This window comes from Mustela nivalis (assembly GCF_964662115.1).
Source record: "Mustela nivalis genome assembly, contig: HAP1_SCAFFOLD_2265, whole genome shotgun sequence".
NCBI classification, from domain to species: Eukaryota; Metazoa; Chordata; class Mammalia; order Carnivora; family Mustelidae; genus Mustela; species Mustela nivalis.
In genome coordinates, this window is record NW_028134400.1 from 1 (window position 1) to 70477 (window position 70477).

Here is a 70477-nt window from a genome sequence, read left to right on the forward strand (position 1 = left end):
ATAGTGTATAAAACAACAAATATTTAGGAAAAAAAACCTCAAATTTTTATTTTTTAAAAGACCAATTTATAATATTAAATTTCATGCTGTTAATAATTCTTGAGTAAAACAATTTTATGTATAGCATGACTAATTTCTCATATCAAGATTTAGTAACAATAACAGAAATTTACAGCTGGAAGGAAACTTAGTACTCTCCTAGACCTTGCCTTCATTTTTAAGAAGAGCTAAAAGGTTGACTTGCCAGAGGTCACAGTCAGTAATAAAAAGGCTAGGATCCAGGTCTCATCATTTCCTCTCAGATGTCCTTAACACAAATAATTTTGAAATATTAACTTTTCCAATTTGCAGAGCTTTTCATTTGAACTCCACAACACATTTTCACATAAATAATATTTGTAGGATATATTATAAGCATTGCACCACATCCCAACATGAACATATTTCAAATCTCTACCTCTCTACTTTTAATTCGTTTTTTTACTAAGAACAGTTAAGAAAAGTTGTTTGTATATAGGTATATATTAAGAATGCTGCCTTAGACTATTCTTACCAATTTCATTAACATGAAATATATGTGAATCACTACAATTTTAAAAATTTACAGCAACCATCAATCTCAAAGATAGACCTATTTTCTAAAAGCCATACCTTCTAAAATCAAGCAAATTATGAAAAAGGGGAAGTGAACATGAATCTTTTTGAAAATTACCCAGCACTCTAATTGAAAGTCCTTTACCCTTCTACCATTTTTATTGTTTTTCATCTTTCCCCCAAACTACATATAAATAATATGAGAAAAGTTCTTCCTCAATCCATACAAAGTTTTTAAGCAACAATGTAATACTACTTCATTACAAGTCCTCTGGGTACAGAATCGTTTGCTGTGGACATGGAACAGACCGACGGAAGTTTCAGTCTTCGAAATGCTAGCTCAGAATAAAGACCAACATGTGGAGGATGATAAACTAGTCTGGATCCCCATGATAAAAAGACCAATTTTCAATAAAAAATATGGTGAATACATTTGTATGTTTAAAAATGCACAACTGTTTATGTTAAAAATAAAAGAGCTTTGGGGGGAAAACTTAATAACGAATTAATAGAATTCATAGCACAGTTTTTATAAGAAAATATTTTCTAGGTTCCTTGTTTGGAGGCTGGGAAACTGTCTTCCTTTTGTCATGGACAATGGCCACTGGCATAAAGGCAACATGGAGGCTCAAGGATTAAGCCCGCCTCTCCAGAGGAACACAGCATGAGCACAGTACAAAGACAGCATTAGTTATGTCTTCATAAGTCAGATGCTAGGAATCCATAATACCTAGACTCCTATTAATGTTGAATGGGACAATCTATAATAATTTGATCACAGTGATTACAGGTCTGAAAGGGATAAAATAACATTTTGTCCAACTCATAAAAATCTCACCGGATCATGAACATCTAACTAAGTATCTAGTTTATGTCATATATGTTCCAAATCTCATCACCACTGAAATCTTAGGGTATAGGTATTATCATCCTCATTTAGCAGATGAGAGAACTGAGAGACTAAAAGAAGACAAAACTCTGGATGATTGACACATCTCCAAAGGCAAGACAAACAAAAGCAAAAATGAACTACTGGGACTTCATCAAGATAAAAAGCTTTTGCATGGCAAAGGATATAGTCAACAAAACTAAAAGGCAATCTATGGAATGGAAGAAGGTATTTGCAAATGACATATCAAATAAAGGACTAGTATCCAAAATCTAAAAAGAACCTACAAAACTCAAACCCAACAAACAAAAATTCCAGTCAAGAAATGGGCAGAAGACATGAATGTTTCTCCAAATAAGACATACAAATGGCCAACAGACACATGAAAAAATGCTCATTTCTCACCAACGGGGAAATACAAATCAAGACCACCACCAGATACCACCTCACACCAGTCAGAATAGCTAAAATAAATAACTTAGGAAACAACAAATGTTGGTGAGGATGCAGAGCAAAGGGAACCTTCTTACAGTGCTGGTGGGAATGCAAACTGGTAGAGCTACTCCAGAAAACAGTATAGAGGTTCCTCAAAAATTTATTTTTTTTAAGATTTTATTTGTTTATTTGACAGAGAGAAATCACAAGTACACTGAGAGGCAGGCAGAGAGAGAGAGAGAAGGAAGCAGGCTCCCTACTGAGCAGAGAGCCCGATGTGGGACTCGATCCCAGGACCCTGAGATCATGACCTGAGCCAAAGGCAGCGTCTTAACCCACTGAGCCACCCAGGCACCCAGGTTCCTCAAAAATTTAAAAAGAGAGTTACCCTATGACCCAGAAATTGCACTACTAGGTATCTAACCAAAGGATACAAACATGGTGGTTTGAAGGACCACCTGCACCCCAGTGTTTGTAGCAGCCATACCTACAATAGCCAAAATATGGAAAGAGCCCAGATGTCCATCAACAGATGAATGGATAAAGATTTGTTATGTGAGTGTGCATGTGTTATATGGAATATCACTCAGCCATCAAAAAGAATGAAATCTTGCCTTTTGCAATGGATGGAACTACAGTGTATTATCCTAAGTGAAGTAAGTCAGAGAAAGACAAATACTGTATGATTTCACTCATATGTGCAATCTAAGAAACAAAACAGATTAACATAAGGGAAGGGAAGGAAAAATAAAACAAAATGAAAATGGAGAAGGAGGCATACCATAAGAAAGGCTGAACTCTAGAAAAGAAACTGAATGTTGCTGGATGGGAGGTTGGTGGGGGGAAGGGGTAATTGGGTGATTGGCATTAAGGACATAACCTGATATAATGAGCACTGGGTGCTATATGCAACTGATGAATCACTAAATTCTACTCCTAAAAATAGTAATACAGTATATGCTAACTGAACTGAATTTAAGAATTAAAAAAAAGTCTGTGATTCCTTTGCTAAGATATGCTGAGCTCTATCACAATTGTGTGACTTAAATGAGCTATAAATTAGTGTTCATTCTTTCCTATAGATAATTCTCATTGTTCTTTAGTGTAAATTAACCGAGCCTTATTAAGTGTGGCTAACTGTCAGGCTAAGGATACACAGACAAAACCAAACCCAGAGACCCTCAAAGAGCTCAAACCAATGGAGAAGTTTAATATATAAACAACCTGTTACAGATGAAGGCAATTGCAATGAAAAGATCAAACAGAAGTGGGGTGGTAGCATGGAAGAGTAAAGGATTAACTTCGTTTGAATTTTCTGGGGAAGATTCGTATAGAAAATGACTTCTGAGGGGCACCTGGATGGCACAGTCAGTTGAATACCCACCTCCTGTTTGCAGGGCAGCTAATGGTCTTGGGGTTGAAGGATGGAGTCCTGTGTCAAACTCTGCACTAAGTGAAGAGTCTGCTTGAGTTTTTCTTTCCCTCTCCTTCTGCCCCTCTGCTCAGGCTCGCTCACTCTAACTCAAATAAATAAATATTGAAAAAAAAAGGGATGACCTCTGAGATTATTTTTGAAAGATAAACATGAATTCACGAGATTGGGAAGGGCCAAAGAGCATTCCAAGCATTTGGTAGGTCCTGGAGACTTCTCTGGTCCTGGAGACTGTCCCGCACTGCTGGTGTATAAAGTAAGAGTGGGGCTTGTGGGACCTGAGGCTGAAGAGGCAAAGGCAGATTAAAGAACCTCAAGTGTGCCTGTTACAGCTTGAATTCAGCACAAAGCCACTAAGGAATCATTGGTGGGTTTCAGTTCTCGGAGATAAACTATGTATTATATTCAAGTTTGAAACTGATGATGTTGGTAACAGATGGATTAACCAAACACCCTAAAAGGGCCTCTAGAGATCATACATGATCTGGCTCCTTTGTATTTCTCCAGCTTGATTTTGAGTCATCCTCTTCTGTCCTCTATCTGGTAACACTAAACCACATTCGGCTCTCTTTTCTGGGCATTTGTACAAGTGGTCCCTTTGATTGGAAATTCTTTCTTTTCATTTTGAGGGTCTAACTCTTCAACTTATCTTTTAGAGCTTAACAGGAAGATAATTTCTGTTGGAAAGCTTGCACTAACCCTCAAAAATTGGAGCTACCCATCTACCATATGGTACTTAGTCTGCTTGTACTTCCCTTCTCAAAGCACTTACTTCACTGTCACGTGACCAACTGCCTGTTGATTTTCTCTCCAGATACTGTGAATTTTCTAAGGGCAAGCTTGATGGCCTGTGTATCTACAATACCTAGTGCAGCCCTGCAATACAGACAGTGTTTGAAAAATAGCTCTTGAATGGGTGCTGAATATCAAGTGTGCAGCTAGCAGTAGATCAATTGGGTGACCAATGATAAACGTCTGAACTGAAGAGGGTTAGGATCACTAACAATTGGTGACTTACCAGAGTTAAAGAGGAAAGAAAAAAAGGAAAAAGATTAAGTAGTGAAGGATAGTTACCAATTTTTAAGAAAATAGGTAGGACAACACAACCATGGTTGCCTATAAACTCTCTCTCTCTGACCTCTCTCCTATTGCTCCTACCTCAGTTTTCCCAAAGTGCGAGACATACTCTTGCTTCAAAATGGGCAACTGCTGTTCCTTCATCCTGGAAAAATATTCCCCAAATGTCCCCATGGCTTGCTCCCTCACCACCTCAGATCTTTGCCCAAATGGTAACGCTATAGTGATGGCTTCCCTGAGCATCCCACTTAGAATTATAACCCTATCCGCATCTTGGCTCTCCTTGGTCCTCTTCCCTCCTCTATTTTTCCCCACAGAATTTATATCAGACACACAACATATTTATTTGCTTTGTCTTTTCCACTACAGATGTGTTCCCTGAGGGGTAAATATTTGTTAATTTGTTTACTTCACTACTGTACCCTCAGGGCCTAGGACATAGTAGGCATTCAATATATGTTTAATTAATGATTGAACAAGTGAATTAACAGTAGCATCAACAGCGGTACAGAGTGGGGAAAAAGTATGCAGAAAATGATTATGTGCACTTTTAAATATGCTCAATTAGAAGAGGTCACTGAGAAGAAAGATAAAATTGGAAGAGTAGCAGGGGGACCCTGGGTTTGCTTTATCCCTCAAACAGAGGAGCTCAACATCAAATCATTTTGAACAACTAGGAAATAGATTTGAGGATTAAGAAAATAATCTGCATAACTGGAGGGAAAGTGGCAGATGTGAGGTTTGGAGCTATGAACTAGGGGAGAGAAAAGCTGTGGTGCTGGGAAAGGGAGGGAGCCATTTTTTTAGAGTGAAGCCAGGGAGAGAGGGAGAGGGCAGGAGAAAGAACAGCATATAGGGTTCCTGCAATATGCTGGGGGGAGGGGATCCCCTGAATGACACTGAGAGAAATCAGTCCCCCTCCTGGAGTACATGTGGAAGAGGGATTTTGCTTTTCTGAGGACAAAAGGCCCCCTAGGAGCCACTGAGTGGCTGTTTAGCAGCAGGGGACAGAAGCATGTGTAGAGGGCAGATATGCTGGTCACAGCTTTCCACTGTGGGGCCCAACAGACTCCACTCTGTGTGACTGCTTTTATGGGACAGAATGGTGCTGGGCAAGCTGCAAGCCTCTCCTCCTAGGGAGAGAAGCAGGTCCACACCTTGCTGGGTCCTTAAAGATTTGGAGTTTTCAATACCAGCCATGGGACAAAGAGAAAACACATAACTGTGGCATAGGGTGTGCAGATGGCCAGGCATAGGGAACTTGAGGTGCAGTGATAGGATGAAAGCCTGGAACACAGGAGAAGTTGTTCACTTTTTTATCAGGGCCTCCTAAACAGGAGCAGCTGTGAGTTTTCCCCCAGGTTAAGAGGGTGGGGTGATAGGATCTTCCACACATTCCCTTCCCCCCACCACCATGGTTGGACTTAAGAGAGAAACAGAACCTCCAGGGGAGGCTGGAGTCCCTTACACCAAACCCTGCCCTTGTGCACCCAGCAGGGGCATGTTTCCTAAGGCAGGTCTGACTGTGAACCAGCACAGGGGGCCTCTCCCTCAGAACAACATACGCTGCCCCACATGTACCAGGTCTACTAATCACAGAGTGCTCTAAAGCATCAGCTTCAGTTCTGGTGGAAATAGGACCAGGTTTTCTTTTCTTAAGAATTCTTTTATTTCTTTATTTTTATTTTCTTATTCCTTTGGCATTAGGCTTATAGTTTTTTGTTCATTTGTTGGTTTGTTTCTTTTTTGCCTTTGTAGGATCAGCCTTCCCACCCCCCCTTTTCCTTCCTTCTTTCTCATTATTTGGAATCAGGGTTATAGTTGTTTGTCTGTCTGTTTTTTCTTCCTTTTCCTTTTCTCTTTTCTTAGATCAGCCCCCTCTTTTTTAGTTTTTTTTTTTTAATTAGGCTTATCTCAACAAACAAATCAAAGCACACCTAGTGAAAGGTTCAACCACCTCCCACTGCAAGCAAGGAGGAAGTCTGAGCAAACTGACCTGTGGAAAAGGGCAGCCAAAACACAACATCAGAGTGCACACAGCATCCAACAGAAACACTTCCTGAAGTGCAAGACCCTGGACAGTGTGTGATCCCTTCTTAATATAGTATTCCTCTTAGGAGCAGGAAACATAACATTCTTTCATGACATGCAAAAGACAGAAACCTAGACATAATGACAAGACAGAGGGATTCTCCCTAAAAGAAATAGCAGAAGAAATCACAGCCAGGGATTTCTCAAAACAGATATAAGCAATATATCTGAACAAGAATTTAGAATGACAGTCATAAGAATACTACCTGGGCTTCAAAGCAGCATAGAAGACACCAGAGAAATCCTCACTGCAGAGATAAAACTAGTCATGCTGAAATAAAAATGCTATAGCTGAGAGGCAGAACCAACTGGATGTAATCACAATGAGGATGGAAGAGGCAGAGAACCAAATAGGTGATACAGAGTGAAAATTATGGAAAATAACAAAGCTGAAAAGAAGAGGGAAAGAAAACATCATGAATACAAACTTAGGGAATTTAGTGATTCAACAATGTGCAATATTATCTGTATCACAGGAGTCTCAGAAGAATAAAAGTGTGAAAATGGGGCAGAAAGTTTATTTGAACAAATTATAGCTGACAACTTCCCTAATTGGGGGAAGGAAACAGGCATTTATGTCCAAGAGTCACAGAGAACTCCCCTCAAAACCCAAACAGAACAGGTCAACACCAAGATATATTAGAGTGAAACTCACAAAACAAAAAAGATAAGGTGAGAATTCTGAAAGTAGCAAGGGGCAAAAGGTCCTTAACCTACAAGGGTGGACACATAAGGTTAGCTGCAGACCTGTCCACAAAAACATAGCTGGCCAGAAATAAGCAGCATGATATATTCAACACGCTGACTGGGAAAAATAACACAGCCAAGCAGCAAAGCTATCATTAAGAATGGAGGGAAAGATAAAAAAGAGTTTTCAAGATAAGCAAAAACTAAAGGAGTTCATGAACACTAAACCAGCTCTGCAAGTAATACTAAAAGGGATTCTTAGAGCAGGAAATAGATAACAAAAGTTACAGGAACTTTTTAAACCATTTTTAAAAGGAACACAGACAATCTACAGGAACAGCGATTTTACAAGTAATACAATGGCAGTAAATTCATATCTATCAGTAATTACTCTGAATGTAAATAGGCTCAATGCTCTAATCAAAATACACACGGCTTCAGAATGGATTAAAAAAGAAAAAAAAACCACCAAGATGCTGCTTACAAGAGACTCATTTTAGACCAACTGACACCTCCAGACTGAAAGTGAGGGGCTGGAGGACCAGGCTAATGGACACCATGCTAATGAATCATGCTAGTGGACATCAAAACAAAGCTGGAATAGCCATACTTACATCAGAAAAACTGTATTTTAAACCAAAAACTGTAGTAAGAGATGAAGAAGAGTACTGTATTATAATAAAGGGGTCTATCCAACAAGCTCTAACAGATACAAATATTTATACCTCCAACTTGAGAGCAGCCAAATATATTAATGAATTAGTAACTTGCACAAGCACACTCACTCCTGTGTGCACACATGTGTTCATCAGTGCTCATATTCTGGAGTCCCAGAAGACAACAGCCCCACCTACAAAGGGCTGGGTAGTAGCTTCTCAAGAACTTAGGCTTCGAATTTTCAGTGAAATCCCTTAGTAAGGGAATGACCTTGGCCCTTAGCCATTGGCCCTTGGCCCTTGGCCCTTGGGTGGGAACAAGTTATGCGGATGATAGGGCTATGGATACATCCAAGGGGAGGCACCTACCTGAAGGAGCCTACTGCAAAGTTTCCATCGACAGCCAGGTGCATGATTGAAACACTTAGGTGTCTACCCCTGTCTGGGACATTCCTGGCTTAAAAGTGTTCAAGGGGTGAAGTGGGGTGATATCCCAGGTGTGACAGCATGATCTCAAGATCCCGGTGGTCCCCAGAAGACCAGGTGGGGCCCGAATGCTTCTGAGTTCCCAGACATCAGTTAGGGAAAATGGCCGAAAACCAGGAAGCTACGTCCTGGCTTTCTACTCTGTAAAGCCCTGTACTCCGAATCACAGCATAGTTGGGTGATCACTTTCCTGGGAGAGGTCCAGAAGAAGCAGGAGCTTGGTGAGACCTCTGACACCTCGCAGGTCTGGTGTTGGTCTGTGTCACTGGAATCCATAGAACCTGGAGTGGGTGGTTCCCACCTCCTGGGTGGCTCTGCTGGTTAAGCAACTGCCTTCAGCTCAGGTCATGATCCCAGATTCCTGGGATCGAATCCCACATAGGGCTTCAGCTCCATGGGGAGTCTGCTTCTCCCTCTGACCTTCTCCGCTCTCATGCACTCTCTCACTCAAATAAATAAAATCTTTAAAAATAAAACAAAACAAAACAATTGGAATTGGAACTCAGTCACGTGCCTGAGATAAAAATGCCTCGTCCCTGGCAGGGTGAACCCAGAGTTCTGACAGAATCCGAGGAGATAAGACCGGTGGAATGTTTTTTTCTGTGCAGGCTCACTGAAGAGCTGGGTGTGAATTTTCAGCTCCGGGGTAGGGAGCAGGGTGCGGTGACATTCACCTCAGCCATCGGTGCTGCAAGTCTGCAGGGAGTAAAACAGCGGCACTTACTGGAACCCAGGGCCCGTCTCTGCTGCTTGGGCCAGCTGCAGTTGCACCAGGGGAAGTCCACCTGAGGATCAGGGCAAGAGCCCCTCCCCTAGAAGGCCATCAGGAACAGCTCACCCCTCTCAAGTTCACTGATCAGAGAGGGCTGCAAAGCTGCAGAGCTCAGGGAAATCACTAGGTAGCATTCTTTGTATTTTTATTTTGTAGGCTTTTGTTTATTTTTTCAGGTTTTTCTTACTTTTCATCTCCTTTTAAATAATTTTTATTAGACAGCAAATTCACCTAGAACAGGGAGCCTGAACTTCATCGTGGCTGTTCAGCATAGAACTTTTAGGATTTTCTAATGCTTGTTTCTTCCCCAGATCTATATACTGCACAGGATGTCCAAGGTGTGGCTATAGAGGAATTACTTGGTGTTCCACTGTTTCTTGTGTATGTTTACATCTAAAATAGTCTACCATGTGTCACAAGGCACTGATACAGACTATAAATGCTGCAAGTCATGAGACTTGGGAACAGGGGACAGGGGAATCATTTCCTGAGATCATATCATATGTCATATTGATAGATAGGAGGGAGTTCAGAGGACAGTGATCAGCCAACTGAGAGAACTTAGAAATCATATTAAATAAGAAATGATGAAAAAGGAAGAAAAAATTGTGAACGCAGAAAAGGGAAGATCTTGAGTTGGATTGAGTGTGTACAGAGGGAAGTGGGACAAAAGGGACTCCTTATACTTCACAGGCATTTGAGTAGATGAGTTGACGTGGGGATAGGTTCCTTGCCTGCGTCTTTAGGATGCAGAATAACCATCCAAGGTGCATGTGCTGGGAGGGAGTTTCAGTTCAATAGAAGGAAGAGCTTTCAAGGTGAAAGCTACCAGTGGAGTGGGTGTCCTTAATATTTGATGTATTCTAGTAGATGAGTCCATCCACTGGGGATATCTTGCTAGATAGGCACCTAGTCACATGCTCCTTACAGTCTTCTTTTAAAAGTAATTGACTAGCTCATTGATTAATCACAAAGATTGCCCAAAGAAGTATAACTTTGATTTAAAATGAAATAAAGCTCAGGGATTTATTATAGTGGAGAGAAGCTGGGTCAGATGCCAGTTGAGGAACGGGGCTGGGCAAGACGGAGGAGTTGTGCTGGAGGCCACGGTTGGGAAAAGATCACATGAGAGAGCAAAATACGGTTGTCAAAAGTGGGGCAATGTGTGAAGGTAAGTTTATTCACTTGTCCACTCACTCTACAAGCATTTATTTGCTGGGAGGTTTATATAATGGAAGTCCATATACTTGCTTAAAATAAACGCACTAGAACTGCATGCATTAATAAGGATGTAGCTCAAAAGCTAAATGGTGAACGAAAAAAGCAAGTCATAGAAGAATAGAGAATATAGGATTCCAATAATACCAAGTAGAATAATACATAAAATTAAAAAATGTGTAGAAACACATAAAATGGTGGTAGACCCTTGCACCCTTTGAGCAAAAGAAGGGAATTACTGACTTAAAATTCACGCGATGCGTACCTCTCGTAGGGAGGAAAGGGGTGTGATCAGAGAAAAGCACACAAGGGCTTCTAAGATACCGGAGAAGGTTTGGCTCTTAATTTGGTGGTGGATACACAGGGACTGGGTTCCTTACTCACACGGTCTAAGCACTCTTTTGAATGTAAGATATAGTTACAATGATGAAAAGCAAAGCAAAGAGAAAGCAAAGGTGAGCATTTAGACTGAAGGGACACACAAGGTCTTAAGCAGTATAGATACAGATAAGTCCACATATGGACATAGTGGAGCCCGATGACAGAACATCACACGCACAGAGAGGTATTCAAAACACTGAAAAGCACTTTGACTGACAAAAGACTTATCAGCAAGGACAGATGCCAGCAGCTATGTGAGTGACATCCTCAAACTGAACAGCCCGGGGACACCCCAGCTGTCCGGCATCTACTCCGTAGCCCTCAGCCTGTGGTCTTTGCTGCCCTACCCCGCAGCAGAATCCATTCTCTTAAAAGTCAGCCGTGACACAGACTGACTGAGGGATGTGTTTACAGCCAGTCACCTCTCCAGGAATGTTCTCTCAACAGGGAGATGTTTTCAGCTGGGAAAAAACGTCCCTGTTTTCGGGCAGTCTGTTTCTCTGGAAACAAAATTCCACATCCAACCCCCGGCCTGGAGACTTCCCTGAACTCAAGGGGCAGTGGTGCCACCTCTGACTGGGGCTTGGCCTGGGTCTGTTGTCTGACGACGCTGTGCCTTGGCACTGAGGACTCTCCCAGTCCCAGCCAGCCTGTGTCTGGGCAGGAGGAGGTTTCTCCCTGGGTACAAAGGCTCATGGAACCTCAGAGTTGAGAAGTCCCTTCTGAAGCATCTGGACGCAACCTTCTTGTGAGGTTGGGCCCACAAGCCTGGCAAGCCCTGCGTTCAAATCCTGCCTATGACTCAATGGGGAGCATGGAGAGGGGCAGGTTCTTAAAGCCTTGGTTTCCTTCGGAGTCCAACAGAGACAGCATTTTGCCCTTCCTCATGGGCTTGTTAGGGGGATTGACTGTCATGATTCATGCTCTCAAAAGATACTCAGTAATCCTCAGCTTGACCTGCTCAGAGTAGCCCCCTGGGAGCACGTTGCCGTCATGGGCTCTGGGCCTCTGCCCTACTGTGTCCCTTCAGCCTGCCAATCCAGACTCCCCTGACCCAGTCGTCCTTCCAGAAAGCCTTCCTGCCCGCCAGTATGGGATCCCACTACACTGGTGCTCACCCATCAGACCCAGGCCAGCCCTGGGGCACGACGTCCCCCAGAGCTAGTGTCCTGGACATGGACAGTCCTCCGTGTGGAGACTGGCAAGCTGGAGCCCGCTGTGCTGCCACCTGTTTTTAGAACAAATATTGGGGTGCCTTGTGATGGGGCTCTTTCTCCCCAAACCAGGGAAATGAGCTGCCCCCAGTTCCATCACGCCTGTCCCACTCTTCCCCCACCGTGGAACCATTGGTACATAGCGCCTTAGGCCTCCTTGACTGCCAGGGCCCCAGAGCCTTTTCGTGGCTGGAGTTGAAAATGTTTGATGGAGGTCAGTTTGGTTTTTGATGGACCTGTTGGTGGGATGAAGCCTGGGCACTCCCTGCAAGCCAACACGAAGCCTGAGCCCCTGACCAGTAAGGCAGCGCACAGCCCACGGCAGCCCCTCCCCTAGTGCTCAGAGCTCCCCTTTCTCACTGAGTCCCACTCGCTGGTGTTTCTCTCTCTTCCTGCAGGGAGAGCCCCAAATGTCCTCTCTCTGAGGATCTATCTTGTGTGCCTGGTTAGCTCCATCTTCTGGCGGGCAAGACAGGAGTTACTGACGACGACCTCTATTAGAGCGTCAGATCAAGGGGACTCCCCCTTACCCGACTTTGTGGGAGAGGAGGGGTGTCAGCAGGAAGCCCGGCCCCCTCTCTCACACAAGTTTAACTTGAGGGATACCAAGGTTGGGGTTGGCAGGGTCAGGGGGTCACAGCCAGAAGATCCTGAGGGTGTGGATGAGCTCTGTCCAGTGCCAAAGGCCCTGGTTGAGGCTCTGTCCATCCTGCAGCTTCCATGAGCAGCCGATGTGCATTGTAAAGGCCTCTCTTGCTCACACAGTTCATGTGGCTCTTGCTGTTGCCACTAAAACTCCATCTGCATGAACACTTGTCTGTCACCCACTGACCGGCACTGTCCTTGGAGGTTCGTCCCTGAGAGGATGGGGTTCAGCCAGGAAGGACAGGGAGCAAGCCGAGAGGAGTGGCCTGGCCTGTGCCCCTCTGCTGGCCTGGAGGAGGGTCTGGTTGCGCCAGTGAGAGTCTGGGTGATTGAGCCCGGGGGGCTGGAGTGGCTGGAGCGTGTCACCAGACAGGGCATGGGTGAGGTGTGTTCCAGGACACGGGGCAGGGGAGCATCTGGGAGAGGACATATGAGGGCGCTGTGGGCAGCCTCCCCAATGCTCTATGGTCACTCCCAGGGCCCCGACGTCATCACTGCTGGCTTGTCCTCCTCATGATTTCAGGTCTCATCTATAGAATCCTGGATCCCTCCAAAGCAATGCTTCTTCCTAATGAAGACAGCATAAAGGAGCCAGCAGCCAGTCCCCTAAAAATGTGGGTAAAGCGTGTTCCAGTGTTGGTGTTTACAGGAATCATTCCTAAAGAAACAGACATTTATGGCACAGACGTGCTTATTGCTTACATTATGAGAGTCAAAGAACTGGAAATGAATTAGTTGTTCAACAGAGGGGTTTCCAGAATGCTGTCACTGAGAATGCCCAAGGGGACAGAGGGACAGTGTCTGTCCACTGAGGGGACATAAGGAAGAACAAGAGCACAGCCCCGGAACCTTCCCTGCCCCACTCTGTCACGTACATGTGAGCACATGTGCACACACGCGCACACACACACACACACACACACACACTACATTTAAAGGGTAAGGCAGAGAAGAAGGATGCCGTGTATTATAGGGGATTATTCATTGGTAGAAGAAACATGCCTTCTTTTTTTCATCTTTAAATCATTATTTACTAAATAAACATAGTCTGGATAAAGCCTAAAGAACTCTTTTATGACCTAACTTGTTAGCAAGAGGAGAATATTTAGATATAATTTTAATACTTGATAACATGCCCATTAGAATAGTTGAAACGTAGACTATCCAGAAAAATGAAAGCATGTAAAGGTGTCTCATGGACCCAGACATTTCTCTCATGGTTTCTGCTTTTCAAGGCATGCTTCTAAATGGGAAACCTAGCTCAGAATGAAAATAGTTCATTTGGGGGCTTCCCGTGATCTTTGTTCTTTCAGGAACATTCCTATGTAATAAAATGTTATTTGTATAACAAAGTTTGCAAAGAGGGGAATCACACTTATGTTCTGCAGACACACAGAGAAGGCCATATTGTAGGATTCCAGCAGAGGAAAATCCAAGTCGAGGTGAAGTGGCCGAGACAGAGAGCAGAGCAGCGGTTACAGGGACTGGGTGAGGGACAGACCAGTGAGCGATGAGGAGCGCCGGTGTCTCTGCGATGGAAACGTCATAGAACGACATGGTTGTGCAACACCCTGAATGGACCTAATGAGACCTCCATATCCCACTGCAAAGAATGCGAGTAAAATGTTATGTAAACTCAAATTCTATCTTTAATTAAATCTAGTATGTAATTATATACATACACACAAAAGAGAAGAAATACAAAAAAAGCAATGAGGGGGATGGGAAAGACATGCTTTCTGGTTGTAGCAAGCATGAGGTGCTCCTCTGGAGCGAAGCCTGCTTGCTCCACGGAGGCAGGGGGCGGCAGCTCGGGGGCCGAGCCTGCTTGCTCCACGGAGGCAGGGGGCGGCAGCTCGGGAGCCGAGCCTGCTTGCTCCACGGAGGCAGGGGGCGGCAGCTCGGGAGCCCAGCCTGCTTGCTCCACGGAGGCAGGGGGTGGCAGCTCTGGGGCCGAGCCTGCTTGCTCCACGGAGGCAGGGGGCGGCAGCTCTGGGGCCGAGCCTGCTTGCTCCACGGAGGCAGGGGGCGGCAGCTCTGGGGCCGAGACTGCTTGCTCCACGGAGGCAGGGGGCGGCAGCTCTGGGGCCGAGACTGCTTGCTCCACGGAGGCAGGGGGCGGCAGCTCTGCGGGCGAGCCTGCTTGCTCCACGGAGGCAGGGGGCGGCAGCTCTGGGGCCGAGCCTGCTTGCTCCACGGAGGCAGGGGGTGGCAGCTCGGGGGCCGAGCCTGCTTGCTCCACGGAGGCAGGGGGCGGCAGCTCGGCTGCTTGCTCCACGTAGGCAGGGGGCGGCAGCTCGGGGGCCGAGCCTGCTTGCTCCACGGAGGCAGGGGGCGGCAGCTCGGGGGCCGAGCCTGCTTGCTCCACGGAGGCAGGGGGCGGCAGCTCGGGGGCCGAGCCTGCTTGCTCCACGGAGGCAGGGGGCGGCAGCTCGGGGGCCGAGCCTGCTTGCTCCACGGAGGCAGGGGGCGGCAGCTCGGGGACCGAGCCTGCTTGCTCCACGGAGGCAGGGGGCGGCAGCTCGGGGGCAGGACCCTGCTGGTCATCCAGGAAAGTCAAAAGGCCTTGTGGCTCTTCCGTGGCAGAGAAGTGAACGAGGGCCCTGACGACCATCTGCCCTGGCCCCAACGGGTCAGGGGGGGTCACTGGTCTTCCTATCCCATAGTGAGCAGCTGCAGCAGGGATGGCGGGGACCAGCTCAGGCCCCAGAGGTGCAGCGGGTGCCAGAGTGGCTGCTGGAACAACTTCCCGAGACTCATCCTGATCTGGCTCTGGGGCCGGTGATGTAGCTCCAAGAAGAGAAAGCATCATCAGCTTGATTGACTTCCCTCTCGCCTTTCCCTTTCCCCACCACTCAGCATGGCCTGTGTTCAAGACCCAGCCCCTGGAAGGTGTCCCCAACAGAACCCCATGGGGACAGGGATCTGAGATAACTCACTCCTCTCGGCCCAACTACAATCTACGGAGGCTTCCTCAGGGTGGCCCACCCTGCCTCCTCCTCAGGCCCACATCAGTCAACCCCAGTCCTCCTCACCCCCAGCCTCTGGTTCTGTGGTCTCAGCGCTCTGCCTTTCTGGCAGCAGAAGCTGGGCACGGCGCAGCAGGTCCGAGCCAGGTGCATTGACCTGCAGGTAGGCCAGTAGAGCATGCAAGTTGGGATACTCTGGAGGCTGCACAAAATCCCCTGGATACCTTTCCACCCACATATCCAGGATGGCATAGATGGCCCTGGGGACAGACATAGAGGCAGAGAAGTCAGAGGACAGGGTACGCATCCAAACCAATATCCCAGGGAACCTATGTGGGAACCTGGGCCCCTGGGCTTCCAGCTCCTGTCCGAGACCAGTCAGACTCCTTGTCCACCTGCGACCTGGCAGTCCTGCCTGAGACAGGCCTGCTCCCAGACGGTGGGCTGGCTAAAAGCCTCTGGGAGTGGGAGTCCTTGATCAATGGGGTGAGCATTTCTGGACTTTTTAGGGGAGCTGGACACACTCCTCAGTCTGTCTCCTTGCCCACGAGCCACTTGAATTCAACTGCATGTGTCCAGGGAGGGGTGGTGTCTGGCCTCTTAATTACCCTCACTGCACTCGCCTCTGCTCCGTGAAGATCCAACCGAGGAGGGAACAAAGGGACTCTGTCTCTAGCCAGGCCTTCCCAGGACCCTCCCCATACCTCCACCGTTACCTCCTCTGCCCAGTCACTAGGTGCCATGAGAGTGGGTCTGTTTCCACTGACACTCACCTCCCACAGGGTGTGGGATGGCTGCTGCTCCCTGGGCTCTACTGGGTCACCACTCTCCCTGAGCCCCCTCTGAGCACCGAGTGCAGGTGCCAACAGACTGCTGTGTGATGGTTCCTAAATCCTGCGTTCTGGGTCCCAGAATTGGGGCAGAGAGAGGGCTGGGAGGGGGCAGGGATGGAGCATGACCCACTCAGGGGTTGAAGCTGTCCTCCATGCCCCTCTGCTCACACACCTACCCCAGGTCCACAGGGCACCTTCCCAGTTTCCAGTAGAAGCTCTCAGACCTTTACCGTAAAGCAGGAATCACAGAGGTGTGCGTGAAGGTCCAGTAGCCCCTCGAACTCACAGGACCCTTACTGCCCTGCTGGAGAGGGAAGGCCCTCCTGGAGCAGCCAAAGCTTACTCACATGTCGCGCTGGTCCTGGTGTCCGCCGTCCTCGCCATACGTGGAGTAATAGCGTCCGAATCTAGAGGAGGCCAGGGGGCATCACATGAGATGTCTGTGGATGTTGGCTCTCACCGCCTGACCCTCGACTAGCCTGCAGCCCTGGGGTGCTGTCTGTTCTGTGCAGGGATCCCATTCAGCTCCGAGACAATCGCCTCCACCTACTGGGGCTTCCTGAATGCTTGCTGAATGAAAGGGCCCCAACCAGCCCATCACCGACATCTGAGTTGCCCTGGCCCCTGCTCACCCTCAGGGTTGCCTGCTCTGGATTCACCCACACACAGACCCCAGAAGGAATCTCAGATCTCCCTTTCAGTGGCAAAGGAGCCCAGCTCAAGATCACAGTGAGAGTCAGGAATGAGGCAGAGGTTTCATCATGAGGGGCACAGGAGTGAGCAAAGAGCATGCCCACAGGCCCAACAGCAGACTTTTCCACTGGCGCAGGCTACCAAGTGTTCTTTCCCTACAAGACCCCACTGAATCCCTATAATACCTCTGCCCCAGTTAGGAGCAAGGGACGCTTGGGGAAGCTTGGGGTCCTGCCAAGTCTCACAACCAGGCATTGGCCAAATCCCATGGAGCAGTTAGGGGCAGGGGAGGGTGCTCACCTTGCAAAGAGGAGGCCCAGCACCTCCTGGGTGGTAGCAAGGGTGCGATGTATTTCGAGAAACATGTGAACATAGTTTAGATCTTGTTTTATGACGGCAGTCACCAGGTAATCTATTATGGCCTCCAATGAACTGGCACGAGTGTTCCATACTATCAAGGTCTTATTCCTCTTCCTCGTTGAGCCATTTTTCCCCTGAGGTGAATCAGAGGAGACATGAGTCAGTGCTGTGGCCACCAGGAGGGTTGGGGCTTGGAGGGCAGAATGAGCCCCCAGATCTCAGGGACTTCGGCAAGAGGTGGGACAAGAGAGCCCAGAGTCCGAAAAAGAATCGGGTGACTCAGTGTCTCATTGGGTTCAGCCTAAGGCTCTTGGTTTTGCTTCAGGTCATGCTCTCCATGTCCTGAGGCTGCGTTCCTCGTAGGGCTGTGTCCATAGGGCAGTGTCTGCTTGAGGATTCTGTCTCTCCCTCTGCTTCTCCCCACTCTCCCCCGGACTCCCTCTCAATCCATCCATCAACCAATCAATTAAGAACCCTTTAAGGAAGGGGTGTCTGGGTGGCTCAATGGGTTAAAGCCTCTGCCTTTGGCTTAGGTCATGATCTCAGGGTTCTGGGATCGAGCCCCGCATCGGGCTCTCTACTCGGTGGGGAGCCTACTTCCCCTCTCTGTCTCAGCCTGCCTCTCTGCCTACTTGTGATCTCTGTCTGTCAAATAAAGAAATAAAATTAAAAGAAAGAAAGAAAGAAAGAGAGAGAGAGAAAGAAAGAAAGAAACCTTAAAGCAAAAGAGAATATGTTCTTGGTATCCATACAAAGAATTGAAAAGGGGTGCCTGGGTGGCTCAGTGGGTTAAGCCGCTGCCTTTGGCTCAGGTCATGATCTCAGGGTCCTGGGATCGAGTCCCACATCGGGCTCTCTGCTCAGCGGGGAGCCTGCTTCTCTCTCTCTCTCTCTCTCTCTCTCTCTCTCTCTGCCTGCTTCGCCATCTACTTGTGATTTCTGTCAAATAAATAAATAAAATCTTTAAAAAAAAAAAAAAAGAATTGAAAAAAATGATGTCTGAACTTGCTAGTATCTCAGGTCCTTTTGTGAGCGGAGTATTGGTAGCACGTCCCTGCATGAGTGGCATGGATCCTGTGATTTCTGATGACATAGCCCCATTGTTTTTATTTTTTTAAAGATTATTTATTTATTTATTTATTTGACAGAGAGAGGTCACAAGTAGGCAGAGAGGCAGCCAGACAGAGACGGGGAAGCAGGTTCCCCGCTGAGCAGAGACCCCAACGTGGGCCTTGATCCCAGGATCGTGAGACCATGACCTGAGCTGCAGGCAGAGGCTGAAACCACTGAGCCACCCTGGCACCCAACATATCTCATTCTTGAGATGAGAACACAGATGTTTTAGGTGAGAGGGCTTAGGATAGGAGGGCACGGAGGCTGTAGGATGCAGCACTGTTCATTGGCCACAGAAGGGGATTATATCCAGTCCTGCCCCTGTAAAGGGCTCGATGCTGGTGATAAATGACTGGCCTTCTGGACTACCATGCAGTGCAGTGAGGCCCCTGTTCCTGACCCTAGGGGACCCAAAGATGTGTTCCATCAAAACAAAAGCACAGAGCAAGAGACAGAGTACCATGGGCCCCATATCCCTTTGGATCAGAGTCTCCCAACTCACCCTTGCAAATGATCATTTGCAAGATTTGTATAACATGAGGAAGTACTGTTGGGCCACCTGGGAGCACGAGTTAGGAAAATGCCTAGCACAGGGCAAAAGGAGTCTAGATAAACGGGATGAGATCTGGTCTAAAGTCTCTTTAATGATATTCCTATAAGTATGTGGACAATGGCTCTACTTCTGTCCAAGGCGTGGGCAGGACCATGAGGGCCAGTTTGGGGAAGAGATGGGATGCAGATTCACAGGAGTACAGGACTCTAGGAGGCCAGGCTGGCTTCTAGTAAGTGGGGCCCTTGGTGCTGCATCGGATTCCCAGGGGTCGCATCTCCCCAGCACCTGCACTCACCCTGAGCCAGCGCCAGACTCTGTTGGCCGTGTGCGGCTTCTTGTCCTTTGGGGAATGAGAGCACGGGATGTCAACATTCAGCTCTTGCACCATGTCCTCTGGAGCGTTCTGTAAAGACAGTGCCCGGCAGCCAGGCCGGAGACCTTAGAGCCCTGTCTGGAGGCCTTTGCTGGTCTTCAGACCCAGGGCGCTCCATTCCAGACACATCGCAGCCCAGGTGGCAGAGCCCTCCCCCAAGGAGAGAAATGTGGCCCAGCTTCAGGGCCTTGGATATGCTCTGGCACAGCTAAGAGGCACCTCAGGAATCCCCGGTGTACCCAGCCCACCATGACATTGGTGTGAACAAGAAGGGATCACCAGGGTATCCACTGTGCTCACCCTCCTCCAGCCCATGGGCGGGAACCCCCACATATCCCTCCTCCCCTCAAACTCCAGAGGAAGGGATGGGGCTTCCCTAGGACGGTTCAGAGGGGTGGGCATCGCCTAGTCTCCTCAGTAGTAAGTACCTTATGGCGTCTCCCTCGAAATGTGTTGAGGCATCGGGGGGGTGGTTTCAGCCAATGTCTACAGCATGGGAACAAGCAATTTTCCTGGGAGTTCTGGTTCCCAGAGCCCCGGGATGTACGTAGACAGGATGAAAACATCTTTCTGTCTCAGACGTTTCTATCTAAATAGCCCTGACACCGGACTAGAGTGTGTGTCCTGGTTGCAGGGGTTATAAGTTGTGGGCCTTTGTGATCCAGGCAGTGACATCACTGCCTGTGATCCCCAACCGGGGCCCACTCCTGGTTGGACCCCTACACGAACAGTGCTCCTGTCTGCCATCTCCTCTTCCCCCTTCTGCATGCAAGGACACATCTCATCTGTACACAGTGACCCCAACACACCCCTCGGAACAGGCCCCCAGGGAAGGTCTGGGAGCAGCCAGTGCCCCAGCTTGCAAACACACCTGGTTTCAGACACAAGTCTCTATGCTTACCTGGTTTGGACCTTAGATAAGCCATTGTGCCTAACAGGGATGGTCTTCTCTGCAAAATATGGATGATTCCAGCATGTCTTTCTATCAGATGTCCACAGGCATAGGTTGAATAATAGCTCTGATGTTAGAGGAGTGCTGTCACAGGTAGGAAATACCTCCCAATTTCCTCCCTCCTATCAACTTCTTGGAATCTGCTACTAATCAGATCCCACCCCACAGTCCCTCCTTGGGTGTGTGTGTTTGTGTGCACAAGCACACTCGCTCCTGAGTGCACACATGTCTTCATCAGTGCTCATATTCTGGAGTCCCAGAAGACGACAGCCCCTCCTACAAAGGGCTGGGTAATAGCTTCTCAAGAACTTAGGCTTCGAATTTTCAATGAAATCCCTTAGTAAGGGACTGGCCTTGGCCCTTGGCCCTTGGCCCTTGGGTGGGAACAAGTTATGCGGATGATAGGGCTATGGATACATCCGAGGGGAGGCACCTACCTGAAGAAGCCTACTGCAAAGTTTCCATCGACAGACAGGTGCTTGATTGAAACATTTAGGTGTCTACCCCTGTCTGGGACATTCCTGACTTAAAAGTGTTCAAGGGGTGAAGTGGGGTGATATCCCAGGTGTGACAGCATGATCTCAGGATCCCGGGGGTCTGCAGAAGACCAGGTGGGCCCTGAATGCTTCAGAGTTCCCAGACATCAGTTAGGGAAAATGGCTGAAAACCATGAAGCTACATCCCGGCTTTCTACACTGTAAAGCCCTGTACTCCGAATCACAGCATAGTTGGGTGATCACTTTCCTGGGAGTGGTCTAGAAGAAGCAGAAGCCTTGGCGAGACCTCCGACACCTTGCAGTTGGTCAGTATGATCTTCATAGTCATCCTATGAGATGGTAGGGCAGGTGTTAGGACCATTTCACAGATGAGGAGACTGAGGCTGGCAGGCAGAATAACAGCCCACCAGTGGCCCAGTAACTGCACAGAGCTGGGGCAAGAAACCAGGCTGCCTGGCCTGTCACTGCCCCATGCCACCAGGCACCCCATGCCTTGCTGTGTGCCAATCCTATCTGGGGACGTGGCATCCCTGCCCTCCAGTTTGTAATCTGTTGGCTTAAAAACAAAAGAAGGCCACCCCTTTTCTTATGTGCAGTTGGGGCTAGAGTGGACAAAGTGAAAACAAGGAAATGGAATAAAATAACAAAGTGCCTCCACCCCTCCTTCACACTCCGGGATTTATGTGAGCAACTGCTCTCCCCAACCTTGAACCTTGTTGCTAATCTAGTTTCCACATTCCTCTAGGGTCATTCCCCAGTGTGACAAAGGAAAGGAACCAGGCTCTGTGGTTTAACAAGGCCCAGCCTGGGCAATAATCCAGCTACATGAACCCAAACCGGAGGCCAATTAAGCAGGGTCTCCCCCGGTGCTCCCTCCTGGGAGGGGGTCTGCCTTGGTCCCTCTCCTAACTCCCCCCACTCAGTCCAGCTAATGTGGGCCACACCCAACAGCTAGGACTCCTCACCTGGGACCCCAAGTGCTGTCCTGAGAGCCCCGGGGACACTGCGTTCCCACCCACTGAAGGAAGAAATTCCCACTGCTACCCCACATGCAGGGTTGACGAGTTAGCACGAACAGCTGCGTGCTGCCGCAGGCATGCCTTGCCCTCCCCTCCCGGCTCGGTGCAAGCACACTCGCAGCCACGTGAGAGCCCTGGCCAGCACGCAAAGCCTCTGGGTTCACAGTCTCGTCCTGTGGGCAGGTGGGAAACAGAGCCGTGGCTGATCTGGGACCCTCAGAACCAGTGCTGGGCATGAGCGGGGTCGGGGGGGTGTAGACACTTGCCCAGGGGGCACCTCACCGGGTGTTCATCCCAAGATGCTAGTCCTGGGTTCTCAGGGATCAATGGCTCTCCCAAGGTGTGCTTTCCCAGTATTCAGATTCTGTTCCTACGAATGATCTAGGAGGGTAAAAGCATTCTCAATACACACGGTCAAGAGTGCAGGGGATGGTACAGCTCTTCGTCATTTTTTGGATAATCTCAGGAGCACCCTCGAGCCCTCCAACAGAGGGAAGCAATCTCCACCCCTTAACCGTGTCTCCTCAGTTAGCAGGGCAGGTCACATCTAAGGCTGTGTTGGGACTTAAGACTGCTGGAACCCGAACACCCAGTCAGTGCACCAGATGGAGCACTGCAGTTGGCGGATCTTTCCAGTTTCGTTTGGGTAGAAACGACTGCCTTTGTCGGACACTAGGTGGCTTCATTCAGGGCTGTTTCCAGACCTTGTGCCAACGCAGCTCAGGAAGCTTTTACCTTCGCTAATTGTGAGCTTTGGATTTGAGCACAGCTTCTGATTTGGTAATATTTCTGTTGATCTTTGGATGCATTGAATTAGACGGCAAAAGGCTGGAGCTAAGTTTCCTGGCAAACTGCCCCTGTCTCCAGCGTGCTCCCAGGGCAACGACAATAGGCTGGGGGAGGGGACGCTGGCGGGAGGGCAGCGCTGAGTCTCCTCTGGAAGACTGACCGTTCGTTCACACCTGAGTGAACCTGCCTCCAAGCCACCCTCCAGGAGAGCTTTGGAAGTAAGACGAGATGCTCATGGGTGCTCTTCAAACAGCTTTGTGATATCATAGGAAATGTGATTATTCCAAAGCAGCTGCAGTTGGACTCTAGGAAATCCTGTGTAATAACTCAGCACCGCCCCCCCACAGATGTTGAATGTGTGCGAGACACTGTCCAAGTATCATTCACCATCTAAGTGATCCTAGCTGCGCTGCCCCCTAGGGGCAAAGCATGGAACTAGACGTTGTCCTTGCTCTTAGGGATCTGACATTCCCATGGGAGAGACAGACGATCAGTAAATGAGCAAACACAAAACAAGGTCATTTTAACCATAGTAAATGCTATAAAGACAATAAGCCAAGAAATGTGATCAGGATTGCCTGGCTGCGGAGGACAGCTCTGAATGGCATGACACTGAGTAGAGAAGCCTCTGAGTAGATGGCATGTGAGCCAGTTTGAATGATGAGAAGGAGCCAGTCCTGGGAAGATGGGGGAGTAGTCCCCGCCTGCAGAATCAGCACATGCAAAGGCCTTGGGGTAGGAGGACTGAGCAGTGGATGCCAGTACAGCTATGAGGCAGAGAGTACGCCAGATAAGCTCCAAAAGAAGCAGAGCCCAAGCCCAGGGAAACCCTGACAGTGGGTTTGCATTTCATTCTTGATGTGATGGGAAACCACAGGAGGGTTTAAGTGGTGAACGGGCACCTTACGGTTAGTGCTTTTGGAACAATCCCTCTGGCTTCAATACAGAGGCACTGGGGCACAAAACCCTGGACGTGGCCAGGCTGTTGAGACTTGACTTGGGTCATCCGACAGGCTGAGGTCATGGAATGAGTCCCTTACACCTCTGGCCAGTGGGGTCTTTAGATGTGACCTACAGGGGTGAACCAGTTGGATCATGAAGCAGAACTGATCTTATAAAATGGGGAAAACATGAGGAATAGCCCAATGATTAACATGGGCCCCAGTCCCCTCTGCCCCCCGGCTCTTCCAGAGTGGGACAGACAGCACATAGGACCCTGGACTGGTAATGCTTCCCTTGGGGCCCTCTGTCCTTGGTGGGGTGACAGGAACAGTGGGACCCCTTGGCACACTTTCTCCTCAGGGGCTCACACTCTTCAGTGATCCCGTCAACCCTTCTTATCAGCAGCCTCTGCTCCCTTGCCGGATGTCCCTCCATGGAACCCCAGCCCTAGGCAACTGAGCTGTGCTAGAGGAAGCTGCAGACTCTGAAGGTTGGCATCTCTGTAAAGCCACAGCCTCCAGCCTCACCTGCCTCTCAGCTCTGACCCTCCACCGCCACCCCCTCCCCAAACTCTGGTCTCTCCGTTGTGTTCTCTCACCCATTCCCAATAACAGCTGTTCCAACTCCCCTGCTCACTCACACCTCTGTGGCCTCACCAGCAAATGAGCTCATCTGCTTTTCTGGTAAACAGAAGCCTCCATACGGGAATGTCCTCAGCCTCTGTGCTTCCTATCCTGCCCTCCCAGGACCAGACAGAGGCGGCTTCCCTCCCCCATGTCTGGCTTCCCCTCCCCTCCTGTCCTTTGCTTCCATCGCTCCTGCAGCTTCACCCCCTCCCCTCTCCCCACGTTCATCACCCACCCCTCCCAGCACCACTGGCCCTGGGACAAGTCTCTCTCATCTTAACCAAAAGCTCCTGGGATCCCTCACCGCCTTCAGAGCCATGTCTCCTGTCCCCAGCCCCGCCTCCTGAAAGTGCCGTCCATAGTCACCCTCTCCAGCCACTGCCCCCCCCACTCCTGACAGGAAAGCCTCGCCATCTTGATTTCTGTCCCCCCCCCCCGCCCACTGCCCCACTCAGGCCACCTCCTGTGTGGGCCACATCCTGACCCTACCTCTGGTGGGGTCCTCATCTTCGTCCCCAGCCTCTCAGCATATTTGACAGCTCTGACCCACTCGTCCCCCTCTAAATACTTTCTAGTTTCTCAAACTCTCCTGATTTTCTTCCCTCTTCTCTGGCCATTGCTTCCCAGTCTCCTTCCCAGGTTCCTCCTTTTCTCCTTTTCAGGTTCTTCCCATTTTCTAAAAATCCATGTTTCTCATTATTTTGTCCTAGGCCGATGATTCTCAAGAGAGGACAGTTTCAGGCCTCAGGAGGGATCTGGCAATGACCAGAAGAAATTGTGTCTATCACAAGTAGGGAGCTCTACTGGTAGAGACCAGAGATGCTGCTAAACACCCCGTAATGCATAGGACACTCTCCACCATGGAATTACGCAGCCCCAGGTGTCAGCAGTGCTGGCGTTGAGAAGTCCTGTCCCAGGCCTTTGTCTCCACTGCTCCATGCACCCATTCTCCTGGGCCAGCACCTTTGGCCCTACGTCTTTAGGTACTAGGTTTGTGGTGATGGGCCTCACCATCCTTTCCTGTGGCTTCAGAAGGGCTGCCTGCCTTCTGGACGTTATCATTTAGAGCTTCAGCTGTCCAAAACCAGTGTGACTACGTCTCCCCACGGCAACGCAGCCCACCACCACCCCCAGTCTGATTCTCTTCGTGTCCCACCTCCTGGAGAATCACACCAACTTCCATTCATCTGCTCACACAGAAGTCGTGGGATCACCCTCCACCACCCCTTCTCCCTCCCATAGTCGGTCTAATGGATGGTTCCTGCTGCGAATATATTCCCTCTGCCCGCTCGGCCCCCTCTCCTCTCTGGTTCAGGCTCCCAGACCTCCACCTACATCCCTCCAATGGCTTCCTAAGCAGGTTCCCACCCACACTCTCCCCACCACCTCCAACCCACTTCCATCCTGAAGCCAAAGCAATCTTCCTAAAATGTCAGTTGGATCATGTAACTTCCCTGCTAAGAGCTTTTCAGTGGCTCCCCATTGGCCTCAGGACAAAAGTCCAAATTTCTGACCATGTTCTCTCTGCCTTTGGTCATCTCGCTCATGCTTGTCTCTCCAGAAGAAGTTCTCACCATTTTATCCCTTTCCCCACCCTCCATCCCCCCCAGCACCAACAATGAAGTTCAGTCCCTGAAGTGGGCGCCATGTTCTCTCTCACCTCTGGGCATTTGCCACTAGCGTCCCTCTGCTTGTAACACCGTCCTCCTGCTGCTCGCTAACTCCCAGTCACCTGCCAGGTCTGAACACAGACACCTGGCCTCCACACACCTTCCCAGGAGTCCTGAGTCCTTCTAGCTACACCACCCATACAACCCATGATTGCAGGAGAGCATATTCTCTCCTGCAAGGGTTCACCTACTTGGCTCTCTGCCCTAAGCAGTGACCCTCTGCAAGGGCGGATGGTCCCTGACTGGCTACAGGGCCAGCCACGGGACCCCGCATAGTGCCTGACACCAACTAGGTGCTCAGTAAACGTTTGCTCTATGAATAAATAGATGCTTTTTAAAAACTTTCAGAGGGGCACCAGGGTGGCTCAGTCAGTTAAGCATCTGTCTCCAGCCCAGGTCATGATCCCAGGGTCCTGGGATGGAGCCCCACATCGGGCCCCCTGTTCAGCAGGGAGCCTGCTTCTCCCTCTCCCACACCCTCTGCTTGTGTCCCCTCTCTCACTGAGTCTCTGTCAAGTAAAGAAATAAAATCTTAAAAAAAAAACAAACCTTCAGAAGCTGAATTACTTTATACTGTGACAAGAATCATAATTCAAAATCACTGAAAGGCCTATTTAAGCTAAAATCTACAAGGGTTTCTCTACTAAGACTACTTTCTATATGGGTTCGGTTCAACACAGCAATTTGTGATTCTTCCAATTAAAGTGGCTTTTCCTCCTGAGGGATGAGGAGAGGAGAATGAATGGCTTGCTTGGCCCCCTAGATATCTCAGATGTCTACCCTTCGCACGAGCCTCAGGGCTGAGGACGAGTGAATTAGGGGAGATTCAGCCACGGTCCACAGATCCGACCGTTGAACTGACGAGTCACGGCGCTAGCTTTTTTTGTTCATATTTTAAATATGGACTCTTGGGTACTGATTTTTTTTTTTCACTCTTTTAATTATACAACAATATCTTTATGTCCCCATGTTTTCAGAAAGGCCAGGATGGGTCTATCTCGGAGTGCCAACCAGAGTAGGGATGGAAATCTGTACCAGCCTAGGACAGAGTGGAACCAGGTCAGTCACCAACGCACAAAGGCAGGAGACAGGAAACGGAGAGGGATGTCACCTGCTTCACCACAACAGAAAGGTTCTTGCTTCTGACGGCATCTGCCTCCAGTTGAACAGTCCAGGTAAGAAGGCAGGCAAAGGGGTGAGTTCACTCTGCTGAGGCCAACCTCAGCAAACCCTTTGGAGCCCCCCTCCCCAACCAGTAAGAAAAGCTGTCTCCATATCTAGAGACATGTCTGGTTTTCTTTGAAGAAAACGGGCAAAGCAGGCTTCCTCCCACAGAGTACAGGTATCCTCCAACTACACAGATTGTCCTTTGGGTGGTGTATAAAATCTCTCCAAGGCCAGAGCTGCCCATGTTGCCCTCACTTGGAGAGCCCTGAGCCCCTGCTGGCAGCGTTGGTGGTCCTGCCCCCTCAGGGAGCCAACAACCCAGACTGAGACTTACGGGTTGCAGAGTAGAATCTGTATGCTTGGGAAAAGCACCTCGGATAGGTTGTCTGTCCTTCAGCCGGGACATTCTGTCCTCAGCACACGTGGACTCTGCCACCTAGGTGTGTATGGGGGGCAGGCAGGACAGGGAATAGGAAGTGGGAAATCAAAATCCACCTAGAGCTTTCCAGCCAAAAGCTGCCTTTAAGCTAATGATTTCCAATATAAAATATTTATCACTAATCCTACTTTCAAAACTCTACATCCAAGAAAGACCTGTGCCAGTACTTGTGGTATTAATAACTTAGAAGGGAAGCCTCCCCTAGATGGTGAAGGGTCAAAGCTGAACAGATTGTTCTGAGTGCCAAGAGCCTCTGTCTTAGAAGTTTCTTCCTCAAGGTGGGCCTTTCCCTGGATGCCCTTCATGGACCTCCACCCCCAACCCACTCTCTCCTGGCAGGCCTGGCCAGTCGCCAACCTCAGGCCCCTGCACAGTCCATTCCTTTCCCTTCCAGGTAGAGCAGTGACGCTATTGTCTACTGGACCACATCCTATGATGACAACCCCTGCGGAGGCAGCACACAGAAAAGGCTGACCTTAGTGCCAAACAGACCTGGGGTCACGGGCTGTTACTGCCATTTGCTGGCTTTGGGTGTATTAAATTCCTCCGGCTTCAGCTTCATCATCTATAAAATGAGTATGAACCACTTTAGTCACAGACCCTTGAAAGTAACAGAAATCTATTTAAACTAATTTGAGCAAAAAAAAAAAAAAAAAAAAAAAAGTAATTTACTGAGGGAGTTCTGTGATATGTCATGGGACCCAAGGGAGAGAGGAACCAACTAGTAATTTCCAACCACTATTCCTGAAGGTGGAGGAAGAGGGCAAACAACAGGCTACCTGACACACAGTAGATTCATAAAACATCAGCAGCGGTTGCTAAAAAGCTACTGGCACCTTGTCCCAGTGTCTGTCCCTGAAAACTGAGGGTGACAGAGAAAGAAAGACATTTTCCCACATTTGTGAACTTGGTATCTGTTCTGTCACCATCCTTCATATTCCCACTTAGACAGTAGAACTTTCCAGGTGCCGTGAGAGATTTCTATCTCATTTGGGTCATTTCCCCCACCAGATCCCAATTTCTTTCTTATATGCTCTGCAGCAGGGGCAGAAGGCACGGCGGCTGAGCTGCAGAGAGGAGGAGCCTGGGGTCAGGAATGGCCTCCATCCTCCCCGCCTCCCACGGGCCATCGCAGATAAAGCCTTGTGCTTGGGAAGCTGCAGATACGTAGGGGAACACAGAGGGAATGGTGACCAGGGTCCATGCCCCACCTGTTTACTATCCCTATGGCTTCCAGTCTGGGGTTGTGCAGACTTCCCCAAGGCCCAACCCCAGCCCCCGCTCTCTCTGCCTTGTGGGTGGTTGTTTCCCAGGTTCTCAGAGTAGCACGGCAAAAAGCCAGCCACCTCAACTGTAAAATATTCTATAAAGCAACATATGATCAGCCTCAGTCCCACAGACAGACCCACTGCCTGGTGTTGAATCAGAACTTTGCAATCCCAAAGACCCAACTTTATTTTTTTTTTAACTTTTTTTTTTTTTTTTTTTACATAGCTGTTTAAGCCATGGCTTTATTTTTTTTTTTTAACATCTTAATTTTATTTTTTTCAGTGTTCCAAAATTCCGACTTTAAATCCAAACTCCATCATCTGCTAGTTGTGTGGCTGAGAGCAAATTGCGCTATTCTTTTGTTCCCCCATTTTTTTAAATTATGGGAAAATACATATAACATAAAATTTAGCATTTTAATTGTTTTTCAAGGCATAGTTCAGTGGCATTATACACGATCCAGACTTCCCCACCATCCATCTCCAGAACCCTTCTTGCCTTGCAAAACAGAAACCCTGTATCCATTTATATTAGTCCGGGCTCTCCACAGCCTCGAAGGCACATCCAGAAATAATGCTTAACCAGTTATCTGGGCAGCCCCGTGGCCATAAAATTAACCATCACACCATTAACACTAACTCTGTCTTCTCCCTTCCTCCCAGCCCCTGGCAACTACTGTCCTACTTTCTGTCCCTGTGAATTTGACTACTCTCAGCATTTCCCATATGGGGAGCCATACCATATTTGCCCTTTGGTGACTGGTTCACCGTTTACTTTACTCAGCATAATGTCTTCAAGGTTTATCCATGCTGTAGCATATGTTGAAATTCCCTTCTCTTTGGGGACTGATTAATATTCCCTTATATGCGTACGCCACATTCTGTATACCCGTTCCTCGACATTTGGTTGCTTCTGCCTTTTAACTATTATGAGTAATCCTGCTCTGAGCATGAGTGAACAAGGATCTTTGAAGATTTCACCCGATCTTTTAGATATATATCTAGAAGTGAAATTGCTGGACCTTATGATAATCCTATATTTAGTTTTTAAGGAACTACCAACTAGTTTTGCACAATGACTGGAACACATGCCCACCAATGGGGCACAGGGCTCCAATCTCCCCACATCCTCTTCTGCCCTTGTTATTTTCTGTTTGTTTGTTTTTTGATAATTGCCGTCCTATAACAGGTGTGAAGCATCATCTCATTGTGGTTTTTTCTGTGTTTCCCAACTAATTAGTGCCATCTTTTCATGTGAAGAACCGCCATTTGTGTATCTTCCTTGGAGAAGCATCTACTCAAGTGCTTTGTCCACTGGGCTGTTTGAGTTTTCCTGTCGTTGTGTTTTAATCTTAAATATATATATTTCAATATATATAAGAAGGTTTGTGGTTGTCAGTGATCAAGATGGCACCATGAAAATAAAATCTTTAAAAAGGAAAAAGAAAAGAAAAGGGGTACCTGGCTGGCCCAGTTGGTTAAACGTTTGCCTTCGGCTCAGGTCATGATCTTGGGGTCCTGGGATTGAGCCCCGCATCGAGCTCCCTGCTCAGTGGGGAGCCTGCTCCTTCCTCTCATCCTCCTCATGCTCTCTGTCACTCTCTCTGACTCTCTCTAGTAAGTAAATAAAATCTTTAAAAAAGAAAAAAACAGAAAAGATGGCACCAGGAGCTGGTATTCAACTCTGGCTCCTACACTTTCCATTGAACTATGCAATGTGTTCTCATCCACTGCCACAGTCCCAACATTTGCACACTGACTGCCATTCCTTCATCTTCGACTCCACCCCCCTCCCTGAACAGAAGGTAACAATCAGAGTCATCATTTCTGCCTAATACCAAAGCCATGAGACTCTCCCCCCACTTTCCAAATTATTCCTGTAGAAAAAGAGCTGTTTGAGGGGCACCTGGGTGACTCAGTAGGTTAAGCACCCAACTCTTGACTTCGGTTCGGGTCATGATCCCAAGGTTGTGATCTTAGGGTCATGAGATCGAGCCCTGCATGGGGCTCCGTGCTTAGCAAGGTGTCTCCCACTTGAGATTCTCTCTCTCCCCCTGTCTACGCCCCTCCCCCTCCCAAAATAAATAAGTAAATCTTTTAAAAAAAAATACATACAGAATAATACCTGCAGTGAAGACAGAGTCAGGTTTAACCCCAATCTCAAATTGCTTCTGTTTCTTGAACTCCTTTCGGAAAGCACACTAGAAACAGAAAGAAATTCCAAGTGAGTTAAGTCTAAGTGACAGAGCAAAGTTTGCCAAGCACTCTCCTGTTGTGTTCAGAACCTTGCTCCAGGTGCAGGTTGACTGGGACAGTGCTCCCCTCCCTGCCCCAGAGCTCGCCATAAGCTGCACTGCGGAGCGATCCCAGGACATGGGCCAGTAGACAGGTTCCAGCGGTCTGCTGCCCAGATGCTAGACAAGGAAAATAGCATCATAATGTGTCAGTGAGGGTTCAAAATCAAGGGTCAGGCTCAAGGTCTTTTTTTGTGTACCCTCGTCACTTGCTTCACATAAGTCTCCATCGCATGAAATAATGTACGATCGCTGCTCCAGGAAATGCATCTCCTGATTCTGACATAAAAGGACATGTCTGGTGCCTAGCTTAGTTTCAGGGATGAAGCCAATAAACATGGGTGATGTATGCATTGTGGACAGAAATAAGGCTCCCCAGAGCCTCTTTGTCCTAATTGCTGGCTGTTAAACTTTGTACTATACCCTGAAAAAAGGTGAACAGAATTGCTCTGTTAAATTGGTGAAAAACTTTCCTAATATGAGATAATTGATAGATTGTCTTATATAATATTTTAATGCAAGGCAATGAAATCATAAAAAAAAAATAACACCCACAACACCTTCAGATTGCAGTTTTCCTTTCCATAGAGATTTGTCTTCCCACAGCTGGAAGCTAACATCCTTGTTTACCTTGAGTGTCATAGGATTCATCATTCCCTGGGCAGGTGACACTGGGTCTTCTCAGCACAAGCCCTTACTCACAGAGGAGACAGGAAAACAGAGCAGAAAATCAGTCTTGGATCTTCGTTACTCCAGATTTGTGAGAAAAAATTCTATTTACAGACTATAATAACCTCTATTTTAAAAAAGATTTATTTATTTTAGAAAGAAAGAGAAAGGAGTGAGGGACAGAGAGGGAGGGAGAGAGAATCTCAAGCAAGACTCCCACCCCGATGCCAAATGAGGAGACCAACACAGGGCTCGATCTCAGATGCTGAGATCATATGTGCGCGCACACACACACACACACAAAACCCACATCCCGTAGCATTACCACACTACTTAAAAGATATTGACTGTATTCTTAGCCCCACTACACAGTTTCACAGACTGGGTCACAGTTCTGAACAATGGTGAAATAACTCCTCCAATCTTGGGAAGCTCCAGAAAATTCTGCAGAGTGGTAGGATTTTAACTGCAGCAGGCACAGGATAGCCCTGGCTCTGTTCTTCTACTTTGCGGAATAGCTTCCACCCAAAAAGGACTCCACACACAATTCTTCCGATCACACCAGCACATGTGGTTGGTGAACATGGCCTCCATGCCGGGAAAAGCAATAAGCAAAAGAGTATGAACCAATCTGGGCACCTGGACCCTGGCCATTCAGCCCTTGGAAAGACAACCAGTCGCTTCCTGTTCATTTTCTCAGACCCTAAGTGACCAAGTCAAAGTCTGAGACTCTCCAGATAAAAGGAACCAGAGAGGCACATGGAAACTGATGTAAAACAGTGGCCAAGAAATGTTTCAAAATGAAAAGGCAATTTGCAGACCATCACGTAGTGTGGGTTCCTTTCTGCACAGTGCTTGTGTACTATTAACATAGCATATATGTATATTTAGAGTACATTCTGGAAGAATATTACCAGGATTATGATACAATGATTATTGTTTTGAGGCAGAATTTTAGAATACCTCAATTTCTATTTTACTTTGACATTTAATTCTTTGATAATAAGCACATATTTGTTCTGAAATCAGCAAAAAAGTTTTAATTTTAAGGAACAACCTAAGGAGTTCAAACTCATCATTTTTACATATGATCAGACATTATTTTATTAATGACAGAATGAGAGACTAAAAGTAAGATTATCTTAGCCCAGAGAAGTACCATCAAGGCCCTATTATTTCCTCATAGCGCCATATTTTATGCCCCAAAGAATATAGGATAGTTAATAGGATCTGAATCATTTTTTTGCTCTGACAGGAAGGCACTGAGCAAATAATCAGAATTGTTGAATAAAGTCTATATGGAAACTTACAAACTTGATTCTAGTTTGTATCAAGGTTTCCAATTGCTGCAAAGGTCAATGCTGGACTCTACCTCATTTTCCTCTTCATTTTTCAAATAATATTGCACAAAAAGTTACATTCTATTATGTCACTCAATGACAAATAATAAGCATTTCCCTACATTATTAAAAATTCTTCAGCAACAATAGGTGTTGGTGAAGGTACAGAGAAAAAGAAACCCTCGTGCTCTGTTGGTGGGAATGCAAACTGGTACAGCCACTGTGGAAAACAGTATGGAGGTTCCTCAAAAAATTAAACATAGAAATGCCATACGATCCAATAATTCTACTACTGCATATTTACCCAAAGAATATGACTTTGAAAAGATCCATGCAACCCAACGTTTATCGTAGCTTTACTTACAATAATCAAGATATGGAAGCAGCCTGAGTGTCGATTCACAGATGAATGGATAAAGACAATGTGGTACATATTAACAGTAGAATGTTACTCAGCCATAAAAAGGAATGAAATCTCATCATTTGCAAGATAGGTGGAGCTGGAAAGTATTCTGCTAGGCAAAATAAGCCGGTCAGAGAAAAATAAATACCACATCATTTCACTCATATGTAGAACTTTAGAAACAAAACAAACGAATTAAAAAAAAGAGAGAGACCAAAAAACAGACTCTTAAATACAGAGAACAAACTGATGGTTACCAGAAAGGGGGGTGGGAATTCTTCAGAAACAGACTTTAACAACCATGTAATAAATAGCTACAATAGCTATGTAATAAAACAGCTGTGTCTTGGTTGATTTGGCCATTTGCCTATCGTTAGCCTTTTAGGTCTTTCATTAGCTATTAGAGATAATCAATATTTATCAATTCATTAATTTCCTAATTTGATGAATCATTTTTGCTCACTTGTTATGCGCCAGTCACTGTACAAAGTGCTGGAATGCAGCAACCAACAAAGCAGACACGGTCTTCCCAGCCAACGGAGTTTATGGTCTGGTTGCAAGACATCAGCCAGCCAAATGCCTACATTGCTGTACACTGCGCTGACCACTTGGATGAAAAAGTGAAGTTTGACGACAGCTTATAATTGGAAACCTGACTGCCGTGATCTCAGTTGTGCTCCCCAACCCAAATACATATGTTGAAGCCCAAACCCCCAAGACCCCAGAATGAAATTAGAATTTAGAAAGAAGATGATTGCAGATATAATTAAGATGAGGGCATTTGGGTGGGGGCCCCATCCAATATGACTGGTGTGCTTACTAAAAGGGAAAATTTGGACACAGAGACACACACAGGGAGAGCACCGCATGAACATGAAGACAGGCACTTACCAACCAAGGGGAGAGAACCCTAACAGATTCTCCCTCACAGCCTTCAGATGGAACCAGTCCTCCTGGTGCCTTGGCTGCAGACTTCTGGCCTCTGGCACTTGAGACAATACATTACTGCTATTCAAGCTGCCCACCCCGCCCCCATCTGTGCCACTTGGTTATAGCAGCCCTAGACGCAAGAGGCCTCTCTGAGGAAGTAACGTTAAGCCGGGACCTGACAGATACAGAGGAAAGGAGAATGTGCTGAAATTAAGATGAGGGCTGTCATAGGCATTGGATGTTGGGGTTTATTCTCTGGTTGAGAAGCAGGGAAGTGATATGATCAGGGTGGTCCTTTTGTATTCCAAGATCCACAGAAGATCACAGAAAGCACTCTCACTCTTTTACATAGAAAGAAATCTAACCCGGGGAGTTAGTTGCCTGCAGATTATTGGAAGGGCTGGAAGGACAGCCTGTGGACTGGGCCTCGAGGAGGGGTTTCTGGAACATCATCACAGAGCTCACCCGCCAGGGAAGCCATTACATCTGCTGCAGTCAGGAAGCTGTGGAATCTGGCAAGTGAGGCAGCACCTGCTGACCATGGAGGCAGCAATCCCACATCCACAAGCCACAGCTTCAAGGCTCTCTGCACCTGTGTCAGTCACACCTACTAGACCCACATGTACAAGACGCACCTGTGAAAGCCACACCTGGGAGACCCACATCTATGGGGTGTGTCTCTCTCCCTGCCTCTCTTTGAGCTAACTCACATGGTCCACCAGTACATCTGATTTAAGCTGAGCTGATTTACAGTGCTTCTGGAAGCCAAGATGCATGGAGTCTGGGAAATAGGGTCTTCAGTTATCAAGCCGCTGTAGGACAGATAGATAGACAGTGGGAGAATGTTGGGACAGACATTAAATTTGCCAAAGTACTGTATCACTTTGGCTATCATGTAGAAAATGATTGGTGGAGGCAAAGGTCAAGGAGGGAGGCCAAGAGGAAGGCAATGATGGTAGTCAAGTGAGAGGTGGCTGTGGGTCAGGTTGCGAGGGCAGAGGTAGGATAGAAGCAAGAGGCTTGCTTCCTGACAACAACGCCCACAATCCTTGCTCTGGTCAACTAGGTCCTACCTTCTGCTCTGGCCTCATCTCTCCTTTGCCTTTGATCTCTCTGCTCTTTCAGGTCCCTGAGCAACACAAGCCTGTCCCTACCACAAGCCTTGGCTCAAGCTCTTTCCCCCACCTGGGCTGTCCCACCTTGAGACTTTTGTGTGATTGACTCCTTATCAAATCCCAGACTAAATCCTTCACCTTCAGAGAGACCTCCTGTGACCACCTATTCCCCAGCCAATCTACACATCACACTGCCTCGGTTTTAGTTTTTAAAGCATTGATAGCTCAGTGATATCTCCTTGTGTGTTCACCTCTGAGCAGAGACCCCATGTGTCCCCTCATCTCTGAGTCTCTGTGCCTAGAACAGTGCTGGCTACACAAGTGACCACTCACAGATGACAACAGGACATGGGGGATAAGAGAGGGAAAAGCCAGGATTGACACTCAGTTTGCTGGGCTGGACCACTGTGTAGATCATGGCACAGAGATTTGAGGCAAGAAAAGAGGCAGTGTTTGGGGCAAAAAAGAACACAGAACTGACGTTTCTTTTTTTTTTTAATATTTTATTTATTTATTTGACAGAGAGAGAGATCACAAGCAGGCAGAGAGGCAGGCAGAGAGAGAGAGAGGAGGAAGCAGGCTCCCTGCTGAGCAGAGAGCCCGATGCGGGACTCGATCCCAGGACCCTGAGATCATGACCTGAGCCGAAGGCAGAGGCTTTAACCCACTGAGCCACGCAGGTGCCCCAGAACTGACGTTTCTTATATTTTAAGTTGGAAATGCCTGTGTGGCAGATGGAACAATGCCTTCCCAATAGTGTCCACACCCTAATCCCTAGAGTCTGTACTGTGACCGTATACAGCAAAGAGACTTTGCAGGTGTGACTAAGTTAATGGTCTAGAGATGAGGTTGTCATCGAGGTGAGCCCATCGTAGCCCAGGGTTCATTTTATTTATTATTTATTTATCTGTTTATTTAAAATTTCATTTGTCAGGTAGAGAGAGAGAGCACAATCAGGGGGGGAGTCGCAGGCAGAGGGAAAAGCAGGCTTCCCCACTGAGCAAAAAGCCCGATTCAGGACTGGACCCCAGGCCGCGGGGATCATGACCTGTGCCAAAGGCAGACACTTAAGCCAGGTAGCCACCAAGGCATCCCTAACCCAAGAGTTTATCTAAGAGGGAGGCCGGAAACCTGGAGATAAAGGAGCTGTGGCCATAGAAGTGGGGATCAAAGTGACGGGAGGAAGTGGCAGGAGCCAAGGAACACAGGCAGCCTCTAGAAGCTGGAAAGGCAAGGAAACTTCCTCCCGTGGAGCTCCCAGAAGGAAGGTGCCTCTGCCAACATCCTGACTTTAGACTTCTGACCTCAGAACTATAAGATAATACATTTGTATTGTTTTAAGCCACTACGTTTGTGATCATTTGCAATAGTACCATTAGAAAACTAAAATAGCCCATAAAACATTGTACATGAAGATGTCAAATAAATAGTCAACGCATCTTTGTTCGAATCTCTGATGATTTTCAGCAATAGAATAGTGACTCGAAGAGGAAGAACTTTTACATCGTCATATATATCATAAAACCCCTTCACAAACACATCATGCCAATGAGCTCTCTCATCACGTGTGGATAAGGGAGCCATCCTGGCACACATACATCGTTATGTTTGCAAATCTGATATTCAAATAATAGCGTCATTCTGGTTTGCATTTCCTTTAACTGTTAGTGAGGCAAAACACTATGCATATCTTTATGAGCTGACTGTCATTTCCTCTTCCAAAAATTACCTATTTCATCTTTTACTAGTTAGGATGACTCCATCTCAAGCAACAGAATACTTAGCCTAAAAACAGCTTCAGCAACATAAGGTTATTGAAAAACCTCACATTTGTTGGAAACTTGGTTCGGAGCATCAGTGACTTAAAGGCTGTGGTCAAACGTTCTGTGATTTTCTTTGGGATACCCTCACAGTCACGGCCTGCTGTGGCCATCCAAGCAGCCAGAGGATGAACCCTTGACTTAGCCCGCTTCCCCAGCAAGATGGAAAGAGGAAGAACGTCCCGCTGGCCCCTCTTTCTCCTGTACTTTCCCCAAAGCCTGAGTCCACGTCATGATGTCTCATCGGTCAGAACTGGACACACACCAATATGAATCTGCTAGGCAAGCAGCGAGTGAGGCTTCCTGGCGTTTCTCTGTCTCTTATAAATAACACTTTCACACCTCCAGAGTGGGCTTCCCTAGCAGGGAAAAGACATCCCCACCTATGCCTGTGCCCATGGCCCTGTTGCAGTCTTGTTACTTTTCTGAGCATTTGCATGAGCTTTACAGAGTAAGGATGCTCAGCCTTCATCTGTCATTGTCCAGCCAGTGTTGTTCCCTAGTGTGTCCACCTTCTCATTTTGTTTATGGTTACTTTTGTCTCTTCTGTTTTCCAGGTACCAAACGAACTCCGTGATTCTTCAGGAGACTGAAAAGCGTTAGTGTGCCTCCCTACAACTCTCAGAAAGCACCAAGCAAAATCCACTCCAACTGGCCAAGGCCCAGGTGTGGACGATGTCCTCTGCGGGGCTGCGTGGTACTCTACTGTGCCCTACAGGTGCAGGAGCTTATAAATAACACTTTCACAGCTCAGGCTCTCAGGGGCCTGAACTCATCTGAGGCCAGAGACCTTGTTGCAAAGGGCCCGGTTCCCCTCCGAGAAGGACGTGAGGGTTATAAAGATGCCACGCTCTGCTTTGAAGTCCATCATTTTCCATCGCATCCCCTGGGCCATCCGTGGGGATATGCTCCCACTTTTGATTTCTTTGGCCTTTCCAGCTTCAGAACAGATCCCGCACACTCGTGTTTATTATACCCTGGAGATGTCTGAAGGTCCTTCACGTAGGGCTGGGCACCTCCGAGTGCCTGGAAGGTCCTCGGGAATAAGGATCGCATCATCTGCTTTGGGATCTCTCAAGCACCAAGTTCCAGAGGCTCTCCGCTGTGGACCCTTTTGCTAGTACGAAAACATTCCATGAGCACCCGCTTACCCCCACAACACCTGTGCACACACACGTTTTTTTAATTTGTCAGGTCTATTGGGAAGCTCCCCACCAGGTCCCGGGGCCTAGAGGTAGGTTCCCAGGATCCCATATCACACCTGATCCCTGTGCCAGGGCTGGACGACTCCTACAGCACTTTGGCAGTTGGTGCAGAACAGGAACCCAGCGGCGAGTGTCTACCACGGGTCCTTCATCCCCAACCAGCACACAGATGTTTCTCTTCTTTGTCAGTCATTTTTGGCCTGCCTGACCTTTGAGTGTTTGTGATTCCAGAATATTGGATGCCTGCCCAATCAACCTCAGATTGCAAATCCGAATTCTCTGCCTCCCAAACTTTTGTCTGCTTTCCCAGCTCCTTCGACGAGGTGGTGGCAATCTTTTAAGGGATGGTGGACAAAGAGCACCTTCAAGCTCCCTATGTAGAACGTAGCGGTTCCCTAACTAGACTATATAAGGAACATTTGTTCTTTGTCACGTGGTTATTAACAGTTCTGGGGATCCTTGTGTGAAGATACGTGAAGCTCCTTCAATTAGATTTTCTGTTCAGTTTTTGTGAGAAATGCTTAATAATAACCAATGACAAAAGATAAAGGAGTTTAACATTGTTATGTAAAAGGACAAGCCTCCCATGTAACTCAAATCTTCTGGTTTAATCTGCTTCCCTGAGCTCTGAATCCAGAGGCCCAGTGGTCTATGGTTCCCACCAGATGGAAGTGCACGGCGGCCGACTCAGCGGTTCCAGTCTTGGTAAGAGGCCACCACTGATTCATCTCTTTGCCAAAACTCATGCCCTCCCTTTTATTCCACCAAACTAGTCACCAAGCTTTCGTCCTTGTGTTCTCCTCCATGGTTCTCAGGGCTCTCCCCTCCACTTCATTCCCACCAACATGGTCCCAGTTAAATCTCCCTTCTTTTTATACTGGGATTACTACACAGGGTCCTCACCTCTCTGTCTCTCTCTCTCTCCCGACCATTCTCCTAGCTGCTGAGGAAGGGATTATGACAAAGCACGGTCTGTCTCCCAACCTCAACGGCACTTCCACACCTCTGGGTTCAAGACTCTTCTCAGCGTGGCCACCAGTGTCTGCCCACCTTCCTAGGCCCCCCACACCCTTGGGCTCCAGCCCCACAAATAGCTCATGGAATGTGTATAACTTGCTTTTGTTAGCCCCTTTCACCAACAACTCCTTTTGCCTGTGTTTTAAATTTAATTAATTTAATTTAATTTAAATAAATTCAAGCATGGTGGCTAGAGGTCCCGAGTGAGGGAGCCAATAAGAGGGGGTGGGTTGTGGGCTCTTGATTGACTGGTTTGCATTTAAAGCAAGCAAACTCCCAGGACCATCTTTTGCCTCCCCTAGGAATCAGCTCACCCCGGGGGGGGGGGGTGGTCTCTCTGGTCAGCAAGGCTCTAGATGTCAAAACATCAACTACAGAAACTAGAAAATGTGGTTAAAACAGACTAGAATGCCCTTTCTTTCATCCCCGGCATAACTGGCGGATAGCATGTCATGGCATAAGGCTCCAGAGTTTCCCTTGTGGCCTCAGGTAGGCCAGGGAGCACCCCCTGAGCTTTGGTTCCCCATCTGTGGAGGGTCACAGGACAAGATGTGGGTGATGAGACCAGCTGCCAGCTGCATAAAGGGCTCTGCATGGATGTCAGTTTCCTCCTCTCCAGCCTTGTCTTTTTGGGAAACAGCTCAATGTTCCTTCCTCAGGACATTCTCAGACCCCTTGGCCTGGGCTCCTTGTTCCCCTCAAACCCTCGGGTCACCTGTATCTCAGCACTTAGCCCACCAGATAAGATCTGTCAGTCTGTCTGTCCATCTCCTCCCACCCCTTCCCACTGGATGGGTCTTTCGGGGAAAGAACATGACCTCCACATTCGAATCCTGATGGCACACCACAGACCCTGGTTCCTGCTCACAGCAGCTCACTCTAAAAACATTTAGAAAGTCAATGAATTACTCATGGCTTTGCCATGTCCACAGCCTCCCAAAGGAATGTACCACATGGGCCCCTCTAGGGAAAGACACTCATGCTTCTTCACCCGGAATCCTCTGTACTTTCCCCTGCTTGAAGTCAGGCCAGGCCATTAGCACATCTGCACATCAGGCTAGGCAGGCACCAGCTGGGGGGGGGGGTGTGGCTCAGCTCAGGAGCTGATTTCCCAAGCACACCCTGCCATATGTGCCTGCCACAGATGGCCGAGGCACGCCAGCTAATGAGGCAAAGTCACGGGCGCCACAGCCTGCTGGAAAATGAGCCATACAGGCTGCTCACCGATGCCTGCCCAGGAGGGGCTCTTGGCTCTGGTCCAGACTTGGTCTCCGCATCCCCCCACTCTGGGAGCCTGCTCCTGGCCAAGGCCCCAGGCTTACCCCACGGTAAAGCCCGGTTGCTTTGATTAAAAACCTCAGCCCATAGAAACAGGTGTACCGCATCTAGCAAGGGGGAAAGATCCAATTTTTAGTGATTTCTTAATAAGAAAGTGCCATTAAACGCACTTAGGCTCTCATGGTGTAACTGGCAGAATGCTGTCGTGGCCCCAGCCTCATTAACTTTTATTACCACTCCACTCTGCTTCTAGAATGACAGCCAGAGCCTTGGAGGCTTGGCGGCACTCACAGGCTCCAATCCAGGGAGCAGGCAGGAGGAGAAGCCCCTCCAGCTCCAGAAGCTCCTATCTGTGGGGTCTTCCTTTGGCTCAGCTGTCACTAGGGTGCCTCGTGACATTTGTTCCTGGGAAAGAGAGCAGCTGTTTCTGATGTGTGTGCTCCCAGGAGGGCGAGGGGGCGGGAGGGGAGGGAGAGACAGCTGCTGGGCCAGCAGGCCCCCTCATTCTCTAATCCTGCCTGGGCTGCCCACCCTCGGCACCTCAGATACCCGGAGCCTTGTGGGGCAGGACATGGCAACAAGCAGCAGGTCAGCCAAGCACACTTCATTCCGTCTTCCAGAAACACTTACTCAGCTGTTAGTATGTGCCCGACAGTAGATAGGTGTGGAGGGTACAAAGAGTAAATAAAGATTGTCTCAAAGTACTGGGGTTCTAGGAGAGTCAAAGAAGGACCGATGCAAAGAAAGGATGACACCATACCCTCAATCAGAAGCGCTTTCGATTCAACCTGGTGGGAGTCAGGTGGGCTTCCTGGTGGAGGTGAGGTCTTGCTGAGTCTTGAAGGAGGTATGTTAGTACATGTGTAAGTGGAAGGAAGGGAGAGACCAGACTGTCCAAAGGAACAAGCAAGAGAGAAAGGGCACCACCCAGCCAGAACACCACATAATCCAGTCACAGACTGCAGTCCATAGATCCAAATGAGGTCATATCAATTATATTAGTGCTCAGATGTGAGAAAAATAACACCCAGCTAAAATAACTCAAGCCAGGGTTTTCCAGACTTCAGTGCACACACAAATCACCAGGGATCTTGTTAAAATGAAGATACTGAGTGAGAGGATCAGGGGTGGGGCCAAGTTCATTAGAAATGCAGAACGTGGGGTGCCTGGGTGGCTCAGTGGGTTAAAGCCTCTGCCTTTAGCTCAGGTCATGATCCCAGGGTCTTGGGATCCAGCCCCACATCGGGCTCTCTGCTTGGCAAGAAGCCTGCTTCTCTTTCTCCCTCTGCCTGCCTCTCTGGCTACTTGTGATCTCTGTCTGTCAAATAAATAAATAAAATCTTTAAAAAATAAAATAAAAATACCTGGATCAGGTGGTTCCATGAGGGGTTTGGTGGTGCAACAATGTCACTACGGCCTCAGGCTTTTCTGTCTCTCTGTCCTGCCATCCTTAGCACCTCACCCCTCATCTTATATTCTTATAATCAAAAGATGGCCCTTACAAGCTCTGCACCTCCCATCCTCCCACAACAGAATCAAAGACAACAAAGGGCATTTCTCCTAACCTCTTTCTTTTCACCAGAGAGGAAAATCTATCACAGAATAATATTATATTACATATATTATTATATAATTTAATTATATTATATATTATATTATTATATAATAATTATATAATATATTATAATATTATATAATCTCCCAAAATATATATGATATGTATGTAAACAGATATATAGATACATGTTTTTACCTATCTACCTATCTATAGAGAGAGAAAGATTATATGGAATTGGCTCAGTCATAGAGGCTGAGAAGTGCCAGTATCTGCAGAAGGAGTCAGAAGCTGGAGACCCAAGAGAGCCAATGGTGTCATTCCTGTTCAAGACCGAAGGCTGGAATAGAAGGAGAGTCAATGGTGTAAGTTTTGGTTCAAAGTTCAGTGGGCTCTTAAATCCGGGAAGAGCCAATGTCTTGGTTCAAATCTGCAGGCAAGAAAAACCAATGTTCCAACTTGAAGGTTGTCAGGCAGGCTTTTGTTTCTATTCTGGCCCTCAGCTGAGGGGATGAGACTCACCCACATTAGAAAGAGCAATCTGCTTTACTTTACTTTGTCTACTCATTTAAATGTTAATCTCATTCAAAAGCACCATTTCAGAAACACCCAGAATAATATTTGGCTAACTATGTGGGCACCCCATGGCCTAGGCAAGTTGGCACATAAAATTAAGCATTACATCTCCTGGCAGTCCCTCTCTTTGTTTCATTGTCCAGAACTAAGTCATGTACCCACTCACTACCAGTTCATGAACCATGAACCAAAGAAAAACAGGGTCCTGTGATGCTTCAACCAATCATGACTGATCCCACACTATTGAACCCAACTTCTACATGTATACTTCCACCAATGCTGAACTGAACAAAACCAGGGTTCTTTAGCAAAAAAGAAGAGAAAAAGTGGCTATAGGTAGGCGAGCAACAGAACTAAGACCCAAACAACCATGGTTCACAGCTCCCACTTCTACCATTAGGCCCCTTCCATGCTCCCATTCATTTCTGGTAATCCCAAAGCACTGTCCATTGCTTCCTCGTATGCAGTCTAGAGTGCTGCTCACTACCTGTATCCTCCTTGTGCCCAGCTCTTCTGTGCAGCCTCCACTGCTCCACACTGTAGATCTCTGTTGATGGATCCCAGACTTGATGTGACCCAACATCTTGGCAGACCCTGAGAATGGAGAATGAGAATGGCTCCCTATCAGGTTTGCTTGACTGGAAAGTGCTAAAGTTCAGGGAATTGTTCTACAGATTAGCACTTGTGGTCTTTCCCTTCCCAGAGCTCACATCTTATCCTAAGGGCTGGCTCTACATGCCAGCCTCCAGGCTGTTCCTAAAAACACTACCTCCCCTTCTGTCTTGTACGGATCCACTGATGAATTTTCTCAAATGCCTCAGAGCCATTCTTTGTACTGTGACTCCCTTCTACCAGCACATCTCCATGACCTGGTCATGACTCCTGAATTGTGTGTGGCTCAGTTTCAGATATATTTTGAGTGTTTTCCACAGGGAGTTTCTCTGCTCTCATTTAGATCAGTGGCCATAGATATGTGGGTGGGGAGAGACATCAATTACTCCCTGCACCAGACATCCCTATCTCAGCTCTCTCAAGATGAAGTGTTCAGCTATATGTGACTATATAGTAATTTTTAGTGTAGTTAAAAGTGGAGTGGAGGCTACATCAAGAAATGAAGTTGGAGGGAATGCCTGGGTGGCTTAGTCACTTAAGTGTCTGCTTTCAGCTTGGGCCATGATCCCAGGGTCCTCGAATTGGGTCCCACATTGGTCTCCCCATTCAACAGGGAGCCTGCTTCTCCTTTCCCCTGCTTGTGCTCTCTGTCTCTCTCTCTCTCAAACAAATAAATAAAATCTTAAAAAAAAAAAGAAGAAGAAGAAATGAAGCTGGAGTGGTGTGCAAGAATACTCATTCACTCAATCATTCAACAAATATTTACCGAGCAGCAACTCTGTGCCAGGTGCTTTCCTGGACACTGAATGCAATGAGACAGCCATGCTCCCTACCCTCATGCAGTTTACTTTATGGATCACAGAGTTATCCTAGATACATACTGAAGAATTTGGAGTTCTCTAAAAGGTCACAGGGAGCCACGTGATACAGGATTTGATCACATAAAGGCATAATTAATTAATGGCATTTGTAACAGTTCTCTTTAGGACCCATGCAGAGGTTGAACTAGAGGAAGCAATAACTAAAGGCAAGATGACTATTGTCCATGCAGTTACTTAGGTGAAAAATGATCAAGGTCAGATCCAAAGCAGTGGTCACTGGGTTGGGGAGAAGGAGATAAGTACAAAACACATAAAGGAGGCTGAGTCTACAGGATTTCATGAGCTCACAAAAGACATGACATGAGAGTGATGGCAGAGAGGGAAGAGTCCATGGAGACCTCTCCACTCAGGAATGGCAGGATGGATACCAGTTTCAGGGAAATATGTTAATTTAGTTTTGATCACATTGAACCTGGATCATTGGTAGGACACGAGCCAGGCCCATCATGGTTAGATTACAGTCTTAGATTCAAGAAAGAAATTTAGTTTGAACAAATTCTAGTTTGAACAAAATCATCATCATGTAGTTTAAGTTATTTATATGGATGAGATTCCCAGGGAAAGAGAAAGGATGTAGTTTAGGACAGAAACTTAGATATAATATTTAGGGCCTGTGAGAGGAGGGAGCCTGAAAAGGGCCCCGAGAAGGAGTAAAAAAATCAAGAGACAACAGAGCCTTTCCAAAAGGAAGTAGGCAATTCATTTGGGACATTTTTATTGAATATCTCCTATGTAACGGGCACTGTTCTAGGACCCAGCAGTGAGGGACAAGGCCCACCTTCATGAGGCCATCAGTCTACAAGAGAAGACAGGCATGAATCAAGGAAGTAGGAAATCCTGAAAAGATGGCAAAGCACTGCCCATTGCTAGCCCCTTCACCAAGCACAACCTTGGAGATGCCAAAGATCTGCAAGAAAAATGTATAAAGTTGAACAACTGAAGTAAAGATGGTGACTTACTCTTAGAGAAGGGAGAGGGGGTATTCATTTTGTACAGAGCGGCCTGGGCAGAGGCGGGCATAGTACCACCACCGGAGAAGAGACTAATATGTGTTCCTTTCTCCTCCATAGGACCTGGGTGCTTGATGCCTGCCTTACAGCCCCTGTGATGAGGAAACACCATAGTAAATTTGTGGCAACAATAGCAGCCAGGAGGATGAGTGGTGGACACACATAACAACCAAGGAAAACTGATTAGCCCCTGAGCGTTCCTGAACCCCTGGCCCTGAATGCCCCACACCTCAAAGACTGGGTAACTGCAACAAGGAAGATAGTTGCTAAGAATGCCAGGGGAGAGTGTAGTGAAGATCCATCTGAGACAAGAATGTCTTGTGAGGGACACTAAATGGGTGTCCTCAAGAACGGAACACAGTACCACGAGGTCTCCATCCTAAGGCACAGATCACCATTGTAAGCCAGGTTTATCACCAGAAGCACATGAACAGGGAGCAGTTACTAAACAACATCAACAATCCTCATATTATCTAAAATGTTTGTTTTTCCATTAAAAAAATCACATGCAGGGGCAACTGGCTGGTGCCTTTGGCTCAGGTCATGATCTCAGGTCCTGGGTTCAAGCCCCACCTTGGGCTCTCTCCTCAGCAGGGAGCCTGCTTCTCCCTCTCTCTCTGTCAAATAAATAAATAGAATCTTTTAATAAAGTTACATGCTAAAAACAGGAAGTTGCAGTCTGTACTCAAGGGAAGGAACATAGTCAACAGAAACTGACTCTGAGTGGAATCAGATGTTTGATTCAGTCAGTAACAAAAATTTCCAAAGGGCTAGTAAGAATATGTTCAAAGAAGTAAAGGAAACTGTCAAATAATCAACAGAAAATATTATATCAATGACTGTTATGGACTGAATGTTTGTGTTCCCCAAAATGCATATGTTGAAGCTCAACCCCCAATGTGACTGTATTTAGACATAGTGATAGTGAGGAATCCTGTCATGAAGGTTAAATGAGATCACAGGCATGGGCTGGTACCCACAGAAAAAGAGGAAGAGGCATTCTTCGTTCTTTCTCTCCACCAGTGCGAGAGCTCAGCAAGAAAGCAGCTGTTTGCAAGCTGGGAAGAAAGTCCTCACTGGACATCAATCTCGCAGGTCCTTGATCTGGAACATCTAGACTTCAAACTGAGAAAATAAACGTTGTTTAGACCACTTAATCTGTGGTATTCTATTATGGTAGCCTGAACAGATTAATACAACGACTTCACAAAATCTCAATAGAGAAATAGAAACTATTATAAAGATTTGAACAGAAATTTTATAGTTAAAAAATCCAATAACTGAAATTTAAAACTCACTAGAGAGGCTCAGTGGGGATTAGAGTTGGCAGAAGAATCAGTGACATTGAAGAGTGATCAATGGACATTATCCAAACTGAAGAACAGCAAGAATCGGGATTGAAGAAAAATAAACAGAGGTTCAAAGTCCAGCAAGGTACACCAACAAACATGCAGTGGGAGTCGAAGGAGAACAGGAAAGGAAGAGAAAGAATAGGGAAATTATTTGAAAAAGTAATTGTCAAGTAAATTTTTCAATCTCCAAAATTTTTGCAAATATGATGAAAAATCCATCAGGGAAATATCATAGTGAAAAGTGTATTTGCACCTGACAAGAGAGTCTCAAAATACATAAAGAAAAAACTGACAGGACTGAAAGGAAAGAGAGACAATTCAACAATTATAGACAGAGAATTCAATACTCCTTTCTCAGAAATTGATTGACCTAGACAGAAACTCAATACAGATATAAAGACTTGAACATTCCTCTCCAAAATATCAGAATTAGACATAAAAATACATATTAGGGATTCTCCAGAATAGACCATATGCTAGACTCTTAAACAAGTCTCAGTAAATATAAGAAGAATTAAATAATAGCACATGTGTTTTCTAGTCCCCACAGAATTAATCAGATGTCAAAAACAGAAAGAAAATTGGGAAATCACCAACAATTTGGAAGTTAAACAATACACTTTTAAGGAACCTTGGGTCAAAACAGAAATCACAAAACAAATTTAAAAATATCTTGAATAGGGGGCACCTGGATGGCTAAATCGGTTAAGCAGACAACTCTTGATTTCGGCTCAGGTCATGATCTCAGGGTCCTGGGATAGAGCCCTGTTGGGGATTTGTATTGGGCTTCACGCTCAGCTGTGAGTCTGCCTGAAGATTCTCTCTTTCCCTCTTTCCCTCTGCCCCTACCTGATTTGTTCTCTCTCTCTCTCTCTCTCTGTAAAATAAATAAATAAATCTTTAAAAAAATATCTTGAGGGGCACCTGGGTGGCTCAGTTGGTTAAAGTCTCTGCCTTCAACTCAGGTTGTGATCCCAGGGTCCTGGGATCTGCGTAGGTCTCTCTGCTCAGCAGGGAGCCTGCTTCCTTCTCTCTCTCTACCTCCCTCTCTGCCTACTTGTGAGCTCTCTCTCTATCAAATAAATAAATGAAATCTTAAAAAAAATAAAAATATATAAAAATATCTTGAACTGGATGAAAGTGAAAACATAATGCAAAATTTATGAAATGTAGAGAAAGTGAGACCTAGAGAAAAAACTAAACTTTAAATACTTATATTAGAAAAATTACATATCCAGAGTGCCTGGGTAGCTCAGTCATTAAGCATCTGCCTTTGGCTCAGGTCATGATCCCAGTGTCCTGGGATCAGCCCCATATCAGGCTCCCTGCTCAGCAGGAAGGCTGCTTGTCCCTCTCTAGCTCCACCCTCCCCAAACTCTGCTTGTGTTCCCTCTCTCCATATGTCATAAATAAATAAAATCTTTTTTTTAATTACATATCTAAGACCAATAATCTGAGTTTCTGCCTAAAGAAACTATTTAAGAAAAACAAATCATGCCCATAGTAAATAGAAGGAAATAATAAATATCAAAAAACAAATCCATGAAATAGAAAACAGAAACACAACAGAGAAAATAAAGCAACCAAAGCTGGTTCTTTGGAAATGTCAAAAGATTGATAAACCTTTTGTCAGACTAATCAAGATAAAAGAAAAGAAGACAGAAGTACACGTCATGAATGAAAGAAGAAGCATTACTACAGAGTCTACAAATATTAAAAAATGATAAGGGAAAATTATGAATAACTTCATACTGACTCTAGTGTGTGATTTTTCCTCCATGCTACCAAGCAATTTTGTAACACCAGCTGTGTATCCCACAAGTTCAAACCCATGCTGACACTATCCACCTGGAGATAGCATCAGACCCCACAGGTCAAGAACTCAGTCCATTATGACTTGCTTAGCCCAACTTTGGGTACCAGTTCGAAGTCTAGGATGTCACCTGTGCATCAGAATGACTAGTTACAAATCAGATGTTCCCCGACCCCTCCTCAGGTTTGATTAATTTGCATGGGTGGCTTCCAGAACTCAGAGAAACATGTTACTTACTATATCACTGGTTTATTTAAAAATGATATAATTTGGGAGTAGCTAGATCTAAGAGATACAGAGGGTAAGGTATAGGGAAAGGTGCAGAGAGCTTCCATGCCCTCTCTGAGCTCGGCTTTCCTATGCCACTCTCCGTGTATTCGTTCCTTTGGGTTTTATGGAGGCTTCATGCACATAAACACTATTGATTAAATCATTGGCCACTTGTTGAATTGAATCTCCAGTGCCTCTTCCCTTGCTTGAGGTGCCTGCTGCAGTGGGGGTGGGGCCCAAAATTTCGAATCTTTTTTTTTTTTTTTTCCCACCACTCAAAAAGTTTAATTATGTATTGAAGATTCTGGACCAGAAAATGTGTAAGGATAAGACAAAGAATATCAAAATAACTTGTAACAAATATCTAGAACCTCTCACATATTAAAATTGTTAAGATAAAAATAAGATTTACAATACATGTTTGCCATTATGGTATAGTTAAAAAAATAACACCCATACTAAAATTAATTCATCCTACTTATCAAAATTCCTATTATATGAATGAAAATATTCAAATGCTTATAAATAGGTATTCAAAGGTTTCTTTTGAACATTCTTTGGTGTTCATAAAACTGCATATGTTATTATAGATCTCTTTATCATACATTTTTTCAGACTATACATTCAGTTTAAATTGGAAATGAAAAAATATAAATTAGATATCGCTATAGAAAGTAGTTACAGGGTTGGGGCGCCTGGGTGGCTCAGTGGGTTAAGCCGCTGCCTTCGGCTCAGGTCATGATCTCAGAGTCCTGGGATTGAGTCCCGCATCGGGCTCTCTGCTCAGCGGAGAGCCTGCTTCCCTCTCTCTCTCTCTGCCTGCCTCTCCATCTACTTGTGATTTCTCTCTGTCAAATAAATAAATAAAATCTTAAAAAAAAAAAAAAAGAAAGTAGTTACAGGGTAGATATTTTGATTTCATGATGCACAAGTACTTACGGACAAGATTCACTTACTAAATTTAAAATAACTACCTATTCTTTGATACTTCTTATAGATCCACATGTCCCAGAAATTAAAAAAAGAAGCTGTGTTTAAGGCAGAAAATTCAAATGTGAGATGACATTATTTATGATTCTCTCAGCTGGTTGTTTCACAAAATATGGAGCTAAATGAAAAATGAGAACCCTCGCATTGCTTGGATCCCAGCTTGACAAGCAACTTGGAATGGCAGATGCATAACAAGAAATGGAATATTCTACTTCAGAGGAAGAAGACAAGTGATCGAATAACATGCACACAACTTAGTATAAGTTCTTTACCCTACTAAAGTAATTATTCATTTGCAAATATTACCAAAAGTAAAAAAAATTTATTTTACAGAGTGGTTGGTTTTTGTAATACATCAATAATGTTATATACTTCCCTATTCTCAATGCTTGTCTCATTTCAGTGGTTGGTTTCTCCCAAATAATTTAGTTTACATTTAAAGTGGCAATACAGCTTTTACTTAATGGATTGAAGTTATAATTAGAAACCAGTTTTATATACAGAAAATCCATAAATATAGAACGTTTATTCCTATTTTATCCTAGGGTTATGCAAAAAATTGACTAAAAATTTTTCATTTGGGTCTTTGTAATAAACATGTAAATACATTATTTACAATGGAGATGCTTTCTGACAGAAAGTAAACAGACAAGTAATTTTGGTCTTCATTAGAATCCATCATTATATGTTCATTTTTGAAGATGATGTGATACATCATGTTCACTCAAATTTCAAGATTCCTGTTATACACATAATTCAAGTAATTATTTTCCTTGTACAATTAATGCTTCGTTCTGTATTTAAATTTCCTTTAAGAAAGATTCCTCGATCCAATAGCAGGGAGCTTTAGAATTTTTTTCGAATACAGCAAATGTTTCTGTACAATTATGTGCAATTTTCTTCCTTCTGGCAATATTATAAATACCAAGTAAATTAATCTTCGTTGTTCATATCCCACAGGTAATTCTTGAGTTATCTCACATGATGTAAGTACCATCTTTGTAGTATTTCATGGACTCCATTTGTTTTGTCATAGCTAGAACATCATGAAATCCAGTACTTAGGCCAGACATATGTTGAAAATATGCCTCTTTTTCCACTTGAATTGTTAAATTATTTACTCCAGCATCTTTAAGTATTCCTGTGACCTGCTGTACAATTCTTTGTTCCAGCACATCTGATGTCACCTGTATATGAATTGTTCCTGCCACAACACTGGCTGAATGACGCCAAAAATGAGGGTCTCGGTATGATATTAATCCTTCAATTTTCTGTATCTTTTCTAAAGCAAGATGTAGCTCTTTTTCATATTCTGGTGGCAGTCTCAAAAGTAGAACCTGACAGGCATCTTTAATCAGTGGAACAACACTGAGAAATATTAATATAGCAATAAAGAGAGAACACAGGGGATCAGCAATGAACCATCCAAACTGCTCTCTAAGAACTGTGGATACAATTACACCAATACTGCCAAGTGTGTCTGCCAAAACATGTAGAAATACACCCCTCATGTTAGCATTCATGCCTCTGCCTGCAGATCCGTGGCTGTGACCATGCCCATGGTCACTGTGTCCATGCATATGGTGGGAATGACTGTGATCAGATGAATGACAGCTTCCCTGAGAAGCTCCATGGTTATGGTTATGGGCATGGCTAAAGGCACAGATACCAATAAGGTTTACTATCAGCCCTCCAACTGAGACTGGTGTTAACATATGTGTGTCTAATTCCGGAGGATCAATTAATCTAGCCACTGACTCCATAAACACAAAAAAGGCTATTACCATTAGAAAAAGTCCATTAATAAATCCAGAGAGAATTTCTATTCGGCCATACCCATAGGAAAAAATCCGAGTTGCTTTCCATCTACTCATCAAGGCCACAAAAAGACCCATGACCAAAGCAGAGCAGTCAAAGAGCATGTGAAATCCATCTGAGATCCGACCCAGACTATTGGTCAACACGCCATAGAATAATTCAACAAAGGTAAAAAGCAGATTCAAACACAAGAAGTAAAAGATCTGCCTAGAGTCATTCTCCTCAAGAATTTGTTTTAGTGATTCCTTAATAAACCTGGGGATCGATTGGGAGCTATGCTGGAAAGCATCACCCATGAAATTATAGGGAGGTGTTCCTTCAGGAGAATATCCAATTAGGGTGCCTTTCTGTCCTCTCTTGGAGGGAGATGATAAGATGTTGGCAGACAAAATGAAGAATATAGCGCTCACTACCACTCCTCCAGACAGGACATGTTCAGCGCTTTCCTGGTGTGCTGCTTTGTTCAAAGCTCGAAGCTGGTCTGTTATTGGATGTGTCCAAAAATTTCCAAAAAGTAGAGCACTAATACAAATGGGAAAGGATTACCATAGCGGGCATATTTGGAAACTTCCATTTTGACTGAACAAATGGAATCGACATAGAAATCCAGGATCATGACAAAAAAGATAACTGTTGTGAAAGGCATTATGAGAGAAAACCAAGACTGGACTTTACTCTCAGTTGTCACAGAAAGAACAATGACCCATGGGCCAAGAGAAGCACAGAAACAAGATGGGATAAAGCTTGAAGACGTTTGGCTCCACCAACATCTACAGAGAGTTTTCTGGAAGCTTGTGATCTGCCACACCTACGAAGGCAATGGCTGTGTAAAGCATGTGAGTTAGAGCACTGTCATGATGTCCTTCAGGGGGTTCAGCCATTGTAGCCATGAGATCATCATTGTCGAAAAGCAATAGGCAGATTACAGCAATAATGAAAAAAGCAGCCCCTCTTGTCTTTGCTGGGCCTCCTCCAGAACTAGTGAACAAAACACTGAGTAGTGAGATGACAACAACATCACTGTGTTCAAATAGCAGCAAAGTCCTTAGTGGTCCACAAAGAGTGAGGCCAGAAAACCACAAGAGTGAAATGATACACCCAGCAACTGCATGTTTAAATATTTTGATCCACTGGTGTTTGGTAATACTTTTTCCAGAAGAAAATGGCTTTTGACACAGAACCATAAAAAATGCAGCCCCGAGTTTTAATATAAAAATGAATTGAACAATGTGAACTGCTTTTAGGAGATCATATGATTCAAAAAGTCCCACAGCCTTCAAAAATTTAGTGAAACATAGTAACACAATATATTTTGTTAATCGAGCGCTGGGCACGTCCACGGGCCCAAGGCCGCCGCCGCCGCCGGGGCCGGCTAGCACCTCGCCGCCGAATTTCTCCTCCATTCCGGGGCTCAGGAGCCGCCGCCAGTGCCCCGGCTGCGCGGTTTCCTCCTGTCTCGCCGCTGCCGCGGAACAGCGGGCGCAGGCGCGTCACTCCCCCATGGCAGCGGCCCCGTCGTGTCCCCGCAGGCCCGACCGCCGCCGCCGCCGCCGCCGCTGTACCGGGCTCTGGCTCACAAGCACACGCGCGTCGGTTCTAGGCCGCGGGCAGTTCCAGCGGCGCCGGGGTCCCTGGAGGCGCACCGGAGCAGATGGTGCCAGGCCATGTCATCAGTTGGAATCTTTTAATCACACCAGTCCCCATCTTTAGGTTGTCTAGGGGCTTTCCACAAGTCACCTTATTCACAACAAAAGACACCTTTATCAATCTCGTTACTTAGAAAAATCCTAAGGTTTTTAGAAGTTCTGTGCAAGGCCAAAGACCAAATATACCAAAAACCGAAATATGACACCAAGATATGATGCAACTGAGATAAAATGGAAAAAAAATCCTAGGAAGACAAAATTGCCAAGACTGATTCAAGAACAAATAGAAAACCCTAAAAGACCTATTGAAAGGTAAATAAATAGAATTGGTAACTTAAAATATTCCCACAGAGAAAACCACAGCCCAAAGGTGGTCAATTTTAGTGGTAAATTTGGTAATTTCTGTAAAATATTTAAGGAAAAGGTAATACACATTTATACAAAATCTCCCAGAAAACTGAAGAAGAGAGAACCTTTCTTATCTCATTGTATGAGATCAGCATTATCTATTACTAAAATCAAAGAATTATAAGAAAAGAAAGGCACAAACCAGAACATAGAATTATAAACACAATATTAACAAATAGAGTCCAACAATATAGCAAATGGATAATGCTTCGTAGCCTATTGAGACACGTCCCAGGGATCCAAAGTTGGTTCACCATGAGAAAATCAGTTTATGTAATTCACCATATTGGTGGAATAGAGGAGAAAAAACACATGATCATCTCAACAGATGCAAAAAATATTTTAACAAAATCCAACATCTATTTCTCATTAAAAAAAAAAAAAAAAAAAAAAAAACGAAACCCAACCAGGAACACAAGGGAACTTCCTCAACCTGATAATAGGCATATACAAAAAATCCCTAAACTAAGAGTGAGCAGCTGAATGCCTTTCACTAAGCTGAGAACAAGGCAAAGATGTCCTCTTTTACCACTTCTGTTCAACACTAAACTGAAAGATCTAGCCAGGGCAGTAAGTAGGCAAGAGAAATAAATTAAAGGTTTGCTGACTGGAAGGGACAAAATAACATTTTAATTTTCACATTATTCTATATGTAGACCCTCTATGGGATGTTTTTTCTATTATCCTCCATATAGAAAATCCTAAGAAATCTGTGAAATAAACTTAGCAGTCCTGCAGAATCCATGATCAACATACAAAAATCCATTATATTTCCATATTCTAACTAATGAAATTAAGAAAACAAGTTCATTGACAATTTTAGCTGTTTCCGAAAATCTGAAACAAGGACAAATCTGACAGAAGATGTTCAAGGCCTAGGGATTTGTTTTGCTGTGCTGCAGACTATCATAACCTCAGCAGCTTAGAAATATACTCACAGTTTCTGTGGGTCAAGAGTTTGGACACAGCATATCTGAATACTCTGCTGGGGTCACCCAGGCCATGAGCAAAGTGTCAACTGAAGCTGTGGTCTCCTCTGATGCTTGGGGACCTCTGGAAAGTCTTTTCAGTGTTTCATCCTCTTTTAAGAACTCCCCTAATAAAGTTGGGGCCGTGTAAGATTACATCCTTTTTATTAACTCAGAATCCACCATTAGTAACCTCATTACAGGCATGTAATGGGTCCTACCCACACGCTATACTTATGGGTCCTACCCACACTCAAGGGGAGGAGATTACACCGGGTGCCTATCCCAGGAGACAGGAATTTTGGTGGATATCTTTGTTTTTATTTGTTTGTTTGCTTGCTTTAAGATGTTATTTATGTATTTGTCAGAGAGAGACAGAACACAAGCAGGAGGAGTGGCTGGCAGAGGGAGAAGCAGGGCAGGCTCCCCACTGAGCAGGGAGCCTGAAGTGGAGCTCAATCCCATGACCCTGGGATCATGACCAGAGCCAAAGGCAGACACTTAACTGACTGAGCCACCCAGGCGTTCCTCGTGGTACATCTTTGAACTCTGCCAACCACAACTTGCCCTGTAAAGACTACAAAACATGGCTGGAAGCAATTAAAGACCTAGGTAAACAGAGAGGTATACCATGTTCATGAGTTGGGAGACTCAATATTTGTGAGATATGAACTCTTTCCAAATTGATTTATAGAGTCAGTGCAATCAAAATTAAAATCCCAACAGACTTTCTTATAGATATTGACAAGTTGGTTCTAAAATTTATATGGACACGCAAAGAATAACCAAAGAAACCAGACCAGCCAAAGTGACTTTTAAAAAAACGATCACGGTTGCCTGGGTGGCTCAGTGGGTTAAGCCTCTGCCTTCAACTCAGGTCATGATCTCAGGGTCCTGGGATCAAGCTCCGCATTGGGCTCTCTGCTCAGTGGGGAGCCTGCTTCCCCCTTTCCTTCTGCCTGCCTCTCTGCCTACTTGTGATCTCTTTCTCTCTGCCAAATAATTAAATAAACTCTTAAAAAAAAATCAACGTTGGAGAATTAACACTACCAGATTTTAAGACTTACCTAATCCTGTACAAGAGAATGCACTGCTCACACAGATCAATGAAACAATAGATTCAAGAAACAGACTCACATACATACATATGGACAACTTTTTTTACAAATATGCAGAGGCAACTCTGGAGAAATGGTCCATAAAAGAAAAAGGGATACATTAGACTTTGTCCAAATGAAAACTTCTGCTTTTTGAAAAAACAGTAAGAGACTAAAAATCAAGACACAGATTGGGAGAAAACATTTGAAAGTCATATATCTGAGAAGAAACTTGTCTCCAGAACATGTATTTATTTCTTAATCTTATATCTCAATTTTATTGAGATATAATTGATAAGTATCACTGTATAGGGGCAAGGTGTATAGCATAATGGTTTGATTTACACATATTGTGAAATAATTAAAATACACTTAGTTAACATGTATCATCTCATAGAAATGCTTGGAAAAAAAAAGAAAAAAAAATTTTTTTCCTCGTTATGAAAACTTTAAGGATCTACTATCTTAGCAACTTTCAAATAAACCACATAGCAGTGTTAGCTAAGGTCATGATATACATCAGACCCCTGGCACTTATCTATCCTATAACTGGAAGTTAGTACCTTGGACCACCTCATCCAGATCCAGTTTCCCACCCCACCCTGCAGCTCCCCAACTCTGGTAACCACAAATCTGATCTCTTTTCTATGAGTTTGGTTTCTGGGGGTTGTTTGTTTGTTTGTTTTAGATTCCACATGAGAGTGAAGTCAAACAAGTACTTGTTTTTCTGTCTAGATTGTTTCAAATAGCATAATGCACTCAAGCTCCATCCATGTTTTTGCAAATAGAATGTATTCATTTTAAAAACCTTTCAAAATTCAAGAAGAAGATAAAAGACACACAGATGGCAAAAACCAGCAGAAACATACTCAATATCATTAGTCATTACAGGAAAGACAAATTAAAACCACAAATGACCAAAACTAAAAAGACTGATCATGCCAAGGGTGGCAAGGATACAGAGTAACCGGAACTCAGTTTGGAAGTTTCTTAAAAACCTAAACATAAACCTACCATGTGATTCAACCATTCCACTCTTAGATCTTTTCCCCAGAGAATTAAAAGTACTTGGCCATAAAAAGACTTATATATGAATGTCCACAGTATCTCTATTTGTCCTCGCCCCAACTGGGAAATTATCCAAATGCCCATCAACATGTGAATGGGAAAATGAACATAATAATATATCCCTATTTTTAGGTGGAAGGAAGGGAATAAAATATTGATTCATAAAACAACAGGGCTCAGTCTCGAAATAATCATGGTGACTTCAAGAAGCCAGATAAAAAAGTGTACACACTGCAGGATTCCATTTATTTAATGTTTTACAAAATGTAAACTAACCTTCAGTGCTAGAAAGCAGATCGATGAGATAGAGAGAGATGAGGGGGGTGGGAGCCCAGAATTAAAAGGGGTGTGATGAACCTCTGTTGGTATAGACATGTTCATCATCTTGATGGTGGTAGTTTCACTTAGTGGTATACAAGCGCCAAAGCACATCAGATCATGCACTTTAAATACGTGTGGTTTAGGGACGCCTGGGTGGCTCGGTCAGTTAAGCATCTGTGTTCAGCTCAGGTCCTAAAACTGCGGTCCTGGGATTGATCCCCACGTGGGGCTCCCTCTTCAGCGGAGAGTCTGCTTCTCCCTCTCCCTCTGCCCCTTCCCCTGCTCATGCTCTCTCTGTCTCTCAAATACATAAGCAAAGTCTTAAAAGATTTTTTTTTAAAAAGATAAATAAATACGTATGGTTTATTGTCTGTCAACTCTACCTCGATGAAACTATTTAAAAATTGTCAAGTTAAACATGGTTGGCACGAGTGCCCCTGAGGTGGCACAGGGATTGCTGTCGCTCACCGCCGGTGCGTACAGACTGTCAGGGTGTTGCTCTCTCAGTGATGCTAAGTGCTGATCACTTGGCAAGGGGCGACTGCCAGATCTTCCCATTATAAAGTGCATTTTCCTTTTGCAATTAATGAATGATTTATAGAATGATACATCTACCCTGTACAAACACCCTCTTCCTCAGTTCCCCTCCTACAAATGTTTGCAGCACGAGTCAGCCAAGTATTTCTGTAAAGTTCCAGATACTAAATAATTTACGCTGGGTAGACCACATTGTCTCTATCTCAATTATGTGAATCTGCCATTGGACTACAAACACAGGCATTGGCAACACAGTGTTGAATGAGCATGGCGGTGGTCCAGTAAAACCTTACTTATGGGGGTGCCTGGGTGGCTCAGTCGTTAGGCGTCTATCTTCGGCTCAGGTCATGATCCCAGAGTCCTAGGATTGAGCCCTGCATCAGGCTCCCTGCTCAGCGGGAAGCCTGCTTCTCCCTCTCCCACTCCCCGCAGTTGCGTTTCCTCTCTTGCTGTGTGTCTCTCTCTGTCAAATAAATAAATAAAACCTTAAAAAGAAAAAAAACCTTACTTATGGATGCTGAAATTTCAATTTGTATAAAAATTTCATGTGTCAAGACGTATTGCTGTCCTTTGGATTTTGTCAACTATCTAAATTTTTTAAAAACATTCTCAATTCATGGGATATACAATATCAGAGAGATGGTGGGCTGGATTTGACGGGTAGAAGGTACTTTCCTGAGTCCATGTTTTAAAGAATTCAGTTATTTCCCAAGCCAATTATTTCACTGGTGTTCACCAAATGGTAATTTTCTCATTCAATTGCTCTTCTACCCATATTAACTGACATTCTTCTGTAAAGAATGGTTCTTGTCAATGAGAAATGCAAAACACTTTCTCCTCAAAAGGCAGGATACATGTTTAATTCTCTCCCTTTAATTACAGATATGTAGAGAAAGAAATTTGTGTAACTGTCATAACCCACGGTGGGAAATGATTTTTTCTCCCTTTGTCTGTAAAATTATGGAGCCATTGATTTTTATTTATTCAACCATTAACAAAATATTTATCTATTTAATTATAATCAACCTTAATTTTTTTTTCTTCCAGTGCTCAGACTATCCCAAATTTGGCTATTAGGAAACCCCTTCAAATCTGTGTGTTTTTGGTACAACTCCATTAATCTTTGACAGATTCCTTACTTTTTGGCGCATGATACATCAAGGTCCCCTTATCCTTCTGCCTAGATGTGAAATCAGCCATATCTCCAAACGCTCTGATTCCTTTAGTTAGGTCACTATTAGACTTAATTATACCATACCATACCATACCATACCATATGGCAATTTTCTAGCTTTCAGCCTAATACTGAGAAACCAGGGTCTGGACCCAAATATGCTCATTGCTGCTGTGTGTCATAGTTTTGGTGCCTTTCAGTGGACAAAGCTAGGAAATACTTTTTATTTTTAATTGTGAATTTACACCAATATTATCAGTTCAAAATCAACAAAAAGGTTTTCTTCCTTAATTTTATATGTCTTTTCTCTCTCCCTGAAAATCTTGACTCATTGCATCCACAGATTTGCCTATTTTATCCTACAATATACATGAGTTTCAAAATTACCATGCCAACATTACTACAGAAAATAAAACTGAATGTAATTTAAGATTTCTCTACTGTTCTTTTCAACCTGAGAATATATTCCAGGGTCACAGATATGCCACATTTCTAGAGAATCAGACATGCAACAAGGTCTTCAGAGTAAAAACACAGTAGTCATGACATGGCACACACAAAGGAGCAAGGGAAGAGAACAGTAATTTCACAGAAGGTCCATGTGTGGAGGATTGTAACCAAAGACATCTTTCACTGTGGTGGTGTTTCAACAGAGGCTCCCCAGCTGAAAATAACAGATGAGAAGCGCCCACATAGTCTAGAGATGTTGGACTATCTACGTCAGACGTTGCTCAGAGGTGCCCCCGACACCCTGGCGTCTGAGAGAGCAGTTGAGGTAGGGGGATGTGGGGAGGAGAATGGATGGAGGTGGTTAGTGGGAAGGAAGGATTTCTTAGGGGAGAGTTGTCAGGACACTGGTGTCACCCCTCACCCCCATGGAGGAGGAGAGGTGGTCCTTTCCCCCACACTTCCAGACAAGGGAGGGGACTCTAGCCTCAAGACCAAAGCAGGAAGCAATGCCAGAGGGAGCGGTAGGACCCAGAGGAATGTGAGGAAGCTTTGACGGAACAGCTGAGTCGGGATTATCCCCTCTGCTTCTACCCAAACCCCGACACTGAACAACTGAACAACGGAGTGAGCAATGTGAGCCCTGAGACGAGATTTCCTGGCTGGGGTCCCTTTCTGGCCCCTCCAGTGACTCCTGTGGGATAAGCCTGGGTGGTGAGGCCGGTCGTCAACATCCTGCCCCACACTCCCCCTCTCCTGCCCTTCCTGCTTTGTGCAGCTTCTCTCGGATTCTTAAAACTGTGTGTCTAGGGAAGCAAGGAGGCCGCTATGATCTGCCATGAGACGAGCTCTGCGCGCTCTCTGCTCCCTTCAGTGAGGGATTTGGTGGCTATTCCCAGGGCTCTCCTCACAAACCTTAGCACATTCCTTCTGGCTGCAGAGCCCAAGGCTCCACACTCTGACTGACTGAGACCTTGAAGCAAGGGGGACATCATCCACAGAACCAAACACTGGATGTCAGGAGCACAGAGGAGTCACTGGTCTTGTCCAGATGTGGTGTGTGGCCCCCCTTCTCGCACCCAGCACTTCAGATGTGTTGTTTCTCTTGCTTATAACCTCCCACCTGTTCCACCACACCCTCCGCTCTGCCCCTGTTTCCCCAGAATAATCCCCCACCACCAGACATGTACACCCCTGCCAGCGCCAGCCCGCACTTTGAGCTCACACCTCTGACCCTGCTGCACTTCTGGAGAGTCTGCCCAGATCACACACCTCTCTGACATGTTTTCTTGAATCATCTTCGGTTCGTTTTGTGGGTTCGCTGGGTTTGCAGTGCCTGCCCTGGTGTCTTTTGCCAACTCTGCCAGCTCCAGGATCTTTTACATTAGAAGCTCCAGGTCGATAGCTTCCAACATTAAAAAAAAAAAAAAAAGAAAAGAAAAGAAAAGGAACATTTGTGTATGTGAGGTCCTCAGAAGTTTAACACTGGCTCCGACTCCCCCACCCTCACCTTGCCCCACACCTCATGAGTCACTCACGGCCACGTGGCAAGATTACTAAGTCTAATTAAGTAATGCAGCTGACAAACCACTTCCAAATACAGTCCGTGGTGCTTTCTCTTGACGTAGGTGTTCCTAAAAATCACTAGACTAAGCAAAATTAAATAGCTCAGGGCCAGGGGAGTCCATGTGATTTCCGCACCATTTTAAATGCCATCAGTGACACGTTCCAAGAAAGAAGATGGGACCCGAAAAAAACAGGGAGGTTAGAACATGTGAAGTGGTTCATAAATAACAGAAAACATGACAGTGAATAGGGCACTTTCCCTTGAGAAGGACCCTGAGGTGTGCTCGTAGAGGAGGCTGGGACGGGTTGTGGCATGTCTGTGATCCTGAACAGTGGAAAGAGCATTATTTGAAATTGATCAGAAAGAGGGAGCCCCCTTGATGATGGGTGGGTTTATCGCCCTTGGTTTCCCTTGGTACCAAATATCAAAGGTAAGCAATCTTCTGTAACCTTAAATCCTGAGACATGTTTTTCTGCCTTTGAGATTCAGGTCCCTTGTGGCTTGTGTTTCTGATAAATAGTGGTTTCATCAAAATGGAAAATTGAATCCAACATTATAGACTTCTTTTACAATTTTCTATCACAATTTCTAATTTTTCTCATCTGCACTCAGTGCTTTGGAAATTGTAGCAATGGTTGCTTGAAACCACAAAATGAGCCGTTCCTGGCACTGGGACGGAGTCACTTCTGCAAAACTCGGCAATTGCCATTAAGATCTTCGTATATAAATAATTCTTTCCTCGCCGCTGGGACTCTTTGGGGTTTGGAGCCAGCGGGCTTAGACATGTTTGGGATGCTGGATGAATATTTGTTTGCTATAATACCAAAAAGCATGCATGTGCAAAAACATCGCAAAGCACCACCTTTTGAGAGAGTGCACGTGGTGAACCGAGGTAGCTAGTAGCTGAGGTGTGAGCACGTGCGTGTGCATGTGCACGTGTGCACACATGTGCACGTGTTTTGTGTGTTCCTACCTAACTCAGTTCAAGTGGGTGCAGATCACTGTTCATAGGCAAAGGCAGAATGCGCGTAACTTTTCCACTGCTCCCTAATCTATCAATTGCTTTGAAATAAATCCACAAGTGTCATAGCCGAACCCACTGTAAGTGAAAATGACTGTTTCCACAGAACTTTCCTTTCTACTGAACACCATGGTGTGTCACTGCATTGGAGTATTTATTGATTTTGATCTCCTTTATTTCATAAATGCAATACTCCTGATATGGGTTTCATTAACCAGAAAAAAATAGACATTAAAAATCTTTTTTAAAATAGGGGCATCTGGCTGCTTCAGTTGGTAGAGCATGTGATTCTGTTTTTGTTTTTTGGGTTTGGGGTGGTTTTTGGCTTTGTTTGTGTGTTTGGAGAGAGAAGGCAGGGGGAGGAGCAGAGAGAGAGGGAGAGGGAGAATCTTAAGCAGGCTCCATACCCCTCGCGTAGCCCAACAGGGACGGCGCTCTATCTCAGGACCTTGAGGTCCTGATCTGAGCTAAAGTCAAGGGTTGGACACTTCACTGACTGAGCCAGCCAGATGCCCCCTAAAGCATGCGATTCTTAGTCTCAGGGTCATGAGTTCAAGGCCCATGTTAGGCTTAGAGCTTACTTAAAAAAACAAAACAACAACAACAAAAAAACCCCACAACTTTAAAAAGTGGAGAAGAGGAGGAGGAGGTGGAAAGGGAGGCGAAACACCAAAGGAGAAGCTGCATCTCCTTCTGGAAGCTGGAACATGTTTGGGGGGGTGGGGGAGGGTGTTCTTATACACCTTTCTTAACATATCTAGGCTTAATTCCAGAGAGTCCCTAGAAGCTTGGAAAATGTTCTTCATATCAATAGGGCCCACATTCAAGATATTAAAGACTGCATCAGTGGTGTCTGGATTACGTTCATTCATATCAGGCTAAGAATTCTTCTAAAGTCATATTTGATTTTAGCCCTCAAGTTACCAACTCAGTAAGTAGAGAGCAGAGACAGAACCTAAGTGGCTCCAGAGAAAAACCAGCCGCCCAGGACAGAATCCAGCCCTTAGGAAATGCTGCCTCCTTCCTGCAGAGGACACACAGGGGAATGCTTGGCCCAGAACCACGTGACACCACCCCCCCAACCCTAACACCCCCCCCCCCCCCCCCGCACTGGCCTTCCAGGCTGACAGGCGCACAGATGTGGCCATGCTCAGTGACTCTCTTCTGGGGCTGCTTTCTATCTCAGAGAACAGCACCAGCTGCCGTCAGAGTGGAAGGTGCCGGAGTGGAAGGCTGCCCACCTCCGGATGTCCATTTCCATCAGATGCTTCCCCTCTGCTGTCTCAGATTCCCTCACCAGCCCCCCACTCTGTAAACTGCCTCCGTGTTGTTATGCTAATTACACTGGTTCCACACTCTGCCTGAAGATGGAGGGGAAACCTGCAGCTCAGAGGAGCCCCTGGCTGGCTCAGTCAGGGGAACCTGCAACCCTTGATCTCAAGGTTGTGGGTTTGAGCCCCGCACTGGGTGTCAAGATTATTTAAAAATAAAATCTTAAATAAGAAAAAAAAGGCAGCTGAGGTGAATTTGTCTCCAGAAGCCCCATGCTGGTCACAACAGCAAGGGACAGGACATGGGGGAGAAAGGGGAGCCATGGTGTAATGAGATAACCCGACACAGTGTGTGAGGTAGTCACATGGGGGAGAGCCACAGAGAGGGAGAGCAGACAACTACAGAGTGTCTACCGCAGGCCAGGCAGAATGTCCAGCACTGGGAATCGAATAGGGAGCCCGGCAGACCCAATCCCCCTCATAAGAGCCAGCAGCTGGGCTAGGGGGCCCTGGGAAAACGCAGGTGAGCAGGGACAGGGTGGGGCGGGGTGATTCCTGTACCTGGGGGGAGGGGCGCAAAGGGGTCTAAGTCTTCCCCAGCAAGACTTCCCGAGAGCACCCACATAGGGGAACGAGGGTGGGTTCGCTCCACCTCTCCATTCCCAGAATTCACAGACTGCCTGCCTCTTGCCAGGTCACAGGAGAGCATCTTGTTGGTCACCAAAGAACTTCTGGATGGTGAGACAGCAGAGAGCACAGGATGGGCCAGGAAGAACCCGGAAGAAGCTGGCAGGTGGAAAGTCTCAGGGTGTGGGGCAGATGGGAACCGCTCACCAGTGAAGGATGGCTGACTGTCCAACGTGGCCTAGCCACACATTTCAATATTGTACAGTGGTTTAAGAAAAGCTACTCAGAGATTTTACAACAGGAAAAATGTTATAATAGAGTATTAAATCTTAGGTCAAGAAATAAAATTGTATTATATTCACACACATTTACACATGAACACCTGGTTATCATAAGGCTACTTAGCACTATAAATTATATTTTTCCCTTGACATTGAAGTCATTCATTCATTCATTTATTCATTCGTTATTGAGTATCTATTAGGTACTAGGTTCTAGGAATACGAGAAAACCGCCTCAGCCCTCAAGGACCTCCCAGCCTTCTGGAAGAGCTGGGAAAGGTAACAGGTGATTATAATAGTACAGCTGGGACACCACTGACAGGTGTAAGAGAAGGACGTGTTCTTCGATTTCAAATTGCTTGTGTTTATAAAAACACAAGCACTTCCTTTTGCCAAACTCCATTCTCTACTTCACACTTGTGGGTGCTCCTCCCAGGGCTGACATCTGACTGGGCCCCCCCCACCCAGGCTGGGTAGGCCAAAGTTTTGGGCATCTGAAAGCTAAGAGGAAAGCCCAAGTTGGTTCTGCAAACAGCACATGTGGCCGTGAGTCAACATTCTTCTTCCCAAAGTGGCAGTGCTCACCCAACATGCAGTCTGACAGCCAGAGACCCAGCTGGTGAGGTGCTTGCAGGTGCAGAACAATGGGCAGGGGCTCTAAAAGCGAGTCCTGGTAATACTCATTCTCACTCTTCCGTTGCTCTGAACTGAGCTCTCTTGCCCTCGGCCCCCACCAGCCCTTGTCCAGAGAGGTGATGGGCTTGCATATCCACAGACGTGTTTTATATGTTACTCTTCCCTGCAGAGACAGCCTCTGTGCTCTGCCCGAGTTCCATGTGTCAACAGTAGTAACTGCACAAATGTTGCTTTCAAAGGGCTTATTATTCCCAGTAATCATAATAATAGTGACAGTCATTGTGTTTGGAGCCCATCCTATGATGAGGGTCAGAGATAAAGGTTTTATGTTCATTGTCACATTTAATGCTTACCACAACCCTATGAGCCAAGTAGACTATTATCCCAAATTCAACAGACGAGCAAACATAGAAAAATTAATTCACTTGCCCAAAGACATGTAGTTAGTAGGTGGTAGAGCTGGGTTTTGAATCAAGTCTGATTCCATAACTAGTGGGTTTAACCCACCTCCTAGGTCAATGCCAGACTAAGTCCTTTAGGAGCTAAATAGTCACCAAGGACCTTTCTGCTCCTGGCTGTTCCCTTTGCCTACGGTGTCCCCTCCCCATATCTACATAACTCCTTCCAGCATCCTGTCTGGAATGGCGCCTCTTTCTCTGTATTTCCCTATCCTTTCCCCTGCTTTATATATTTCTTTCTTTATTTGGATATTTCTTTTATCAAGCTATAACTGACATATAATATTGTGTCAGTTTCAGGTGTAACACACAATAATTTGATACCTGTATATATTGCAAAATGATCAGCACAGTAAATCCAGTTAACATCTATCATCATAGGTAGTTTATCAATTACTTTTCTTGTGATGAGAAATTTTAAGATCTACTCTCTTAGCAGCTTTCAAATATACAATGTTTTTTTTTTAATTTATTTATTTGACAGAGAGAGATCACAAATAAGCAGAGAGGCAGGCAGAGAGAGAAAGGAGGAAGCAGGCTCTCTGCAGAGAGCCCGATGTGGGGCTCGATCCCAGGACCCTGGGATCATGACCTGAGCTGAAGGCAGAGGCTTTAACCCACTGAGCCACCCAGGTGCCCCACCAAATATATATTGTTTTATTAACTGTAGTCACCAGGCTGAACATTACATCCCCAGGACTTTTGTTATTTTGTAACTAAGGTTTGTACCTTTTGACCACCTTCACACATTTCTGCTTTATTTTTGTTCATAAACTTACCCTTACCTGACATCGGAGGTAAGAGTATCTATCACGTATCTATTATTTGTTTATTATCAAGCTCCCCATTAGACTAAGAAGTCCTTGGTGGGGGAGGGGGGACATTTGTTTTGCTTACTGCTAAATCTCTAACACCTAGAAGAGAGTCTGGTCCACAGAAGATACCGCAAAAAAGATTGTTGAATGATTGGACAGATTTCATGCTAATTAAGATTATGCAAAATTGGAGCTCCTGGATGGCTCAGTCATTTGTGTGTCTGCTTTTGGCTCAGGTCATGATCTCAGGGTCCTAGGATTCAGCCCCGCATTGGGCTCCCTGCTCAGCAGGGACCCTGATTCTCCCTCCCCCTCTGCAGCTCCCCCTGCTTGTGCTGGCTCTCTCTCTCAAATAAATAAATAAAATCTTTCTTTTTTAAAAGATTATGCAAAGCTGAAATGGTACCAGGTAAAATATTAATAAAGACTCACTTTATTTGCAAAAATTGAAATGTTTCCAAAATGTAAGAATTCATTAAGAGTCACCGGATTTTGAAGCTGGTAGAACAGGAAATGGTAAGCCGTGTTCCTGCTGTTAATCTTGGTTAAAAGAAAAACCTCTCTTTCTGTACGTCTAACACTCTGACACTGAAAGTGTTTTATTTCCTACACCAAGTAATCTTCCAGTTCCTAGCAGACACTGAATGCGTGTCCTACAATCTAATTTAATTCTGGCACGAACTGCCCAGTTAGCCCAGGCCCCAAGGCCAAGGGCTCAGTCCCACAAGACTTCCTCCCAGCCTTGGCCACCCATCACAAGTGGAGGGTCCCCAGATTGCCACAACTTCTGTCCAACTTGGCTACAGAATCAAAGATTCCAACAGGTCCCCCCTCGGGCCCTCTCAGGTTCAGTAATTTGCTAGACCATCTCACAGAACCCAGGTAAACAGTTTACTTGCTATTACTAATTATTATAAAGGATTCAGCTCAGGAGCAGCCAAAGGAAGAGATGCATAGGGCAATATGGCGTGAAGAATGGCATGGGAATGGAGTGAAGTTTCCACACCCTCTCCAGGTGCATCACTCTCCAGGTAGCTCCCCAAGTTCACCTTCCTTGATGCTCTCCAGCACCTTCAGTCAGTCTTTGTGAAGACTTCCTTACACAGATCACGTTGTTGGCCACCAGTGATTGAACTCATTCTCCAGCCTCTCTCCCCTTCCCAGAGGTCCAGGGGTGGGGCTAAAAGTTCCAGCCCTTTTTAAAAATTTTTTATTTATTTATTTTTATTTATTTATTTATTTGACAGAGCAATCGTAAGTAGGCAGGCAGAAAGAGGAGGAAGCAGGCTCCCCACTGAGCAGAGAGCCCAATGCGGGGCTCGATCTAAGGACCCTGAGATCAATGACTCGAGCTGAAGGTAGAGGCTTAACCCACTGAGCGACCCAGGCACCCCATGTTCCAGCCCTTTAATCACTGGGTTGGTGATACTCTAGGATACTCTAAGATACTCAAGGATTGGGTAGGTTCCTTCGGCAACCAGCCCCCATACTCCTAGACTCACCGCAGTAACAGAAACTCAGGAGTGGATGCAAAAGGGCCTGGTTATGATTAACAACTATCATTTGGGAAATTCCGAGGGCCCTAGAAACTCTGTGCCAAGAACCTGGGAGGAAAACCAAATACTAATTTGTTATATAACATTAGGAACTCTGTGCCAGGAACAGGGTCAAATATCCAATATGTATATTTTTTATGACATTTGAGCTGGAGACTGGGTTTGGGTTTGGGATCCCCTGAGCCAGGCTGTTCTTGAACCCTGCAAATCCCGTGAGTGATTTTGAGGACTGGTGTGCTTTTATTTTATCATTCGCTAACATTGTAATTGGAAGTATTTTTGGTGCCTATTAAAATGTCATTCAAGTATTCACTAGGTGCAGGTGCTGAAAAATCTGCCTGAAATTCATTAACTTTGGAGCAGAAGTTAAATGTGACAAAACATGTCACGGAGAAGCCCACTGTGCTCCGCCAATCCCCCGCCCTGGCAACTGTGGAGAGAGAACATGGCAAAATATTACAAAGCCAATGATGGAGAGATTTAAAGCAACTCTTAGCCAAATAAATAAATAAAATCTTTAGGGGCACCTGGGTGGCTCAGTCAATTAAGCGTCTGACTCAATTTTGTCTCAGGTCATGGTTTCAGGGTCCTGAGATGGAACCCCCGTGACAGGCTCTGTGCTCAAGTGGGGAGCCTGCTTGAGATTCACTCTCTCTCTGTCCCCCTAAAAAAAATTTTTTTAATCTTTAAAAAAATAAATAAAACATTTTTTAAAAGGGGTGTCTGGGTAGCTCAGTGGGTTAAAGCTCTGCCTTCGGCTCAAGTTATAATCCCAGGGTCCTGAGATCAAGCTCTGCATTGGGCTCTCTGCTCAGCAGGGAGCCTGCTTCCCTTCCTTTCTCCCTGCCTGTCTCTCTGCCTACTTGTGATCTCTGTCTGTCAAATAAATAAATAAAATCTTTAAAAATAAATAAATTTTTTTTTAAAAAAAGAAGGCCCTGTCTTCCTGCTTCATATTTATTTCTGCAGCAACAACCTTAAATTATGCGAGTTGAAAGTCACTTCCTGCATAACCCAAGGCCACCCTTTACTACAAGGTCTCAGTACAAAGTCTTCCCTTGTTTACAGCTCTGGTCCCTAGGGGTGCCTGGAGCCTCACCTCTCCACCAAGGGGGGTTATTGCCCCTATTAGAGGTTAGAGCAGGCTGGGTCTGTCCAGCCACAAGGGTGGTTTTCTGGCAGGGGGGCTGCTCGGTCCCGTGTGGGCAGACCCCAAAGGGCCACGACAGTCTTTCAGCTTGCAGTTCTCCTCTCCTTGATGGCAGGAGCTTGCCATCAGCTCCACGGACTAGAGGGGCTTCTCAAGCACAGACCTTAGCATTGGCAAATAAATGACTAACCTATGCAACCAAAACAGACGTCAGGCCCTGACCCAAGAGTAGACCATCTCTTCTTTCTTTGCTCTGAAAGTGCCTTTCAGCAGCGAACGCCAACTTTAGCTACCTCTCTCAAACATGGCACTGTCAGCGAATAAGGAACAGAAACTTCCAGGGCTAACTCGGCCCCCCCACACTCCGCCACCCCACCCCAGGGCCTTGGCACAGCTCTGCCTTGAAGAGACTGGAGTTCTGTTTGCAGCCTGGAGGCAGATCGCCCCACCCACCGGGCCCCCTAGATATCCTGAGGCTGCCCATCCATCCCTCCCGTGTTCAAGGAAGGCCTTGGCCCCTGAGCCCATAACTCCTCCCTTGTAAGTCCCACCCCAGGGCTGTCACATCCAGCAGGCTGGTCCCAGAGCTCTGGCCCTCCCCCATTATCCCTCTCCCCACCGCCCCCCATCTCAGCCACTTCTCTCAATATACCCGCAATCCTGCACCCTCTTTATCCCAAACTTTGGACTCTGCTTAGTTGGCAATTTTCCAAAACTTTAAACACTCATTCCAGCAGCAGGCACCACACTTGCTCTTTGACAGCACTCACTAGCCCATCTTTCTGTACTTTTCCTGGTGATCCTTCCTTCCTGGGCGTTCCTGGGCAGCCCAAGACTTGAACCAGTGCCACCAACGGCCCCACTCCCTGTCCTCCTTGCAAACCTACCCGGCCAAAGACACGGTGGGCTCTCTGTGCCATGTTCTCTCTCTCTCTCTCTCTCTCTCTCTCACACACAGGCTTAAACTATCAGAGAATGTTCCCCAGGCATGAGTTTGGTGTCACTACAAATCTGTGGCCTGTAGCCCCCAGCGACCTCTGTGCTGCTGGCAGTTCTTCTCAGGGTCTCGAGTCCCTTTTCTAATTCTCTCAGAAGTGATTTCACACTCTCTTTAATCTCCCTGTGGGCGCTTTCCTACCAGTACCCACCCCTACTCCTCACCCATGACTCCTTTCCCACACTTCCCCGGATCCCAGTGCCCCCCACTCCTCCTCCGAGTGATAGGCTCCCTGCTGCTGCCCACCTCATGCCCCCACTTGCATCTGGGATCTCTCCTGGCCCATTCTCAAAGGTCTGTGGTCCTCTGAGTAACAGCCCCCAAAGATGCCAAGTCCGGATCCCTAGAAATTGTAAATCTGACCTAGCTGGAAGGAGGTCTTTTCAGAAGTGACTCCATGAAGGATTCTGAGGTGAGGAGACTTTTTTTGGGTACCCAGTGGGGCCTAAATGTCAGCATGTGTCCTTGTAAGATAAAGGCCGGGGGAGAGTTCACAGAGAGATGAGAGGAGGCCATGGGACCCAGGCAGCAGGGTTTGGAGATATGTGACCCCAAGCCAAAGAACACCTGGAGTTTCCAGGAACCACAGAAACAAAAACCAGATTGCCCTCTAGAACCTGTAGAGGGAGCATGGCCTCACCAGC

At 45.9% G+C, this 70477-nt stretch overlaps 1 protein-coding gene, 1 long non-coding RNA gene and 1 pseudogene across 5 annotated transcripts; all 3 read right to left on the reverse strand.

The window, feature by feature from the left end:
- Positions 1 to 14806: 14806 nt before the first annotated feature.
- On the reverse strand, positions 14807 to 16802 carry LOC309858368 (uncharacterized protein; the record flags this gene model as incomplete). Its single annotated transcript, XM_082751055.1, has 3 exons — positions 16727 to 16802; positions 15613 to 15806; positions 14807 to 15367 (listed from the first exon to the last, which is right to left on the reverse strand). Coding segments are annotated over exons 1-3 (757 nt in total), but the record flags the coding sequence as incomplete, so codon positions are not given.
- Positions 16803 to 17376: 574 nt separating this feature from the next.
- On the reverse strand, positions 17377 to 30444 carry LOC309858369. 3 transcript variants are annotated; one of them, XR_014308166.1, is made up of 5 exons: positions 30302 to 30444; positions 22222 to 22320; positions 19900 to 21249; positions 19394 to 19501; positions 17377 to 17566 (listed from the first exon to the last, which is right to left on the reverse strand). It is a non-coding gene; the product is annotated as an uncharacterized lncRNA (long non-coding RNA). The 3 variants fall into 3 exon arrangements; XR_014308167.1 differs by lacking the exon at positions 30302 to 30444 and adding an exon at positions 27468 to 27563; XR_014308168.1 differs by lacking the exons at positions 22222 to 22320; positions 30302 to 30444 and adding an exon at positions 21886 to 21935.
- A 20317-nt stretch (positions 30445 to 50761) lies between these two features.
- LOC309858370 (proton-coupled zinc antiporter SLC30A5 pseudogene) lies at positions 50762 to 53206 on the reverse strand (annotated as a pseudogene). The gene has a single exon. The product of its transcript is annotated as a proton-coupled zinc antiporter SLC30A5 pseudogene (transcript).
- Positions 53207 to 70477: the final 17271 nt, after the last annotated feature.